This window comes from Lepeophtheirus salmonis, chromosome 4, assembly GCF_016086655.4.
Source record: "Lepeophtheirus salmonis chromosome 4, UVic_Lsal_1.4, whole genome shotgun sequence".
Lineage (NCBI taxonomy): Eukaryota > Metazoa > Arthropoda > Copepoda > Siphonostomatoida > Caligidae > Lepeophtheirus > Lepeophtheirus salmonis.
The window spans coordinates 17,079,629-17,151,717 of NC_052134.2; the positions used below are offsets into that span (position 1 = coordinate 17,079,629).

General features: G+C 29.0%; 1 protein-coding gene across 1 annotated transcript; it reads right to left on the reverse strand.

Annotated features, from left to right (window-relative positions):
- Positions 1–32,537: 32,537 nt before the first annotated feature.
- On the reverse strand, positions 32,538–35,342 carry LOC121116305 (uncharacterized). Its single transcript, XM_040710543.2, has 4 exons — positions 35,280–35,342; positions 35,059–35,215; positions 34,855–35,007; positions 32,538–33,433 (listed from the first exon to the last, which is right to left on the reverse strand). Exons 1-4 carry the CDS (start codon positions 35,307–35,309, stop codon positions 33,306–33,308), a joined length of 468 nt encoding a protein of 155 aa, XP_040566477.1. The 5' UTR covers positions 35,310–35,342; the 3' UTR covers positions 32,538–33,305.
- Positions 35,343–72,089: the final 36,747 nt, after the last annotated feature.

Sequence of the window (72,089 nt, forward strand, 5' to 3'; positions counted from 1 at the left end):
CTTATTTTATATCTAGAAATACTATTTAATTACATATTACATATATCGGCGATTCTGCAAAGTAATTAAAAATGTAGATTTTTCAAAACGAAAAAAAAATCCGGTTTCAATTACTGGATTTGAACAAACTGCACTAATTTAACATCAGACAAGACATCAGATCTGAGTCATACGTTTAACTCTTTATCGTCATTATTTGTAAAATTATTAATGTTCAAGTAATTTTGAAAAATTGAACAATGCAAATGAAATGAGAAAAAATATGTAGGTATTTGTAAATTAGAAATTGAAAAAATAACTGATTTGCATAAATTGGCGTATATTGTAATACTCAGTAAACGGGGACGTTCCTCACTACTCCAATGCATGATAACGACCCACTGTATTTTCAAGATAACTTAAGAATCTCCCCTCCAGAATGACCCAGCTCGTACTTCTACAGCCTGATTGCCAATATCACAAAATTTGAAGTTATTATGGACCCTGTATATTTCAAACGAACGCACATACAGTTCCAAATATTTAAGAAATGTACACTAAGCTACTTTGCTCTTCATTTAACAGAACTATGATTAAGAATTATTCAGACCAATACCTAAAACTGTTAATATCACATGAGGGTGGAGGTTATTTTTAAAAATTTAGAAATATTAAGGTTTTAGAGTCTCAAAATATTTTTCTTATTCTAAAGCTATAAATAACATACTTTTAAATTCGACTTAAAGTTTTGAAATTTTACACTAATTTAATCAATGTTTTATGTTAATAGTCAAGTTGATATATATTTATTAAAAAATAAAAAAATTTAAGGCGATTGTAAATTAAATGTCCTGATATGCTCAGTATTACAATCTGCAAAACTTTAAATCGACAAATATATGTGATAAAAAGTTGAAAATGCTGAAATTGTTTTGGAGCATCTGGCGAGGAAAATACATTTAAAATTGTTAATATTTTTTGAATTTGGGTACTAAAAATCCCAGAAAAGCATTCATTGTAGTAGTTGATGGGAAATGAACACACTGATAAAATATAATTTTACAACTTGTAAAAATAATTACATAACTTTACTTTATTTGTCGTATTACGAAAAATTTATATATAAAAACCTTATCAGTTGTTTGTACATACTTATATACGTAATGAATTGAGATCAAATTCAATTCATGACTTGACTGTAGTCGATATGACTAATTCAACAATGTATAATTTTTGTGAGGGCTTTCAATACATACTTACATATCATCATTATTATTGAACATTAAATGAAATAATAATATTCATTCAATTTACCTGTCTATGTACGTACATTAACTTCTATGTCAATAAGGTCACATATGTGAGACTGTTAATATCACATTAGGGTGGAGGTTATTTTTGAAAATTAGAAATATTTAACTTTTAGACTCTCAAAATATTTCTCTTATTCTTAAGCTATAATTTTTTTGAAATCGTTTTGAAAAACATTTTAAGGACTCTACGACCTTAAAGTTTTGAAATTTTACACTAATTTAACCCTTGTGTTATGCTAATGGTCATGTTGACGCGTTTCAGATTTGCATTGATTTACATACTGCTCATCTCCTTTTTTATTTTTGATGAAATTTCTGAAAAAACACATTGAAAGGGCATAGAATGGTTTTGCTGTACATTGAGGATTGAGTGCCAAATTTTTGTAACTCAAAAATTACAAAAAAGAGCGATATTGCCTATATGTAATCCTAAAGGTCTAAAATTTTATTTTCATCTTTAAAAAAATAGAAATCAGACTGTGAAAATGAATTTCCCAAATTCATTTTATTGTAAAAACTGGAAAAATCAATTAATCATAAAGAAAAAAGGAAATTTGTAAGCTTAATTCTGAAAAGTAACTATTTGAGTCACAATCCTTTGTTGCTCATCCCACAATAAGTATTTAAAGACATTGTTACAGTTCATTTTGATGAAAATACTTCATATTGGGTTTCGATCCCGAATAAGCTTGTTTCTTTGATGTTTATTATTTCTCTGCTAAGTATTTGTTTTATTATTTTAATGTCAATCAAGCCTAAGGATTAAACTCTGTATGATAATGAAGAGCTTGTATTCACTTATATTTGTCAATGCTCATTTTATATCTTTGGTATACAACAAAAATTAGCTCTAAAAGATACATGTTTGGAAAATCAATAATAATACAGAAGAAAAAATCAAAAAGATAGAAGATCTCTACATATAAGAGGTTGATGACAATTTTAATAATGACTTTCAGTTTTTTTATATATGGTTGGATTATTTTTTTTGAGTAGGTCTATAAAGTACGTGTCTAAAAGGCCCAAAACATAATCTATTTAATTTTTTAAAACATAATATAATACTTTACCTATTTTAAGTAGTTCAGTAATATTTAATAAATAAACGTAGGTATATAATTGGTTTCCCTCCTTTCCCCCAATAGAGAACGGTCAACCAGGCAACAAACGCGTTTGGGAGCCCTCTGTACTTGCCTTTTTTTGGTTTTTAATTCTTATGTACCACCCAACCTCTGTTATCAGCTACCTCTTCCGTTCTCTACGCCATATAGAGAAGTCGCATAAAAATAAAAACAACGCTCCACATCTTTTTTCAAAATTATTCTTCTTATATCATCGATATAAAACATGGATCTGGATAGTTCTTTGGAGAAAATCTCCACTAGAATAAAAAATAAATCAACCCAAGAATCATTGTCTCCAAAAAATATCGCTGGAGACCAATGAGGCAAACATCACGAGTGTCGACCCAAAACAATCAACAATGGGGACATTGGCAAAAGCTCAGTCAATTGGGGGAAAAGGGGAAATACAATTGTGTACAAAAGTTTAAAAGATATATTGTGTTTCTGTTTGAATATAGTTTTTTGATTAAATAAATCTTTTCGTATACAAACAACTATTTTATTTAAAGTTCTAAAATGGTTTGAATTAATATGTTTTTAGCAAAAATAAATAAATTACTTTAGCTTACATTAGTAAAATAAATTAATTATCTAAACTAGATTAAATATATATAACATATGTTTCAAATGTAATGTTAGTGTTATTAGGAAGTTGTATTTATTTTTTAAGTTCCTTTGACCAAAAAAGATTAATGCAATGTTATAAAACCATAAATATAGCTTCCTATCCATTCAAGGGTTCGTGCCTCTAATATTGGTAGTAGATTGGCTGTTTTTAACTTATTATTTACATTTTTAAATAATTTTACTTATATGTATACAAAATAAATGTTATTCACTACGATCCAGTATTATCCCAGAAAGAAAAAAAAATTCAATTATCAAATATCGATACCCTTAGAATACGGGGTCTAATTGAACAAATAAGAAAAAACAGACTTTGAACAGCAAGTTCCAAATGTTGGAGTGAAATTGAGTTAAATAACGTTACTATCAATAATATTTTCTACTACTAAAACAATTATATTTATATCATTTTTTTAAATATTAAAAACCAAATTTTTTGAAATTTTTTAGAATAAGATCCACCCTAATAACACATATTGAAGGATGAACAAAAATTGAGTCATGGCTGTTCCATTTTTCGTAATTTATGTAGGCTTATAATTAGAAAATAAACATTATAATACCTTTTATTTATAGAAAATAATTAAGTAATATTACAAAAAAGTATATATTTTGTAATGTAGACATTTTATATAAATTAATAAAAACCAACGATTTTTTTGTAACAAACTAACGAAAATAAGAAATAATTATAATTGTTTTTTGTTGAATCATTCAATTTTTTTACCTCACACAACTACATATAATAGTTTTAAAAATTTGTCATTTTATGATGTTTGCTGCTGGGTAAATCAATTATTTTTACTAAGGTTTTTTTAAAAAATTAATATAATTCCCTTTTATTTATATACAATGAAATGCTATATCGAGAGATGCAACTTTTGTAGATAATACACCATTTCAGGATTAAAAAACCAGTTTGTAATTTAATTCATTTTTTAAATAATGCTCATTTTATTTTAAATCGTTGTAGTGAGACTATCTCCCTCAAAGAGAAGAGTTAAAGAACTTTAGCCTTTTTTTTATTATAATTTTTTATTTTAAATTCATAGTAAAACTGGAATGTGCACTCGGTAATTTTGTTTTACTAAATTATAGTCTATTATGCGTTTATAACGTTTTTTGTGACCTTGGCCTCTCATAATATAATTTGCGTTATGGATCTAAATTTGTTCAAATGTTATAGTTGTTTTTGTATATTTAACGTTTTCTAGTACCTTAAACTTTCAAACACAATGGTTCCTTATTTTCAAAATTTAGTATCCTACCAAAATTGGCAGTGAATATGTCCGTAATCCTGCTTACAAAAAAAAAAAAAAAAAAGAATATGGTACTTTGTTTACTTCGAAGCTACTTAGCTTTATATAATTAGAATATTATTTATATATGAATATAATTATAACATTCTTGCACAATTAATACAATTACAAATATTGAAAATTTTACTCGATAAAACAGTATACAGTATTATCCTTCCTCATAACATAACAGACAGTTGAACTAAAGAGAATGTTTTCAAATCAATAATTCCCTATGTTTCACTAACCTTTTACCAAAGTAGTATCCCTAACTATATCTTAGTGCTAATAAATTTATTATCAACAAAACCATTCTTTAATTTAAAACCTAATATTGAAGTTATTTGTTTACATAATTTCTTAAAAACGCCACAAACAGTTGTAAGGAATATTCAACCTAATATCTTATTGACTTATCCTTATATGTAAATCTTCAGCTTAATCCTTGAAAAGACATAAAAACAAATAAATTTCAAGTAGTAAACTTATCATTTTCCTATTATAGAGTTAGTGAGACAGAAAACAGTTACAGCGTAAATTATTTTGGATGAAATAATTAAAGTTGATTTGACTTCGACACGGCAAAATTTAACACTATATCACATATTTATTTTTCGTTTAGATATTTTTCGAAAAGAAGTTTCTCCACAAATTGCTTCTATATACGAAATGTCAAATTTTGAAACTGTCCTACTAGAGAACAACGCATGTGTCATCCAAACATTTCAAAAACTCGGGTATGATTTGGATCAAGAAAATTTGATTATGAATTACTGTAAATTTTGTAGCTAAAGCGTAGTTGATGTTCGAAAAAAAATAAAGAAGTTACAACCATTCTTTATTGCTTATATTTTATTTTTATCATGTCTAGATTATAGGACTACAAAGACACATTCATAATCTATATACATGATCTGAACGAATAATGTGTTTATATATTATCTACATTAGAAAAGATTAAACCATAGATAACTGTTATTAAAATGTGACTCTCCAGTGTTATATGTTTTAGAGAATATATTAGTAGGTTTAAAACAAATTAATTATGAAACGTCTCAAATAGAAAGAAACTACAATTTTTTTAAATTCAATAATACCAAAATGTGGTCTTTTCATGCACACAGTTGCTGTTTTTATTAATTGTGCGGAATAGGTACAACATCAACGCTCTCCATCATTTTTTTTTTTTTTGAAGTTCTCAATATGTTTGACTAAACGAGTAAATTATATTTTTTATTACATTTAAAATAAAAAAAGTGTTTCGACTAACGAAAGTCATTTTTTAAAATATTTATTTTAACAAATTTCGAAAAAAAAAAGAAAAAAGTTCATCAAATGGTTGAATTACAAAAAAATACTTAACATCTCTATGAAACACTGCTTGATAAAAAAAAAAATAATAATGGTACCAAATAAATAGGGTATGAAAATCCTTTAAAACGTCAAGATGTTTACTATTAATTTTGTTTTTGAGCGATTAGGGACCAGAAAATTAGGCTAATTGAAGATATGATATCTGATCCTTGGAATTATAACAGATTATTAATTGTCTACATTACGCAAATATGAATATTTGAAGATCTAATAACATATATTTATAAGTATTCCACTTAATTAATACATTATGAAACTGAAAGTTAAAGATACATATTTTAACCAAGCAGTAAATGATTTTTTGTACTTTCATTTCTTAGTTTCATTTGACATAAAAAACTGCCGTAATTCCCCATATTATTTAATTTTAATAAAAAAATGTTTAAATAAATTACAAACTTGGTTGTTCAGACCACCAATGAAACCAACATCAACAATATTGACATCACGTGAAAGTTGTATATACATATATATATATATATAGGGAGCGGAGATCAAATTGTTGCCAAAATACTTTTCTACAAAAAAACAACACAAAATATACATTTTTTAACATTTTTATTGAAAATCAAAACTATGACGAGCATACAGGGTATAGAGTAGCCATTCATTCGATATAATAACCATTGGCATCAATAAAAGCCTAAATACGGCCTCTGAACCTGCCGCAGGCTCTTCTGACCATCTCATTGTCCATGTTGCCGAATACCTCCTTGATGGAGTCCATCAGGCTGGCCTTGGTGCTATGGGGATGTCTGTTGGTATGTCTCTCGACATAGCCCCAGACAAAATAGTCCAAAGGATTAAGGTCAAGAGAGTTACAAATCCTTGGTACGACGTCATAACAGTTCTCGGTTAACCACCACTGAGTCCTGTTGCCACACCCAGGACCTGTCTCCGGCCTTCATGGACCTGGTAGGGTCATCCTCAACCATCTTCTTCACCTTGTCGACAAAGTTGGTGTCCCTGACCTTCCTGTCGGTGCCCTCCTCCTTGGGTGCCCTCTTTATGGTGGCATCAACATCCCAGGTGTCCTCTAGCTTCTTACAGATACGCTAAACAGTCCGTAAATTCACTCCTAAGGTTGAAGCAATCGTTGACTTGGAGATTTCACCTTCATTATTAACCAATGCCATGACTACGACGGACCTCGAAAGCTCCTCGTTCCACTTAAAGCTCTTTATCTCCTCATATGATGACGGCATGATGCTAACTGAACTACGTATCGTCAGCTGACGAGAATAGCTTTCCTATTTGGTAACCAGTTTTTTATTTGATAATGTTTTCTTCAAGTTATCAAGGGTTAAAGTAGGCGACAATTTGTATATATATATGGCCCGGACAGAAGTGAATACATTTGACATTTGCTACTATAGGTAACAAATAAAACAGAGTATATATTTTCATAAATTTAATAAAAAGTGTTATGAATATGTTTATAAACTTATAAATATTGTTAAAAAAAAGTACTTTTGTTTGTTCAGTCAACATCTGTTTTGGATTCTTTGTTGTCCATTAAGTGTGGCCCAGATATGTTCATAAAATACAAATAAAAGATTTACATATATATATTTGCTTGAGGGTATCTTTAAAGTATTATTATTATGTTGAATATTATTTTATTGGCCATATCTCATCATAGTGAAAAAACAAAATTACCTATATATTTGTACATTAGGCTGTCCCGTTTTGGGGGTAATATTTTTATTGTCTTGCACAAAGATTTTTTTGGTGGGGACAATTATAAACTGTTTTTAGCAGAGTTTGAAACATCTTTAGTCATTTTAATTTGAAAAGAGGGATTATTGCGTGAAAATAGATCATTTCTAGGTTTTTTGCCGTATCAAATGTAAGTGAGTCCCACAAGTTCTCAATGATTTGCAGTTCCCTTGATTCATCAAGATAATTTTGCCTTTTTTGTTCAACATCTATCATTTTAACTAGAGTAAAATCTGGCTATAAAGTAATACATATGAGTGCTCCAACCAACAAGTTTGTGAAATACACGCTAGACTTTGAGCAAACATACGTATGAATATACGATTTTATTAATATTCGAGCTGCTCGAGACTTCAACTTATTATTTATTTTTAGTTATTTCTTGATAATAAATTTTTTTATCGATGAGCTTCGGGGATGAACGAATTAGATCTCGTATGTCATGTAATGACTCTATTTTTTCTTTGTATCTTTGATGAAAAACAAGGAAAATTTAAATCCTTGGACCATCTAAGATTCCTTCAATAATTATTGAAAACAAGGTGCAAAATAGTTGTGTCTAATAAACCAAAGATTTTTGAAAAGATAAAATTTACAATTTTTGAATCATATTCGGAATAGTACAAGAAGATTAAAAATGACCATTTCGATTATTAAAAAAAACCTATAAGAAGTTAAAATGTCTTATTCCCTCCTAAAAAGATCTTTAGGGTCTCAAAATTTACGTAAAGGAGAAAAATATATTAACTCAAAAAAGGGACAGCCTAATGTACATAGTGTTTAGTCCCAACCATTTTTAATAGTATCAATATACAAGAAAAAAGAACTTGTTTTTCGATATTTTGTTTAACAATATTTTCATGTATGTATGTATGTAAATTTTAATATGTTCATATATACGTATAACAAATATGTTTGTAGATACATAACATATTAAAAAAAGGTCTTAGGTTTCGTGTATGGACGGAATGACCATTGCTTATATTATTCAAGTTATTCAATTTTTTATAAGCATGCTAGCCTAGACAGAAAACACCTGGAACAAGAATGCCTGCATTTATTGCCTATCATTATCTTAAGGAAAATGAACCCTTAAATGCCTTTTTTTATTTATTTTTGGCTATAAAATTTTAGGCATTATGTACAAAACATTCATTTGTATAGTTGTGTACAATATGACATTAAAGCGTACAAGAAAAGAAAAAAGTTGCCAAACTTAAGAGTGCGTTTTTATTTCCAAAACTGTTATCCTTATTTTTTATTCTTCAAGAGAGAACATATAAATATAATGTAATCAATAGTTTGTGTGTGTGTTTATTTCTTTTGTTTTTTTTGTGAGTGTGTGTTTTTTTTTTTTTTTTTTTTTTGTGTCCTATCTTTGTTTCAAATATTAATACAAGGGTAATATATATATATTTTTTTTAAATACATGAACATATTAACGTAGTATGTAAAAGAAAGGAAACAAACTATATCTCACAAAGTCAATATTAATTATAAAAAATTAAAATTAAAATCACCAACGGAAGCGACGGTGCATCATCAGTGATAATCATTGAATTAATTGGTTTTATACGAGTGTGTTTGTTGTTGCAAGATGTAATATTGATGGGACGATTTCAAAAAAATTACAAATTAGAATTATTTAATATTTAGATAATAGTTAAAAAATACCAATTTTCTATCATGGGCGTTCAAAAAATTAAATTTTAAGAAGGGGGTTGGTTTTTGGAATTATTTTGAAAAAAACTCCAAAATTAAAATTTTATGGAAACAATTTGAAAAAATAAATATTTTGGAAAAACAATTCGATTATTAAATTTCCAATATTAATTTCTTGAAAAAAATATCACTTGCATAATTTGATATTTTAAATTATTTAAAAATCCACAACTATTCAAAAAAATTTCAAAAATCAACTGCTTCAAAAAAATCAAAAATTCACTGCTATTTTCAATAAATTTAATTTTTTTGAAAAAAATTTCAAAATACGTAAATTGTACAGTAATTTTCCGATCCCAATTTAAAAAATAATAATAATAATTCTTCGATTACCGATTCTGATTGATCGTCCCAATACTAATTTATAGAGGGTGTAATAAATAAACGATGTAAAATTACATAAAAATGCTCCAGAATTAAGCATTATTTAGTCAATTATTTGACTAGGTTATGCTTATTATTATATTATAAATTATTGTTAAGAAATTAATTCTAACAATAATCTGTTATGGGAATGATTAGTAGGCGTGAATTTGTTCAAAATTACAAGACTTGCTAAGATTTTCAAACATTACATCTCTATAAACAAATAAATCTGAAACTTTACTTATGAATCCTTTTCCTCATGAATTAAAAATTGGAAAAATATAAAAATTTTAGTACTTATTTGCAATGTTTTTTAGTATAAGAAATATATTCCAAGAAAAAAATTAAAAAATGTTAAAAATTGACAAAATATTAGATTGTATGTAAAACACATTTGATATATAACTTTAAATTCGAAATTTATTTATTACTAATTAAGAATGATACAATGAATTTCATTTAAAAAATTACAACTTTTATCATTATTGTAGTAATAAATAATTTATTTATAATTTTTACAATTTATTTACAAAAATAATTCATCGAGGATTTTTTTGCCTTCTGTAACTCTATCTTTATTGAAAAGTTAATGGGGTACATGGTTTTGTCTGTTAGACACCTTGATTTATTCGTTTTCTCTCTATTTCTATTAACTACAAATATTCAAAGTACATTCCTTTTTGAAGAATTAACTCGGTCAGATTAACTGTAAATTAAAAAGTATAACATGCATTCTAAAACTACATACTTTCTCCATTATCAAATGCCATGTTGTTCATTGAAATGCGAAGAGACATTACGTAAATAGTTAAATATATTCGGAAATGTTGTTTATAATTCTGACAAGTAACAAACATTCTAACTTAACTTGTAATTCTGTTGTTATTTGTCTATTTTTAATTAACTCAAGAGCAATGAAAAAAGGAGTTGGCAATCCAAAACGCATAGTATCTCTGTGCTTGAGGACAAGTAAAGTAGTCCCCTTGTGGGTTAGAAAGGCCAACTCCTCGTTTATTCCAAAACCTGAGTTATCCAGCGGTAGTAATATTGGGGAGTGAATAGTTCTCATTCCTTGTATCCAATCTTCGGTTGTAGTTCAATGGTTCTTCATGGCCTTGGATCTTACAAACTTGTAAAAAGATTTCTGACCACCCTTGAAACATACTTTTCCTGTACTAGATAAGCTTATTTCTCACATGGAAAAGGTCTAAGGGCCATTAAATATGTTTTCCTTGAAAGTGCTTCCTCTGATTTCTTTGTACTTTATTTTAATTAATATCATCCAAAAATCTCCAATTGTACGGATTCTTTTGAGCCAGCTAAAATTCAAGGTTCTCAAAAAAAAAAAAAAAAAAAAAAAAACCCACAGAGGTTGAAAAGACTTAAACCCCACTTTGAGGTTGAATCAATTAATCTCGATTCGGATACACTTCCTTCATCCTTCCCATAGGAGCTGCTCTCTCTTTGCCGTCAATATATTGCAAATGATTTCTGTGAAAGTGGAATATCGCAAATATGAATAATTTTGGTCATGATATTTGTTTCAATATATATATATATTGTCAAGTTTGTTTATACTAAACGAGACTAACACCTCGACCGTTTTCTAAATTATGCATAACATTTTCTTCCCGTTTTCTTGTATTGCTTCTTCTTCGTTATGTAAGGAGATTTCAATACACAACAGTATAACATAAATTCCACTTGGAACTAGGAAGGACATAGATAAGAACTACTTCTATTCAGAAAATTAAATCTACACTGAGTCCAACTAGGTCTTAAACTTATAATTAAGGATGTGGATATTGGCTAAATTGAGGTCATTGTAAAAATCACACTTGGGAGAATGTCATAGCAAAATGGTAATTTTGGAGGGCCACATATCGGCTGATAAATATCACTATAAACTATAGTTCTCCTTGCTGGCTGATACGTTATAACTTTCAAAATGAAGAGGAATAATTTATATTTCACTCTGATCACTAACTACTTTTAAAAAACATAAGAAATTTAATCAATATTCACATCTCATTTTATACTGACAAACAAATCCTCATAATTACTGTCAGTCTTTCATAGTATATACACCTATTGATAACTTTTATATATATATATATATACATGTTCTCCGTTCAAGAATGTTATATTAATAATAACAGCTTTGGAAAATAAAAATACACTTCAGATTGCCAACAAAAAATTATTAATCACTTCTTTTGGACATATTTTCTATAACTATACCTTTACTTTTTGTTGTTTTTAGAATATATTGATATGTTATACCTTCAGTAGTTTCGAACAAATTACATTCGAATGTGACTCTTCAAATGTTGCAATTATAACAGTTAAATAATCGGGTTTGAGTTATAAATTTAGAAAATTTAGACAAAATAATATTTTTGCAAGAATAAATCACTTGATCAAATTGTTGAATTATTAATTTCACATTATAGCAGACTATAATTAAATTTATAATATAGATCACTAATTAGCATAACATATACGAAAAATTTACCCTCACAACCCTCTTCAAGGCCCTGCTCTAGGTAATAAACATGTTTACTATGACGTGGAAGTATATAAAATAATACGGAGTAGGATGAACATTCCATCACTTGTTGCAACAGGTCCCTCTATACTGACCATTATAGTTTCTCAATTTTCTACTCAATGGGTGAGTTTCAATATAATGAATTATTCAAATGATATTAGTTACAGCGAAAAAAATCAAAATAGGACTGCATTATTATTATCGAAAGTTACTTTTACGGCTCAAATAAGTTTTTATCCAATAAGAAAGTTTGACAAATTTTATTAATTTTTGGATGCAATATTTTGCATTTTATATACATTTGGAATATAAATTTTGTGACTGTGGTTGTGTGAGAAAAAAAAGAGTCTTTTTGCAACTATTCTATAGTATCATCTATATATAACCTTTTGTAAAGAAGATTCAATGTTTTTTCTCATTACAACTTATATACTGTGTGGTGCATTATTATCTGTACAAATAAATGATTATCAACTTAACTTTTATCTTCACTCGTGCAAAAAAAAAGACTTAATATTAGCATACAGTAGGATTCATCTCAAAATAAAATGACGACTGGCTATGATAATAGTAGAACATGCGCCATAAAACTATTATAATCATATATTTCAATGGTTCTAAAATGGGAAATGAAAGCTTTATTTTTTATTGATAAAAAACACATTTAAGATGAAGACAATCTTAATTTTTATATTATTTGAATATGCGTATTCATTATTAAATAACATTTTTCTCCTCATAATAAGAATCGAAACCCGTTCATGTCTATAAATGTAACCTTAATAAAGACATGAATGAGGAGGAGGGAAAGAAATCCAGTACCAGGGGAGCTCACATCATCATAAATGCAAGAAATGAACTCGACTGAAAGTAGTAAAAATTCAATTTTAATTCTACTTACATACATATATTACATATCTGAGAAGTTAACTTAACTATTCCACATGAACATGATAAATGGTGCTTTTTGATATTTTTCAGACTTGAAATTCCTTTACTTCTTCTAAATAGACTTGAATATTAGGAAAGAAAAAAAATATCCTTTTTTATTTTTCTAAAAATTTTTGTGAGCTGTTTCAATTTTGAAGGAGTATTATGAAACAGTACTCACGCTATACATAACCTAAATACTATATGCAATTATTATCTCACAGTCAATTGAATTTTTGTACTGGCTATAAAGTATCCTTTAGAACAGCAGTCCCCAACCTTGGGGTATTAACCCCAATGGGCGTATTGATTTACTTTTACAGTTGAAACAGGATTTGAAAAGCCAGAATGTGTCATTTGCAAAGAAACTATTGTTTGCAGATCATATATTGTTCTGTCAGTGATAGCATTGCACCTATTTTTCTTTTTTCAACACTAGGTATAACTTTGTGAAGCAAGCTTTTCAAGCTTATTGGTTATCAAATATAAATATACGAGGAGACTTGTTACTTATTAGATGATCTTCTTTGTGTTCTTACAAAAATTGCCCAGGGAATTTTAGATCTTGCGAGAAAAAAGTAAGCACAGCTTATCACTGAGGTTTTTTGCAATTTGAACCTTTTTCAAATTAAAACCTAACAAATTGTTGGGATGATAAAATTATTTTGATTCAATTATTGTAAATTTGTAGTTACAAACATAGTGCCTATAAATTTTCAGATATTCAGAAATCAAGTTAACATATAGCAGAGCACTAATTAGGTCCAGAAATGTAGTGAAGGATGATCAACTTAACTAATTTTATCCCTGGAGTCATCACAACTTGGCAAATGTTATCAAGGAGTCACGGTGCTGGAAAGGTTGGGAACACTGGTTTTGGGCATATTTTTGCTTCTGAGGACCCAAATTGTTCTCGAATGACCATATTCAGAAGCTTTAACTTTTATACAAAGAACCAAGGGCCGAATAGGAATTGAAGTATAAGGTATCTTTTCCCCACCTTCGAGTATTTCATTACTATGTTAACTTTTGACAAGTTATAAAATAAATATATAATAATCCTCCACTTTTACAACAAAACAGATTCATATCTTCATATATATATACAAAAATTTTGTTTATATATTTAAATCTTTATATAACATACAAAAAAATATATAACATAATGTATATCTGCATCCTCATTGATATACATACAAAGATGGCTTTCAGACATTTCATCATCTCTTTGTGTATATGTAGTTTAAGGAGGTGAAAACAAGTTCTGTATGATATATAAGTTTATAAAACATAAACAAAACTTTTGCTGTTCCTCATGCTTGTATGTATGTTGAGGAAGTCGATATCTGCTTGCTCATTTTGTAAATGTTTGTATGTAAATACATAAATCTAAACAATATTCTATAAAGCTTATCATAAAAAATGTGTATTTTAACAAACAATAAAAACAAAAAATTGTGAAGGAAACGCTTTAAGAAAGTTTATATTTGTATTTTACATGATTTTTTTTCCTAAGATGTTATATGTGTTTTTATATACTTTATTTCGAACGTTTGAGTGAGTATAGTATAGTACCATATAATTATATAACATAAATAATATAATATAATCAATCGAATGCATTAGTAATGTATAAAAGTAGGCATTTCTTAGAGCGTCAGGAGAAGACAAGGGCGATACCTATAGTACTACTGAAATAATATATTTTTTTATGATCAGCTGCCCTTTATATGATTTTGGATGGATAAAATATTTTACTACTGTTGAGATTAAAACTGAATGTTTTTTCTTTATTAATATAACAACTTTGCTTTTCTCTACTTTTAACGCATTCACATAGATACATCAAAAGCTCACATATCTAGTATTAAAAAAATAAAAAAAACTACCCATGCACATTGGTGGTCTTGCAAGGGGGGAGGGTAAATTGTCCCCTGAGACAATTATTTTTGTGAGGTAGCATTTTATAAGGAGTGCTCATAGAAAGATTGTGAAATATAAATAAATAGCAAGGCTATTATACTTAAGTGATTAAGAAAGACCAAAAATTAATAACTATAAAAAAACTTATTAAAAAAAAGGTTTTTATATAAAGTATTACCATAAAAAATGAATTTTAAGAATATTACCCATAAACCTTTTTGTAAAAGTTGGACCCAGCTACCAATGAGTTAAATATTAGGGTTTCTCATTTCTCAGAACATAAATTTTCAAATTACGGGATCCCGTTCATTCACGGGGAAATTAAATTATTTTGTTTTATATTTTAGCAAGAAAGAATACACTTTATTGTTAATTATTATTTCATAATATTGAATCATTTATTGACCATGGGAAAATTCTCAGAGGGTGTATATATTGTTTGAATACAAGATAGTTTATATTTACATTTCTCCCACTTGTAATTAAGACTACATATTTATGATCGTATGGAATTAGGTTTTATAATTTTCCAGATTATTGTTCTTTAGGTAGATTGTAATTTAAAAATATAATAAAGTTTAAGTTGTTTATCTAATATTTTAAGAATAAAAAAGATGAAAACTGAAAAATCCAAAATAAATCCACCTTATCTACATTTTAAGATAAAGTTATAATTACATTTGCATTTGTTAATTTGTTATAAGACTTTATTGTGTATCACTTTTTGTCAAAAAGCATTCTTTGGACAAAATCATAATTTGAATAAAACTTTATCTTATTCAAATTTTCAATATGTTTTCAACTTTTCATGGAATGAATTACATGAAGGAAGCTTATATTATGAAATCACTAAATGCAAGATTTTTTGCAATACTAGGGATGTCCTGATCCAATATTGATATTTGTCGAATAGAAAGTCGTCGTAAAACTAAATCTATTATCATTTTTCCAAAGTGACGGGAACAAAAAGTTATTTAAGGTACCATTTTCTTTAAATAACTTTTTGTTCCGTAACAAATAACATATTTTCTAACATAATGTTATTTTTGACAAACTTATTACAAATTTAACAACATTCAGTGTCGTTTATACAAAATATTAAAAACTCGCATTAAATTTTTGGACAAGGTAGTTGAACACGCTTCATCCATAATAACACACACACCTCCCATTAGTCATAGGCCTGGGTTTTGAGTGTTATCTATTATATTTATAACGGCTCTTTTAATTAGGTATATAGTGTGTGGATATAAATTTAGAGTTTAGACCTCAATATATGGGCAACCCTGAGATCCATGTTTATGAAAGTGTGCTTGTTAGATTCAACTAAAAAACTATATAATAAAAAATACAACCTCCTGCAAAAAAGACTCATCATCGTTCTGAGAGCAAAAAAACGGATTCCATATTTATTTAATGGCCTTTTCTCCTAGCTTGCCAGATCTGAACCCCTGTTACTAGTATTTGTGGAGTTTTTCTATCAAGGCTTGTGTCAAGTTCAAGGTCAGGCCGGAGTTCGTTGTTGAAGCTGAAGGTGGTAATTTGAGAGATTGACATTACTATACCCACCTACATGTAAGAGCAATGGATTTGTAAAGTACTAAATTAATTTTAGGAAATATATTGTGATTCCCACCCTGTATACTTCGCAATATTCCGATACTAAGTATTATTGACCTAAGAGCATTAAACTAATTGAGTATTTTTATTTAATTGGCCAACGTTGAGCTCTTTTTCAACTTTTAAGTGTGTTGTTTTTAACCTCAAGTAATTTTACATAATGAATGGTTAAAAGCCGTTTTTTTTTCTTGGATCTTTAAATGGATTTCCTTTAAAAGACAATTGATTACTATACGTACGTGCCTTCAAGTTATAATAATACTTCTGTACTTATAATGGTAGCAAGAGTGATTATAAGTCAAGTCTAAAAGTAATGATATAATATATACAAAGAGTGTCCATAATGGAGACTACAACGATTATAAAAATTCAACAATATTCTTGTATGTTCATAAGAAGAGTTCATTATTTTTTTTTATTCGAATGGCTAAAGTAAGGTTAGGGGAATTATCTAAAAATATTTCTTTTAGTTAAAAAATAAAGAACTATAAAGTGGGACCCATGTAGATGGATTTAAAGTTCAGGATAAAACTAAAAATCGACAAAATAGATGATCTATCACACTCAAGTTTATACTGGTCAATGTTTATAAATATTATACAGCCATTGATGTTTCAAAATTTCTAAAAAATAATTGCAGTTTTACCTGAAAATATTCAACTCAAGTCAAAATAGAACACTTTTTAAAGTATTTTTAGAACTTACTTATATAAAAGGTTGGGCAGCAAAACGTGGACTCGATAGATAAATATAGAAATACATCAATGACTTTATATTGTCAATAATAGGCAAGAAAAAAAATGTTAATAAAACATGTAGACGCAAAAGTTTTTTCAATCAATATTGCCACCTTCATTATCAATCACAGCCTTACACATCACCTGAAGGCCATACAGAAATTGATGACTGACCCTTCTGACTCTTCATTTGCCTTGATCCATGTGAGAATTTTCTTGCACCTCTCGAACCTCCTATCTTTCATTCCCAATTTGTGCTTTACAGCCCTCCTGATGCCCTTAAGATCCACAAAGAAGTTGTTGGTGAGGCAATTCATTGACTTATAAGATCCTCCTTTATATGCTTCTTTAAACTTAACAAGAACTTCGTATTCCTCTTTAAATTATGCTTTCACTTCCTGACATCCTGGAGAGGTCTGGTCCATTTTTGTATCTTGAACAAATTAAATACCAGGGTTTTAGAACACATAACAATTTCCGTAATCTTCATCACATCAACTTTAGCATATAGGAGATCTGAGATACGCTGCCTTTTTGCCTGGTGCTCACTCAAAATGATGAAATGACTAAATGATTGGTATAGTCAGTTTATGTAAAAAGGACAGTGGAAACATAATATCAAAAAATAATAACTAAACCTTTTCATAGTAATAAGAAAATGTTAACCGTCCACTTTTTGCCGCCCTACCCTGAATAAAATACAAAGAAAATACTCTAAATGAATTACACTTATATATTACTCCTCACTTTTTTAATAATCCTTTTCGGAAAAGACAATGTAAAAAATATTTTTTGATAAATAACTCTATTTAGAGTTTTATTGAGTACTTTTAGGGAAATACTATTTTTTTCTAAAAAAATGTAATATTTTGAAGTATCAAAGACTGTACCTAAATTCTTAACCTGCAGAAATATGATTAAATAGTTATATTTCTTCATATTTTTCCTGTGGAATTTTTTTAGCCTATGTTCCACAACATTTTGAAATAACTCTTTAAATATATCATATTTGTAAAAATTAAAACACTCATGACAATTAAATACTTTGTTACTAGATTAATCCTTACCCCTAATTTAACTTGATTATTATTTCTAAATAAAAGGTAAGATTAATATTAACATATAAAAAAATTATGAATCGATAAATCATTTTTTTGCAAAAGTATAATTATATGTGGGAAAATTGGGCAATGGGATAGTTATTAAAAGAACCGAATAATTTATATTATTATAGTTTTATTTTTATTCTTTAACTTATATTTTAATAAACTTTGTCTTATAGATATATATTAATATTAACCTACAGAATGTTTTGAATTTGAAAGTTTTATCCAATATGTACATATTTCATGTAGATGTTCGTATAGGTACAACAAACATTTTTCTGTAGGCCTAAAAAACAATGAATCGAAGAAGCAAATGTCAATAATATGGACAGTTATTGGGAATATCGGAAAACAATTTTATATAAATCTTTATTACATACAACCAAAATATACCTACATACATACATAAATACATCGTTATGTATACATAAATATTGAAACTTCATCCTTTTACCATATTTCTTTTAGGTGGAAATAAAACAGATAAATCGATGGTTCAAATCATTATTTTCCTTTTATTGAAAATTAAAAAAGTTTACCTTTGTTTTATAAATAATATTATTTTGAAAATAACCCCAAATCTAAATAATTTATACACAGTGTTTCCCTCCGAATCGTGAACGAATTTTCCAAAGCTCAGCTTTATGAAGATTCTCAAAAAGTACAAATAGTTTGACAATGAAGCTAAATATTTACCGTATATTTACTTTATTTATCTTAACAATTAAATCTCAAGTGACCACTCTTGGCCTCCACTATGGCTTCGATCCTAGACTTGAACGCATTGCATGTCTTCTTCACGTATTCAGTGGTCAGGGAAGCGGGGTAAATTAGCCAAAATGGGGTTATTTTGGGAGTAATTGGAGTACTAGTTCTTATTGTTAAATGAAAAAAAAAGAAATTTAGAACAATCCAGTAATTTAAGATTTTGTGAATATTTGTGGATTTTTGATATTTTTTTCAAAAAACTTAATATTTGAAACTTTTCTAGGATTTTTTTTCAAAAAAATACCAAAAAAGAAGCCTCTTCCCATAAAAAAATGTAAATACAACTAGTTTTGAAAACTAATTTTAATACTTGTTCTTTTGGGGTAATGCTAAAAAAAGTTACCCGATCTCTGCTCTAGCATATCAGCCCACTCCTTCTCCACATTAGTCTTTAGGGCATCCATATTCACATGGGAGGTGCCACAAGCCTGACTCTTGATCACCCCCGATCTCATTGTCAAAAGGGTTGTAGTTTTGGTGAGTACGGAAGTCACCTTGACCAAAGCCCGAAATTCACCATGTTGTATTTACACCACTTGTTTGACCTTGTGGTATCAAGGCCATCTCTCAAGGCCTTTGTCGTTCTTTAGCTAGGTTATGAAACTCTTGGAGTAGGTTACAATTCAAAAGATGTGGGCATGACTCATTTCTAAATTGTGAGGGTTTAAAGCCTATATTTAAAAACGTGAAATTATTAGAATAATTTAGAACGTAATTAGAGGTCTGGAAAAAGAAAACAATTTAACGGATCTTGCAGATGTACCAAAGGAGACTGCGAAGGAAACAGAAGGAGTACAGGACTTCATCTATCGTGCTTGAGATCCTATTCTTACACCAAAACAGATGTACTTGAAAAATCGTATATCGTCTGTGTTCTTTTTAACAGAAGAGCTTTTGAAGAACGATCCGGAAATCTTCAAGGAATGTAATGAAAAAAAAATAACAATATCGAATAATTTCAGGGACTACAGCTCCCTGAAGTATATAATAAAATATATTAGCCAAGGAGTCAAAATTCCAAGAAGACATCGAACCACGATCTCTTGTATGGTTTTGGTAGTGCTAGTGATCTTGAGCAAATGGCCTCGAAGGTTGCTATTAAAGTGCAGTGTTTACTATCCGTAGCAGATCATTATAATGTATATGCCACGAGGAGTTCTGCTTTGGCTACTCTTAACGAGTTTATTTCGACAACATTGGCCGAGAGGAGAGAAGAAGATAGAGAGAGAGGAATAGATAGAAACTATGTTTACCGGTGTGAAGCCTAGGCTTTTAAGATTTATTTACTAAGCGTCCGATTAAAAAACTGGATCATTTCATCTCACTTTCTTCGTTGTCTTCTCTTATGAGAACGAAGTTATTGAGAAAAAATGTTGTATCAAAATTAGGTTTTATTTTTTAAATAGTTTATGTTATCGATGGTTTATTTCAATTGACTGTGACTGCGAATTGTTTTTTGTTTTACATATTAAGATAGTAAATGTATGTATATATTGCCAAATTTTGATGGCGATGTAATGAATAAAAAAAAATTTAAAAAAATGGAACGTAAGGATGTATGGTCAATTTTATAAAAATAAACTTATAAATTTCCATGATATACATTTAATTAATATGTATTTTATCAGTATAAAGAACAATAAATAATAATATGTGTTTTCGTCAAATTTTATGTTACTCAAATTAGATTAAATTTATTTGGGTAAATTAAATTTGAGATCCTCGGGCTAATAAAATACACATCTTTCAAAATCAAAACGTATTTTGTTGTGAAAGATTGATTTTTTTTACTTAGTTTCCCTTTACCATTGCTCTGATCTTTGATTGGTAAAACTTAAGTTAGCTCTTCTTAAGCTGTGAACAACTGCCAGCAATTAGTGGATGATAATTACATTGGTGGGAAATAATGGCTATCACAAACACATTTTGGGCATTTGTTCTGTTTCTTTCTATAAGAAAGGTTGCAAGATGCATTGTAGGTAAGAAAAGGATCTAGGTATAAGATTTTGGTTAATGAAAATGTCAAGATAAAATAGTTAAATATTCCCTTTCAAGACCTTATCACGTTTTAATCACGTTTTCTCTTCCACTATTTACTCTTTTTATCAATTGCATAATCGTACAGTTTCTTGCCGTTACCCCTACAATAGATTCTATTAATCCTTTTTCATAATGTATAACGACGAGCGAGGCTCTTGGTACATACCACCGTAATTTTGGGAAAGTCAATCTATTTATTATTATATCTCTGCTATAGGTTTTCTTGTACACCCAATGAAGTTATATATTAATGGCATTTGCACAAATATCTAATAAATGGAAGACAATATTATATTTAGAATACAATTCTTCAATGTACGTATACTCCATACCTTTAGTCTATCTCGTAACTCCGTAGCAGTAGGTAGTCCTGAAAATGTCGTTGCTTGATAAGCTTTGGGAGTTATTCTTATTTCATTTATTACAAAGCTGTTTGTAACTAATATAGTAAAACTTTATGACAACTAACATGCTCTTCTTTTCATATTGTTAGGGTTAGAACATTAATTTTCGATTTGTATTTTAAAAATACACTTAATATAAATCTATTATAATTTCTTCCCATGTACTCGTTAACTAATAATAATTATATTATTTTGTCTGGTTAGATACGGAATATGATTTCTGTATATTTCCTTTCACTCATAGCTGCTATTAGATAATCTAGTAAAAATCTAAGCTGCCCTCCTGCTAAATATTCTTCAAAAGGTCAGGCTTACCAATGCATTTTTCGAATTGTTTGCTTTTAACATACGGGCAGTTCATATGACTACAACTTTAGGTTTAATTCAAGCAAAGAAATATATGGATATTTACTTATTTTGGTACGGGAAATGGATCCCAAGTTCAAAAATGGGTATCTAAATATCCAATCTCAGGTAGGTATATACCTATTCATTATACCTGCATAACTACAATACATAAAAATATTTCAGCTAATTCAAAGCAAATATTTACCTAATGTTATTATACATATATAGCTATATTATGTATGTAGAGGAGAGTCTCATAAAAATCCTGTGCATTTACAAGATAACTATAAATTAGAATACAACAAATATAATACATAATTTTATTTTACCTCTTCCTGCCTCACGAAATACCCAATATTTTTGCACAAATAATGGATTGTAAACAATCAATAAGTTTTTGAGATATTCGAATTTGGAAAGAAAGAAGGAGAAAGAATGATTGTAATGGATATTATTATGTATATTGTACATGAAATAGTTGTTTTCTTCTCACGATACCCGTCAACACCTTAATCATCTTTGTACATTAGGCTGAAGCTTATTTTTAAATCATCTTAGGGTTCGAAAAAATTTCTATTGTTTTAAAATTATCATATACAAATTTGGGACCGTATTAAAAAAATATTTAGTGGTGGTTCAGTGCCCTCTAGTTTTGAAATTTGAAGGTGTCATAAATACAGTATGCGGCACTATAGCTTCCTTTTTTATAATGCATGACAATCTTACTGTAGAAATTGTATTGGTGTGGTCGTAGTTTCATCTTAGAGACAAGATTCTTAAGTTTACATCGAAGTACAGTCAGTCGGTATCATGCTTTGGAATAATGAGGAACATGCAAAAAATGGCAATTTTTTTATAGAATTGAACTAGTTTAATTTATGATTTTTTATTGATACAGTTTATGAAAATCAGTTAACTACTTCAGTTTTTAATATGTAAAAACTTTTTCTATGATAAATTTTCTTCATTTAAAATGTGCATAATTCTTTAAACGCAAATAACTCAAAAAATACAAATGCTAAAAAACTAAAATGAATACTATCAGATTTGATAACATATAAGAATTCTAAATTAATTCAGTGCGTTTAAATCTAGTAATTGAAACCGGATATATTCCGAAAAAACCAACATTTTTAAGACCTTTTACAGAATTTCCAATTAATAATTATGCTACCAACTAATTTCTTCTAACTAATAGTAAGATATGTTAAAAAATTAGCTTTTGCATCTTTTGATAAAAAAAATTATACCTTTAAATACTTTATTGAACAGTTTTTTAAAGATAAACAAAAAAAATGAAAAAATCACTGGGAATTAAAATCAGTTTATTCAGTGTATGGACAATCTGATATGATTTTCAAAATTATGTATAACAAAACTTTTAATCTTTTCAATCATTATAAAAAAATATATATAACTTGTTTGATAGTCTTGTGAAAAAAGGAAATAAGGAAAGTTGTACCCTTATTTTAAAGTCGAAAATTTTTTCACCCGTCTTGCCTTTTTTTTTCCAAAAGCAAAGAAAACACCAATAAATCCGATGTGCAATACCAACTTTTTTTTCAAAAAAATATTTAAAAAAATAATTTTTTTATAGAGTATTGTTACATACTATAAGAATTTCAAATATATTAAAACATTCAAATGTCCATTAAGGAATATATACCCCCTCCAGCATGAAACATCTCAGGTTTTGACAACATTGTAGACTTATTCCTTTTTCCGGACGTCATACATGTAAAACTATTTTTTATTTTAAAAATGTCCTATTGTTTTAATACCAATCATTTATATAATGCACATTCCAGTTTTTTTATTGAAAAAGAACAATAATTGTAACTAAATAACTTCTAGGTTTATTATTCTTTTTTCTTCCTTAGTGTATCGAGGTCAAATGATTACATGTATGTATGATTTGTTTTAAACAAAACCAAAAAGTCTTAATTTTCAGGGCCTTGACTTTGACCACCTTCTTTCTGTCTCTCATTTCAAGGAAATATACTTACGTATATTTTCAAATTGTATACGCCGACAATTATTTTTTTAAGTAAAAAGAAAACTTTTTTATAAGTGAAGTAATTTTTTTCTTAAAATTAAAATACGAGTATATATTAATTAAATTACTATTACAACATGTCAAAAAAACTATAATGGGTAGTATATAGATGATATGAAAACAAAAATAATATTTGATCTATAAAGGTAAAAATGGCAAAAATTAAGACCGTTGAGTTACTTATAAAAATATTTTTCAAAACGGTTCAATTTGAGAGTCAATGACTTCAGAATTTAAAAAATTTAAAAATGAACTCCTTCTCTAATGTTCATGATCATATCGTTGTATTATCAAGATATCTATGTATTTATAACCATAGATAAATGTTCCGATTTATGTGTTCGATTTCTATGTTTAATTAAATAATCCATCCCTATTATTTTTTTTTAATATAATTAAGTATTGGTAGTTGTTTATAATTTTATTATTTTTGATATCTAAATGATACAAACAAATAAAAGGACTTACACCTCTATTGTGTATAAAAAATCTACATATCTGACGTCGTTATACTCATAAATCAGACTCTAATATAGTATGTGTTCAACACATTGCATTATTTCCAATGCGAAGACCAGTGATTCTCAACCTTTTTTCCGTGATGAACCACTTAGAATATATTTTTCACACAAATACTTTCTATCTATTGGAAATTAACTTTAGTTGAAAATAATGTGTAAAGTACAGTGTCCAAACTGTCTGTTTTATTCAACTTTACTCACTCTTCTTCTATTGCTTATCTTTCTTTTTCTCCAAATGATGGCGGGAGAGTTATATTCTAGAGTTGTGGGCAGACGACTTTTGAATTAATAAAATTTCAAAAATCTCAAGTACTCCTGGAGTGGCTCCGAAGGGTTACGTGTACCCCACATCGAAACCATTGGTGTAGACGATAATTAAATTTTTTTTTAAATGTTATAAGTCAAGTGACTTTTTTATACTTGAATTGAGTTGGTTGGATATAAAATGAAAAATAATTATGTAAAGATAAGATATTTTCCCTCAATTATCTTACTTTTAGCATCACTAATCGTTCTGAGACAAAGTTAATAGTAACAATTTAGCCATTTTAATGGAATTTTTCGCTACCTATTTATTGGATTATATTAAAAAAAAACAATGTGTATCATGGAATACATTTAATGCAGGTGTTATTTATTTCTTTTTCATTTGATGAAATTTCTTAAGGACTTGGGACTTTCTCCATTTTATTTAGTAAGTATATCAACTTTAGGCTCCCAAAATATTATTCTATATATATGATCAGTATAGTCCTAAAAAAATCAATATCAACTTTTATAACTTTGTACTTAACACTTGGCAAAAAGTATCTAGAAAATTTTAAACTGAAATAATAATACCTATGTAACCAGGAAACATCTAAATTATTCATATTCTAACTTTTTCCTTTTTTAAATAAGGATTTATTCGTTAATGATCGCTCACGAGCACTTCTCCCACATGGATTATTTGGATTGTAATCCAAGGGTTTACTGTACAGTATGGTACACTCATACATATAATATATTTTCCAAGTTACATAAATTAAATAAATCTTAGGATTATCAGTCTTTAGACTCACACACAGAGAAGAGACATGATGAACTTTTTGAATGAAGATAAAATAATAATGTAACTTTCTACTACTGCCTTTTTTACTAATAATAACAAAAAGAAGAAGAAGAAATGGTGCTTAGATGTGTTCAAGAAAAAAGAGATGTGTAGATATATTTATGACCTTCTCTTGTCACAAGGAGAAAATGAGAGAGAATTATCCCCAGTCAATTCTGTTTTCCTTATACATTTCTCTGTGTTTAAATTCTTTTTTTTTTGTAGTAATAAAATTCCGTACATTGTTTTCAATCTCATTAATTACTCAGAGTTCTGGGAGGATGGGAGTTTTGGTGACTTTTTTAAAGAAAATCAGGCTAGAAAAGCCATACAAATGCAAGAGAAAAACGAAAAAAAAAAGATTTCTTCGTACATTTTTATTCATCAAAAAAATGTAATAAGCTTTATATCTTATAATATAAACAGAATTGTACGTTCTAAGAATTTTTTAGTGTGTGTTTTATTGCTGTTGGCAACTGGAACATTGTTGTTAATTTATTTTCTAAAGCTAATATCATTATTTTTTTATTCTTGAGGAGATAAAATCTAAGTATTAAGTTTAGCAACAAGATTGTGTGTCCATAAAGGATAGAGACTAACGATGAGGGGCTATTTTTGATACATAAAATGTCTTAAACAAGAAAAATAATTCACCTGATATTGTATCAAGGATTCATATTTCTAAGGAAATTGATTATGTTTTCCTCCCAGAACGATGTCGTTACATGCAAACACTTCATAATCTTATGGAATAAATTAATGTGTATACGAATAAGAATACGTACTCGGTAAAAGCACTCGTTAACCTCCGCATAAAATAATTTGACACACATTAGAGTTATATATGAATTTGTTCAAATGTGATTGTCGGTCTTGCATTTTAACATTTCCTGTGACTACACAAAATTGTATGCCCTCTTACTGCTAACATATTCTTGTATAACTTTCTTACAAGGTTTCAAAAACCGATTTGTAACTTTATCCGTAATCTTGATTATAAGCAAACTGAGAAAAAAGATCAGCTTTGTTGGTGGAAGTAACTACAGGGAGTGGGGATAAAATTGTCCCCAAAATATTTTTCTACAAAAAACAACACAAAATATACATTTTTTAACTTTTTTATTGAAAATCAAAACTATGATGAGCATATAGGTATAGAGTAGCCATTCATTCGATATAATCACCGTTGGCATCAATAAAAGCCTAAATACGGCCTCTGAACCGGCCGCAGGCTCTTCTGAACATCTCATTGTCCATGTTGCCGAATACCTCCTTGATGGACTCTATCAGGCGGGCCTTGGTGCTATGGGGATGTCTGTTGGTATGTCTCTCGACATAGCCCCAGACAAAATAGTCCAATGGATTAAGGTCGGGAGAGCTAGGAGGCCACAAATCCTTGGTTACGACGTCATAACAGTTCTCGATTAACCAGTGCATGGAGATTTTGGACACATGCAGGGTGCTGAGTCCTGTTGCCAAATCCAGGGCCTGTCTCCGGCCACCCCTTGGATCCAGGGCAGAACCACCTTCTCCATAACATCCAGGTAGACCTCTGTATTGACCTTTAGACCCTTTTCAAACATATAAGGAGGCATAACATGACCTTCACAATTTTGTTGACTTCATCGCCCTGTTGTCTTTTGCCTTCTGGGTCAAGATCTGGCCCACCTGCATCTTGTAGCTCCTGCAACTTAAATCCTCAGATACACAGTACCTTATTGTTTTCTCATGGCAGCCCAGATCCCTCGCCATGGCCTTCATGGACCTGGTAGGGGCATTCTCAACCATCTTCTTCACCTTGTCGACAAAGTCGGTGTCCCTGACCTTCCTGTCGGCGCCCTCCTCCTTGGGTGCCCTCTTTATGATGCCATCAACATTCCAGGTGTCCTCTAGCTTCTTACGGATACGCTGAACTGTCCATAAATTCACTCCTAAGGTTGAAGCAATCGTTGAATTGGAGATTTCACCTCCATTATTAACCAATGCCATGACTACGGCGGACCTCGAAAGCTCCTCGTTCCACTTATAGCTCTTTATCTCCTCATATGATGACGGCAGGATGCTAACTGAACTACGTATCGTCAGCTGACAAGAATAGCTTTCCTATTTGGTAACCGGATTTTTTTTTGATTATGTCGTCTTCAAGTTATCAAGGTTTAAAGTAGGCAACAATTTGATCCCCGCTCCCTGGATAGTTATTCATATTTTCAAATATATCAGAAGTGTTTATTTGTAACATGAGTAACTGTTTTATCGTCGAACAACCATGTCCCCCTTGTTTTTAAATATGATTAAATATATTAAAATTTGAAAATTTGATTAAACTGCTAGAGTCTGTTTAAAAATCACATAACATGATTATTATAAATAAATAGCATTTTACAACAGAAAAGTTTTGTAAATGATACTAACATTGAATATGATGATGATTAATCTTTTTATAAAACATAAATCCATTGATATCTTTTATCTTTATCAATTGATAAAATTTTGATAATTTTTTTTGAATAAAAAGTTCCCTTTTTAAAAGGATTTGAAAATACTTCACCTATTTGATATACACGAAAATTCGTTTCTGAATTTAATGTTCTTCAAGATATAACATACTCGTAATTAAAGCAAATTAATAGCATGTTAAGAAAGAAGAAAACTTTGATAGTTAGGGATTTATTTTTAGTTTATATATTTTTTATTCTACTAATTAAAGCTTGTAAGCACAGACATATAAATTATTTTTACTTTCCTCCCCCCTCTACCTTTTTGTTGCTTATACTAGTATTTTTTATATAAAAAAGCCCTGTTTCTTCAAAGCTAATTCAAACACGGCAATATTTTGTAAGCCCTCACGCAAGGACATAAAAAAAATCTTAACGCAAAAAAAACAATAAAAAACAACACGTGTTTGATCACGTGTCAAAAGAAAGGTTTACATAAAAAAATATATTTTACTAGTTTGTAGTCTTATTGGTATTTTCATTCCGCCATGAGACACGTAAAACTTTTTGGAACTTAGCCCCAAATTGTTATGGTGTAATTTTGAAGCTAATTCATATTCTTAATTACTTAAATCATTTCAATATTGAGAAATTGTAAAAATTTACCACTTACTTACCTGAAGAAAGGATGGAAGGTTCAAAGAATTGGGAAACTAAAACAATTTATTTTATTTTCAAGAAGTAATGATCAGAAGTGGATCTTTCTGAATTCATAAAAGAAAGACCTTGGGTCCATAGATCTTTTTTAATCCGGTGAAATTAGATTTTAGGGTGTACCAATGTCCAGGTTTAAAAAGATTCCTACTTAGTGCAGATACTGCTTGGAGATATCTGATCTACACTAATAGTTTATTTGTAGTGGTTAGATTTTTGTACAGAAAAATACAATTGAGATATTAAAGTCCGGGTACTATTTTTTTTTTGTGTGTTTTTCATAGATCGTGGTGATCGTTCTGAAAGAAGAATTCCCACTTACCTTCAATGTATTTAAAATGCATTATAAAATAATAATGTCAATTTATTTGTATAAAGTTGATCTCGTCTTTCAGTAGTTTATTTTCTCCTTCCAAAATCCTATAATTATCAACTGATGTTAACAAGGGGTTTAATTCAGTAATATCATGAGTCATGCTACAGCCATCTTCTCACACTCTGTAAAAATCCCATCTCTGCTTAATTGATTGACCCCCTTAATGGAATCTACAAGTCAATGATCGTTTCAATGTTTACTTCTGTTTGCAGCAGACGTAATATCTTTCTTTAAATGAAACATTAAGGCATATAAATCACTGATAATTTTAGCAAGCTCCGACCAGGATTCGAATTATCTGAAGAAAAAAAAAAAAAAAAAAAAAAAAAAAGGTTGAAGGGAAAATAGTTAGTTCTCCATTTGTCAATGTGACAAATAATATTAGGCTCGGGCTACGAAGGGAGTTCATAAACTTCAGGAACTTTTTGATCGATTTGAATAATTGATTATGATTACTTCGGCGGGGATGAACGAAACGGACTCATAGATATTTTTTAAATGTAGCTTTCTCAGAGGATCGATCCATTCACTAAATCAGGGGTTTTCGAATTTGTAATGATTCTTTTCTCGTAGCAAATTGATCACCAGCTATGACTCCTCCTCCTCTCAACAAAAATTCAAATATGTTTTACAAAAAAATATACTTTATTTTTTAGAACTTGTTTCCCTAATGCAATTAACATGGGCATTAAAAATAGATCCATCCGTTAAGGGTTTAAGAATGAACAAAGATAAGACTCAGTCAATGCTAAAAAGATTTAAAATATATTCTTATACACAATTCACAGCGTCATGGTTCTTTTGATAATGCTACGTTGAGATTCCTCTATGTAGCTATTATTATTATTTTTCTATTTGATATTCCACAGGAATTTTGATTGACTCTCTCAACCTTTCTTTGAAATATAAATAGAAATAAGACTCAAAATTATTATAATGTTTTTTGTCAATTACGTCATCTTCCACAACTGATGGACTATTTTTAATTTAATGATAAAGATACATCGCAAATTTCTTAGGAAGTTATAGAACTATTCATTCCATTTATGTGATCTTTATTGTATGTGTCAACCATTTTCTAAAGACAGAAAACAAAATAGAATGGTTGTTGGCCAGTTTTTTCCAACTGTTAAACTTTTTTTTCTTAATTCTTGGAAAAAATTATACGGCGTAACAACTTTTCATTCAGATTTAACCAATCCATATTTTAAGAGCTAGTATGGGAGATGAATAGTAGAAAAATTTACAGCTGACAAAAAAAATACAGTACACACTTTTATGTTAGTGGAATAATGAAAAGATCGCCAATGTGGTAAGTCATACAAAAAAAATTGACAACAGTGATAGAATACATACTTAATCAAAAATAAATGGAAAATAAAATACTAAATAATGTAGACAGTATGGTATATATTTATAAATGTGTTGACTATATGCAACATAGTTATCTAATGTATATTGTCAAATTGCAACATAATTCCTATTCAGGAACAATGGGGGTACAATGAAGGAAGAAGCTAAACATGCTCATTCTGCCAATATAGTAAAGAAAATAGTACTGTCACTGCTTTGTTGTCCCGATGTAACTCAGTAGTACAATTTTGCACTTTAAAAGTAGAGAAAAGCCAGAAAGTCAGGACAACAAAACTGACTGGGTCTTTAAAACCAGTCCCAATTCTTCAAATGCTTTCAACGTAGAAGTTATTCTAAGTAAAACTAAAAAAATATTATAATCTACAAGATACTATCAGGTTCCAATTCCAATACATATAGAAAAAGTTGTAAAAAGGAGAGGTCTATATTTTGGGAAAACGGACAACGTTTACTTATTATATGAGATTTTCAACACTAAGAAATGTAATGTTGAATTCCAAAGTTTTAATAACGAATATAATATTATAATTTGTAAATTAACAACCAAACCATTACCATCAATCTCCATGTCTGGATATCAATGATTATATTTATAATAGTTTCATATTCCAATTTGTGGTATGATGTTAATAATGCTAAGATATTTGATAATTTGTTTCCTATACCTTGATATTTGTTTATTTATTTACTTGAAAGACATATTTTTTGTTAAAAATAAACATCTATGTATATGTATAGTATCAACCATGATATGTTCTAAGTAGAATATGTAATCTTTAACTCCTTTGCAATCTTATATTGATCCTTTGAAGCGATAAATAATAATATTGTAGGTATAGGAAATATACTTTGGAATAATTAATTTTAGTATTTGTTAATAACTAAGTTACTAATGAATGATGAAATACAGTATGTAGATTATAAATTAAGAGTCTACATAGAAGGTAAAGCAAAAATATAATACATCCAAGATATTACAGGGTATTTTAGTCTCCTAGGAGAATAACCAAACATCTCAACGATGTAACTGAGAGGTTTTTTTTGTTTTGTTTTTTCAATTCACCGTCAAATTAATTATTCTATTAATATTGTAATCTATCTATGAAACAGTTTTTATAATGGAACTATTGGTCTTTCGTCAATGTAACATTTAGAAATCAATGAAGTACAATTAAGTATGAACATACTTAAGGCGGTGTGGCAGTTTGTTGGTTCAATTAGTTTTTTCTAACGGGTGCAGCAAAAAAATCTTTACATTTCGATTTTGCTACATAAATCAAGATTTTTTTGAATATGGAAAACTGTTTCAGTCAAATACTAAAAATAAACTAGAAAAACTAGATCTTGCAAAGTGTCTTAGAAGCTGAGAAAATGCCATCCGAACGTGACAAAACAATTTATCTCCACACACTTTTGGATGCTGTCAAGAAACTAACGAAGATTGAAAAGCAGTTGAGGATCTTCAGGCAAACTGTCAACATATACGTGGTGTTACAGCAGGATGGTGCTCCAGCACATACGTCCAAAAAGGCCAAGAAAGGTTGGGAGGACACCTTGCCTTTCTAGCCAAAGTAAATGTTGCCCAATACTACCCAGATACCAAACCAATGGACTTCACTTATTGGTTGAATGTCCTTCACCCAAATACAACCTTAAAGACATTGCCAACCAGCACTGGCATATCATCTCTGAGGACTACATCCACAATGGGTATAAAGCCTTCCGTGGCCGCCGGGAAGCTGTTATGGCTGCCAAGGGGGCCTACATCGATAATTATGCGAATAAAATACTTAATTTTACATTTAATAGTATTATCATTTAGGGAGCGGTATTATTTTGCTGCAAGGCAGTGCCATTATTTGTTTTGTTTTTTAAACTAATATCCCTTACAAACGCTCATGCCGCATTAAACGAATATCATTCTTATATAAAGACATAAAAATTGAAGCCTTATTATAAAAAAGGTATTTTATTTTGTCAAATAAGAAAAAAGGTGAAAAATAAATAATTTTTTAGTGAATATTTTAAATTTATAGAGTTATATTGCAAACATACACAGATACATTATATATAATATATTTTTGAAAATATGCAAAACAGATAAATATATTTATGCAAATTTCATTTATAATATGAAAACTTATTTATCTACAAACATAAGAAAAAAAAGTTGTGCAATAAGAAATATTTACATACGCATAAACATAGAGAGTTTTCAAGTGACGTCAGGAATATTGATGTCGGCCATATTGAGAGTCTGAATAACCATGTTTTATTATAATATATACACTCTTTTTTCGTAGGGATCTATTGCTAAAATGGGATTAACAAATAATATAGTATTAAACGGTTCCTTTAGTATCTACTTTTATTATATATCAAACACTAATATGTATCAAAATCATGTTATTACATCGTTATGCAAACTCAATTCCATATTGTAGACAATAAATTAACTACTAGATTGGAAAGAATAAGATATTTTTCTCTGATTATCTTAATTTCCTCGTCCCTAAACGATCAAAAAATATATATAACTTGTACAAATCAAACAATTTGATGGAGGTTTTCAATACATATTATTTTGATTTTATTAAAATATTAATGTTTAAGATTGTCATCGAGTAGTATTTATATCAGATATTAAGTCTAATTTTATTCTTAAAGTTTCATCTTGATGTATTAAAATTTTCTCCATTTTACGTGGTATAAATATCCACTATGATACCCCAGTATGGCATCGCCTTCTATTATGACGTCAATGAAAAAACTCTAATGAATTAGAAAAATCTAAACACTTGACTCCACAACACCTTCTCTTTGAATTTGTGTGTCGTCACATAAGCTCATAATCGATGCCTCGGATGGACTTAAGCTTGCCGTGTCAGCCTCTAACTCTTGTTTGAGTCTCTCCACCGCTAATCATTAAGTAAAAAATTATTATTATTATAAGTATTTATGTACTTGAGGGTGCCAATTATTACATATGCGTCCCGATAACACAAACGCAAGCTGGAACGACTTTTCTCAAAATCAAGCCTGGATGATATATTTTGTTTTCTTCAACGAATAACACTATGCAACAAAATGAAGGTCTTGGAACGACTGTAGACTGAAACACACATTTTTTAATGTTTTGTAAGCCGTAGAACACGAATATGAACATTAAAACTTTCAATCCATGAAGGTTTGCCCTTTGAAGCCTTTTTTTGAAATCAAGTTTTTAGGGAATAACTAAGATTCAGTGCCATATTTCGACATAAAAAAAACGATAAATTAAGCATTTTTTAACTTGTTTTAATCCCCTTACATATAAATTATGCAACTATATAGATTCTTATGACATGCATTTTTTCGTTGGAATATTATTGTAATCTATATTCACGCAACTTAACCAGCCTATTATTTTTACATTTTTAAATAAGTATTATAAACTTAATTGACCATAAATAAATCAAAATTAACCTTTTTTATAGGCAATTTTTTTAAAATTGAAAAATAAGGTCTCTTTTATAAGTTTAGCTATGATATAAAACATTTGAAGAAAAAATAAAAAATATATTAGTATCTATGTAATGGCCTTCATTTTACTCGATTTTTTGGGTGTTCTATAAATATTTACTATATATAATCAAGATAACGTAATTAATAATTCATTTTTTAAATGCCGAAATGATTTTATCAATTTATTATTTACGTTGATTTTCATATATATCGTTTTTTCATGTCGAAATATGGTACTGAATCTTAGTTATACCCTGAAAAGTTGATTTTTAAATAAAGACTTTAAAGGCCAAACCTTCATGGATTGAAATTTTTTATGTTCATATTCGTCTTCTACGGCTTAATAAAAATAATAAATGTGAGTTTTAGCCTACGGCAAAAATGCTGTTGCAGTGTGTAATTGATGTCAATTTCTATAAGAAAATTATTATAATTCATCATTTGGATGCACTGCAAGTTGCACTCAATGCAACAAAAATTCATCGTTACAATAAAATAATTATAAGTTTATATAATAAATTTGAGGGGTCATAATGGGACGTAATTAAGTCTCATTACTAAAGTCTAGATTCTCAATTATATGTTTAATGTTTAGATATCTCAACTTATCCCAGAAATGGAAATACTGAGGCTATAATTGACGAAAATATGCCAATGAAATATTAAGCTGGCTGTATCTTTGTTGTACAAAATTAATTAGACATTTCTCCTTTTTTTTATTGTTATTGAAGATTGTGTTTGTGTAAAATCATCAGTCATCACATATGTGGTTACATAAAACATCACATATTTAGTATTGAGTAGTAACAGACTGTGTAAATATTTAAATATGTACCTCTACGATAGTCCATCGTGTCCAACTCCGCATTTTTTAGCTCCACCAACTTTTGTTGAAACTTTTTGAGTAATTCACGTCTTTTTGAGTCGGCAACAATCTCTGCCTTCGTTCGTGGCAGGCGAATCTTTACCAAACTACAAATTAAAAACACTTGCAACAGAAATTAGTAAACTTTGAGGCATGGTTCGTGGGCAAACTCACTTATTGAGAAGACAACTATGAAGACACTTATTATGATATGCCATTTGCGGAAGGGTCCCGTTACTTTTTCTTCGAGGAAAATGTCGGTTTTTGTAAGGATTTGCTCATTAACAAAGATTTCATTGAGTGTGTCTTCACTGAAATATTTAACTAAATCCTTTAAAAAGGGGATGAAAAAAAGAAAAGAAATATTAATAAAATAAAATTCATTTTTCACCCACAGATTTTGCGTCGCTTTCACATTCAACCATTCTTACTCAGTGCCTCAAATTGAACTAAGCCTTTCCAAGGGAAATACACATATAATTAAAACGGCAATAATAGTAAAACATGCTTATATTGGGGTACCTTTGTTGATTGTAGAAGCCTTTACTCCTCCCAAAAAAAAGGCCATTAGTCTTATTAATTAGTGATGGTTTTAAAAAGATATAAGAACGTAACCCTTTTTTTTAAATATTAATCTATTTTACTTTCTACATATAATTTATTCACCATTGAAAGTAAATATATCAAAAAATGAAGGGGCTCGAACTTTTGCTGAAACACATCATATCACTAACTTTTTTTTTCTACATGTGTCTTATCAAACTAACGATACTCCAATATACTATGCAAGTAAATATTTTGTTTGCATGTTGCTAATTCCGATATTAAATTATTATCAGCTACATACCTATCTTAACAAGGGATACATTAGGAACAGTTGTAAAATTTTTGTTTCCTTCTCAATCACCAAAAACTGGTTCGATTTGGACAATGCTTCAGATAAAAATTATCTCCCATAAAAAATTACCAATAATTAAACTATGTATGTGTTGAATAATATACTTTAGATGTATTCATGTAGATTAACATATTATAATATATATCACTCATCAATTAGAGAGAATAGGATAAACACTTGCAACACTTATACTTTTGGTACAATTATCCGTAGCTGGTTTGAGTAAGACACGCCAAAATTTAATAAAAAATAAACACATATGTGTGATATTGTTTCAATTTATTTAAAGGTTATATTAGTCTATAGTTTTCACAAAAACAGTATTTGAATATGATCCGTCAAATAGTATCACTTTTCCCAATGCCATCGACAGTTGCAAGAGTAATTATACTTAATTGAGTTAGAAAGTAAGAAAATAAAGATATAATGAGATCTATATTATACATCCCAGATTAGTATTTCAATTAAGGGAACTTATTCACATGTACCTGTTTAGGGCACTTCCCTAGCTAAGAAAAATGTTTGCTGTGAACTGTAAATATATGGTTAAAACTAGAATGTGCACTTAGTAGTGCCAAAACCACAGCCTAAAATTGTTTACCTAAAAATTGTTATTCATTTTTGTTGTATCTTATTAGTCATAAATAAGCAATGTTGAATATTTTTTAGAGCTTTTGTGTGACCTTGACCTTCGACCTTGTTTTAATTAAAAGAGATATCAAGCGCCTATATTATATCTAGAAAATGACACTAGCTTGATTTATTTACTTAAATTTGTTTCTAAGTTATAATCGATTATTCATTTTAATATTCACCTGGACTTTTGACCTTGACGATAGCAAACCTTTGTAAAATTTAATTAGTGGATGTAATAATAAAGTAGAGTTATCAATACAAGGAAAATTGCAATACTGGTTGTTAATGATCGCATTGTTCTGAGTGTTGAAATATTTTAAATTTCATATAAATGTGTGAGTTTTAAATTTTAAATAAACTATATCAACTGATAGTGAAATATTCATTGGTTTTAATAATATATAATTTACAGCAAAACCAGTAAAAACTGCCTGCATAAATACAAAATGGCAATACAAGTCAATTGGCAAAGGCAACCCCTAGTTACTGCCAACCTCGTCCTATAATTTACAGTTTCCCTCCTTGGACCCATGGTTTGGGACTGTTAATAGCTTAAAGTAGTAAAAAGCAACAACTAACAACATTAATGAATATAAATTACAACTGTTAAAGAGATACCATTTTGAAAAATCTATATGGAATTCAATTTAAGGGAATCAGTCAATTTTGTTCATGATATAAAAAGTTTTAAAAAAAACGGAAAAAACTTTTGCATTTATTTCTTTTTTAGTCGTTTCAATAAATTTAATTGGAAATATTTTAGAACAAAATTAAAAGAAAAAATATGCAATTGTATTATGAGGTTAAGATTGAGAAGAGAATTAAAGCTATCATTAGGAATGTAAATCATATGTACTTTTTTTAAAGAAAAGAAAGAAACCAAAAATGTACTTGGTATCCCTGATAATTTGAATAATGTTAGGCAGGAAAGGAGCTTATCTTTTATTGGATTATAAAGTAGAATAGCTACAAGCTGCTATAAACAAAAGGAGGGAAAATCAATTATCACTCCGTATCAAGAATACATATCTAGTACATAGGCAGAATTATATCGTCAATTATTTAAAGGTAAGTCAGCTTTTACTAGCCTCTTACAAATTTATAGGTTGATTAATATACTAATCAAAATTTTCAACAAATGTTTACGTCCAATAAAACAGTGTTTCCTTGCACGTGGTTAGCTTGGCTTTTGCAAAAATACATTTATGTATCTACATACAACAGTATGGATATTATTACTGAGAATTAAATGCATATAGAGTCTCCCCTGGTATTTTGTTGCATATATACATGATTTAATTTTTTACTTCTTTTTTTACCGATTCCAATTCAAGGTGCACTTGTAAAACCACTTATTTAGTATTCCAAGACAGATAAATTATCATTTTGTATATACACAGATTAGTGTTGGTTTTTGGTTTGAAAATTCTAGACTGGTTATAGTTTTTTGGTAGACAAAATAAATTCAGTTTATTAAAAACTTCCTTCGGGACAGGTCTCGTGGAAAAATTGGCTCTAAATGAATCTAGCCCGATATGGTTTCTTTTTATTTTAATAAACTAATTAGAGTTTGTAGCCCATTTTGATGATATGAAAAACCCAAATCAAATATTGAATGACACAAAAGTTGCTTGAAATCTTCATAGCTTTATTACTTTTGCCAACAAAGTTGATGAAAAGTTTTGTTTTTGCCCCAAATTTTTGTTTGCATGAAAACAGAAAAGGTTATTGGCCAATTTTTTAAATACATTGTAGAAAGATTATATATGTTAACAATTAAAGATTATTAAATATTTAGAGATCAAGGTCAAACAAAAAGTTGAAATCGCAAAATGAACAATAACTTTTGAAAAAAATTGAGATTTATACTTCAAAATACATTTTTATTGAGAACTTTTTGAATAGAAGATTGACTTCGAAAGGATTATTTGGATACTCAAAGGAGGGTCTATTATATTTATAATAATCAATTCTTTAATTCTTAATAAATTAAAAAATTTGATTAAATTGTAAAAAAAAAATAATAAAGCTAAAAAATAAAATATATACTGTTATTTTAAAAATTCATTGAGAAAAATAAGCAGATTTTGATTGACCATATTAAAAAGGAAGAAGCTACCTATTAATTTGATAAATTTCAGGGTGATCAGGTAACCTGTTTGCTAGTTTACTCCAAAGAACAAAACTGCAATATTTACATTCACAGTTTTTTTAATTAGTTGATGAAGTCATACTATGTATAGTTTAAAATGTTTCAAATATTGTACCAGGTAACTGGTATTATTTTCTAATCTCTATTATACAAATTATGAGGGGTTAAGAGTAATTTTTTTACAGTTTTTCTATAAGCAATATACATAATAAGCTGAAGATTGCTAAGAAAAACCTTGTCCTAGTCGCCGCCATCAGCACAAAGTAAGAGAAGAGGATTGGGATAGCAGCACTTTGCCATACCGAATTGTCCCAGAAAGTCATTGAGGAGCAGACTGAGGCTTCTAGGAAAACGATTTACCATATCTTTATACATGGAAAATATTGCACACCGTCTTTCTCGTCCATCCTCTTCTCATGCTGGCGACTATTACAATTTTGTTCTCAGCAATCGACAGCTCATTATGTGTTCTACAATATACAATATTTACGTAGCAAAATTCTAAAAATATGTCTTTTAACCCTTCAAAATTAGAAAAGTAAAAAAAACTAGTAAATAATAACCGTTAGTGTAGTATGTGTAAAGCTTGTATAACTGAGTCAGAAAAAAAGTTGATCCATAGATTGAGACCAAAACATCATTCCATACGTGACATTCACTTCAGACCAAACCGAAAAATAAAAATCAGGGCGATGCTCAACAGTGACATACATACATCACGACGTTGCCTATTATTTTGTTGTCAGCTGTCTATTTTTATTTTTTATTTTGCATATTTTCTTCTGATCAGTGTTCTGAGCGTTGATTTCATGACTTAAAGTAAACATTTAATAAGTTATAACTATTCCTAGTAATTATAGAATAATAATTTTATTGTTAAGAATAATTGGCTAAGTACGAACTGATTTTGGGCCCTTTTAAGTTTTTTTTTCCTAGGAACGATTGTATTGTACTTTGAAGGTAACGACATGACACATATACATTGTATGTATGAAGTTCCATATCTTGTTGATAAGAGAGTGGAATATGTGTTAATGAAGAAAAAATGCAACAATGTTAGAAATATACTTTGAATAACCATAAATTAAATGAATTCATTCCTAGTAATGTTCGGTTCGAACTAATTATAGTTATTCATTATATGTAAATAATGTGAACACCAATTATAAAAATATAATATATAATATTATGAAAAAAAATAGGAATGTAGTGGCACTAAAATTTTAATGTCTCATCCAGCTCTTGGGGGGGGAGGGGTAGGAAAGCCAGCAAATATTTTCACATTGAAAGGAAAAACTTGGTCTTCATCGGGAGACTAAAACTTTAAAAAGAAAAAACAAAGATATTTTACAATTGTAATTGTATCGAGAAGCAAGGTCTGAGTCAATTTTGGTATACGAGAACTTCATTCCATCACGCAGTTTTTTTTCGTAATACAATGTATGGTTGTTTATAACTTCTGTCTACATATGTAGACCGTCAACACTAAAGCAAGCTAGAATGATTTTTTTTAAATTCAGTATGGATTCCATTTGTATTCTTTGACAAATTTTTGTCAATTTCTATGGAAGCACTTTAAATTGCACCTAAAGTGAGCTAAAATGGATCCTTACAATTAAAGAATGAAAAATTGATTAATTTTGATATGAAGGGTCGTATTTAGAAGCTAATACTTTCTTCATATATTTTTCAATTGTATTCTATTATAGCTAAAACTATGGAATAAACCTTATATTACAACTTAAAGAGATTTGCCGTATAAAATTTTGTTTTTCATTGATTGGTTCTGTTTAACTTTTTAATTTTTCTATACAATATCTTATAAACGTTTTGGATTTTAGCAGCGGGCGAAAAGGTTGTTCCATAGTGAATCGATAAGGTTCACTATTATCTTGCAGGTTACCATTTTTTTTTAAATGCTTTAAAAGGAATAAGAAGATTTCGACAAATTTCATATTTTTACTCATGGTGAAAATTATATTTGTCATATTTATGCGGGTTGATTGAGCTTCTATTAATTAAATATATACTTTTCCAGTATCTCAAGAATGATACAATAAGCACAATGAAGACACATAGATATATATTTAATCAATTCCTTATATTTTTTGCAACTTTTTTTTCCACCATTGTTGTAGCTCCTTTTCAATCCTATTATGTATTCCTATGTATGTATTATAATATTTTCCCTTATCCTTTTGATTGAGTTACTCATGCTGCCACCACTCCTCTTTACAATATGAATAAGTATACACATTAAAACGTATATACATAAGCTAGGGTGAGGCTAGTACCAAACAAATTATTAAATTTTGACAGAGTAAGCTTAACCTTCTCTTGGTACGAGCTATATACATTCTTTCCTTCAAAATTCATCCCTGAACATTTTATTTATATTTTGAAGAGGGATATTTCGTGAAGTTATTCAGTTTATGTCTCTAAAACTACTTACTGCTAGTTCAGAATCATACATCGTATGACGTCTCTTTCAAAGGGGAATGAAATATTCGGGGATGAATTTTGTAGGAAATACATTTACTCGAACGGAAATTACAAGGAATGAATTTAATTACTGGTCACATTAATAGACATAAAGTGTAGGAAATAAGTATTTCCTCTCTTTCTAATTTTATGAGTTTAGCTACGATTAAAATTTCATGTTAAATTGAGCTGCTGGAGACTTGGTAGGCCACTCCATGCCCTGAATGTGCTTCTTATTGAGCTACATTTTCGTTGATATAGTTGTTAGCTATGATTTTGAATCTATTACACAGCCTATTTTTAGTGCCCTACTCTGGGGGGAAGGAGATTATTGCCCATTATTTCCCAAATGATCCTCCCTTCAATAAATTGAGTTCGTTCTTTCACCTTAGCAAAGAATACCGCTTATGCATTATGATGCCGTCTTCATACTTGATATTCATTCTTGGAAGACTTTATTTGTTGTACATAATTTATACATCATAATAAGTGTTTTTTTACTTGATATATATCTAAGCACTATTATAGGATCAAATTTTAGATTTATTATTAAATAGTTATTCAGTAAAAAAATACATATACACTAGGTATTTTTTTTATAGTTTTATAGGACTTTTTCCAGAATTTCATCGTAAATTTTAATATATTTCATTACAATAATACAGATGTGGCCCGTCAACGCAAAAGCAAGGCCAGAATTATTTTTCTCAAAAATGGAGTTTCAATTATATATTTGAGATTCTTCAACGAATAACTATTATCTATTTCTAGGAGCCAATTATTTTTATTATTACATTCTTAAAAGTACTGTAAATTGCAATTCCTATAGACAAAATTGATTGGCACAAAAAACTAAATTCTTGAATAACTAAATTCATAGCACAAATTGAAATACAAAGCCTATAACTGACTCAAAGAAGTGTATGAAATATTGGCCCGTGTAAAGTAAAAAATATAAATTGATATTTTCTCTTTTTCTTGATTTTTATTCAAGATTATTTTTATGTTGACATACCACAGATATGTTCATTAGGTCAACTAAGAGTACCAAAATTTTTTAGGGTTTTTGAACAAAGTTGGTGTATTACTTTCACCCTAATATAAACATCATATCGGAACATTTAAAACAGCTTCACATAGGGGGAAAAAAGAGAGGGGGAAAGAGGTCCTTTGATCATTGAGGCGCAAAGCTTTTGTTGTTATTATAGCTGCTGTTCTTCAATTACCCCTTTATTTACTATGCATTACGTACATATTTTGTATTGTATTTCCTTTTTGCCAATTTTCTATTAGTATTACTTGTATTCGTTTATATTTTTTGAAAATGAAAGAATTCAATACTAATATCATATTTTTGTCATTTTACAACGTACTTTTTATATACAGATCAGAAATGAGTCTGAACTTTTATGCTTTTGTTTTCCCTATGAATCGGGAATAAAAATAGGGATTTTCAGTTTCTTAATTTGACGTCTCGTTCACCTCTATACTAAATTTTAAGGACACGTCCAAATTGGGTGCAAAAGCCGTACCATACGGTATTTATAAAATGACGTTTTTTTTGTAGGTATTTACAAGTGACGTTATCATGAATCAATATTTCATAATTTTAATCGAGTTAACTTAAACTTGAGTAATGTTTCAATTTAGAATAAAAACAAAATGTTACCTTTTTTTTTTAAAGATACTTAAAAACGTAACTTTAATCATTCAAATGATAAACTGGTATAACTTACTTTAATATTAGTTAAAAATATTGCTTTCTTGAGGACACTTAAAATTTGACACTTTTTTAACGACTGATAATAGGGACGAGACAGGGCTGGACGTGATGTGGGACGGGACTGATTTTAAATCCCACATTATGGACTAATACAATCATTAGTATTTTGCCAAAATTGTGGGTTCTCCTTAATACAGTACTTTTATTTTTTACAAATAGGATAGCCTGAGAATCGTTTTGTCACAATACCAATATTTTTATATTGGTCTAAGAAAAAAAAATTGTTTTGGTACTTTTTTAAAATAATAATACAAAATAAAAATGTGAATATAGACAATTGAAAGGCCTTTACAATGTTCTACACATAATTTCAGTTAAGAGTGGAGTCTACCTCATAAATTTTATATATTTTTTCAAAATAAATTTCTTATTCTTGCTATATTATGGATGACAATTTTGTTTGGGGTGAGTGTTTCTGAAATTAGAGTTGTTTCATTATTGGTGGTCTAATTTTTATGATAGCGTAGTGGAGTCGCAAGTTGAGGTATTTAGTATGATACCGCCATTATCAGACATCTTCAAGTACCACTGTCATTACCAAACTGTATAGACAGTAGGAGGAATAAGACCTATTTGTGACGACTGTGTTTGTTATTTTTTATAAGGTGTACATTTACACAAACCTTTAAAATTAGGAATTTTTGACAGAATGCTATGAAAAAAAAACTGGATGAATGATCTATTAGGTTAAGAAACATATTTTTGGAAGTCTTTTTTCTTTTTCATAAAAGACTTATTTTTTGATAACTTTTTTCATGAACTTCTATACACAAGGAATAATCACAGCGTGTTTTCATTTTTTTCCTCTTGAAGGAATGAAGTGAAAAATTAGTATGACCTGTTCCCTCTATTTTTTTGACCAATACTACTTTTATATCCCCCTCATGTGGGAATAAAAAGTGAGCGTGGTTATTACAGGTCTCTAGAAATTCCAGGTCTACTTCTATAAGAACATTTGAAAAGTATAATCTTTTTTTAATAATAAACAGATTTCATTTTTTGTAATAACATTAATTTAATTGGTAATTACAATTCAAACAATGTATTTTATAACTTTGAATAACTTTTATTTCTATTCAATAGCAAATACTTTGACATTTTTTTTTTACTTTTTTTTACATGAAATATTGAAAATTTGACAACAAAGTCTCCATAGTGACGGGCATACTTACAAATGCTCCTAAAAGATGCACCATTTCACCAGTTTGAAAAAAAACTTATCTTTCATTGGTGAACAGAATAATAAAAACTAATACGATTTTTCTCAAAAATCAGTCTTAATAAGGTACGTTTTTTTTTTTTTTTAAATAATTGTTGGTAAACTGATATTTTTTTTACCCCAAATATTATGAAAATAATTTTGATTCCGTTTAAACTTTTTTTTTTTACTTTAAATTTTTAATATACTCCTCAAACGTCAATTAATGTCTGTTTCTATTTATTATTTATATATTTTCCAATATGTATTGAAATTTTGGTGAATTTAAGGCATGTGTTCATTAATAAGAAGCTCGTCTTCTTCTTTCTTTCCACTTGCTACGTCAATTCTTTACTACTTGTCTCTAAAGTATGAAAGATGAAATCGTATACTTAAATTTAAATCAATTTGGATTACTTTAGTGTGAATATTTTAAAATACGAGGCTGTGTTATTAAAAGTAGGGGCTATTACAGTTAATAAACAATCAAAAAACTTTCAAAGATTGACAATTGTCAGTATTTTGAGGCAAAGTGTGTCTGATTTTCTCCACACCCAAGTGAGTATTGAGCAAATTATAACGATCATAGGGTGCTCCTGGAGTCTTGTTTAGAAGATTAAAAGGATCGTGGCCTCAAGTCAGAGACTTGAGAAGTCCTTTGGCAGCGGTAGACGTCAGAAAATCGGGATTATAGAGGGCGTGAACGCCATGATCACTAACTCCATGAGGCAGCATATCAAGGCTATCAATGCCAGTAGTTGGACAGTGAGGAGGAATGTGAAGGATTTGTGGAGGGCATCTGATGGACAATGACATTAGTAACGCTTTCAACAGCGATCAAAACCAACCGGATCAAAAGATGCCGTATATTGTAGACTTGGTTAAATGGGTAACAATGCTACCTTCTTCCCCAGAGTTCCACTTTTGAGTATGCAATTTGGAGTGTAGTTGAGAAGAGAAACTGTGCTATCCACTACGAACGTTTTCTTTAACATTATTGTGCTGGGCCAGTTCTGTCGTTAATTATCTTGCGTGGAGTATGAAGGTCTCAAAGTAAGAAAATCCCCATATATTAATATTTTTACTACCTGATTGGGAAAAACGCGTCGAAAGTGACCAAGGAAATTATTAATGTACATTGGGTCAATATTTTTTCAGTTTGTCTTGAGTTGAGTACACTAGTGAAAAGCTATTTTTTTATCTTTTTTTCGAGATATTATTCACTTCTGGAAAAAGATGGAAACAAAAAGTCTGGAGATTCAAACTTTGATCCGGCCATCGTCTAAGAGCTTGGTCTCAAGGCTGCTGGGTGGAAGAGGTTTGAGGACAGGGCATTCTAGAGTCAAATGCATCAACAATTTCTCATGGTGAGTTGCAGGAGTTTTCTTAATGACTTTTTGTTTAAATTCTGGTCACTCCTAATCACGTACCTCAATCTGCTGGACAACAACATCTCGTGCAGCCAATGACTATCGTGTTCGCTACAGCGTTATTGTCGACCTCAAGTCCTCAGCAAGGGGAAAAAAATGATCTGCAGGGACATCTCACATGCACGTGCGGCCTTCCAAACCCCTCATGGTGACATTTCAATGGGGGCCAAGTTCGCTAATAATGTCCCTATTTATATATTGAATAAATATATCTTTGATATCTAAAATTTCTAAGTTAATTTGATTTCCTCCAGATTAAAATGAAATACAGAATGCAAGGTGGTGCAAGACTTTTTCACGAATCTGTATATGATAATTATAAATTATGTTAAAGTGGGTGACCATGGTCCCCCCTGTTGCACTGAAGTAAGATGCAACACCTTTTATATCTCAATAGCCAAATGAAGATTCTAAAGTACGATATACCAACGAACATTTCTATGTACTTCAACCCATCTATAAGATTAAAAAAAAGGCGATTGTCCAAAAATGTTTGGAGTGTTTGTACATATTTAGGAAGTAAAAAATTAATTATTAATTTGTCATTTTCTTGAAATTAATTCAAAATTATTTTATGTTAACGCAATGTATATGACATAGTGTCACCGGGTAATGATGCGTTACACAAATGACCACTAAATTCTATAGATGGAAATATATTATATGTATATGCGTATAGAAATGGACATTTCAAACATAATTATAGGCAATTTATTTTAATGTACCATTCAAGGATAATGATAGGTTATTGGAAGAACAAAAAATAAAAAGTAGAGAAGACGTAGAAGTGAGACCCTCAAATTTAGACTTTTATTAGTTTTGTCAATGAGACGGAGAGAAACGACCCAAAAAAAACTTTTATGTATTCCTAATTATACTCAATATGTGAGTAGTGAATATCATTGAGTTTTCCTTTTTTGTGACTTTTAATAGGGGTTGGAAGAAGTATAAGAATTAAAAAAAAAGAGAAAATAAGAAGGGCTCTAAAAAACTTTTTATGAGAATCGGAAACGATATTTCAATAAATGTGGATAGATAGACATTCTTTTTTTTTTTATAGTTTCGACAGTATTACTATTACATTTGCAAGGATCCAATATTTTTCTCCAATTATTCAATTTTTCTCCTCTCCAATTGATCAAAAAAGTCCAATTATTACAATCTGTGTACATATAGTTCATATCTTCTATTACCTAGATCAGTAATTCCAAGCCAGGTATCTGCAGTGCATTGTCTAGTGTTCCATGAGGATATAAAGGTCATAAAGAAATATGTATTTTCTGAAAGTCATCAAAAATTCCGAAAAAATTATCTTTTCTAAAAATAAAGGTCTTAAAAAAATTTGAAAAATAACCTACACCCAAAATATTCGTCCAAAATTAGATGCTGTCTACAAAAATACGCTTTGGGACTTTGAAATGATAAAAAGGTTGGGAATCATTTGATTAAATTTACCTAAATGTCAATTCTTTTCTTTGGCACCATGTAGTATTCAATTTTGCTTTGAAGTTTTTATTATTTTTTTGAAAGCCATTTGATGAAGTTTCTTCAGAATATATGTTTTCAAAATTTGTCAATTTTATCTAAAAACTGCTTAGATTTTAGTCCTCAAGATGGTGTTGCGTTTAATTTTGATGTAATATGTCAATGAACACCTTCTAACTGTGTTTTTACATTATTTTACTTGCCATTGATTAATCCCTGGAAAATAATAGTACTCCTTGACCATTTCATACTTAATTTTCAGATATACATACCCGGGAGATTTTAAAAAACTTGATTCAATAGATAAGACCAATTTTGAGTTTCATAATAATGATCGATACAACTTTGTAAGTTTCATTTTATAAAATCTAACTAACACAGGTTTTTTCCTGCATCAGGTGTTCAGTATTTTTACTTATAGTTGAAATCATTTGATAAAGTGTAATCATGATATTTTGCAAATTGTACTTATTTTAGTTGATAAATATATGAATTCTAAGTCCCCAGCATGATGTTGCTTCGGTTTATGATGCAATCTCTAACATAAGTGAAAAAATCATATTAAAAAGAATATTCACATTTTGATTTATTATGGGGGAGAAGGATATGATCTCTCAAAAAAAGGTCACACCATACTTTAATCAAATATAAAATAATTCAGAAAATACATCACTAATCACTGTGGTATGAGGGAAATGGGGGGGTAACAGTGGAATTCATTCTACTGTCAAAACCTTATGTCGTATTCTGATGTTAACTCATATCCATAATAGATTTTTGAGGTGTTTTTTGGAATGGGTTGAAACGAGTTTTATAACTTCAGACTAGTTTATTAATTTAGTTTTATTAACACACGATTTTTTTAGCTACAAATCCCCTTATTTTCAAAGAACCTTTTAGAAGTAAAAAAAACAACTTAATCAATTTAAATGATGTAATCCCAGAACAGGGGGTCAATTGCCATTTTCCGATCTACATTGAAAAGACTATACCAATGATAGTTTTATAGTATTATCAAAATATGACGTATTTTTCATAAAACTGCTTTGGGCCTGGTGATAATTGAAATAAAAGGAGTCGAAAGATTTTACGATATTTGTACGATTTCAGTAGATAACCAATCACATATGTACATAAATACTCAAAACAAAAGGGAAAGACTCAAAATTTTCCGTCAATAAGAATATATTTATGACAAATACCCGGTTAAAAATCTTTTTTTTTTAATTTTACAAGCTGGTGGGTAATTACTTATCGGATACGGTTGGTATGGAGATATTTTTTACATTAATGTTCCGGATACGAGCTCACAGGTACAGGTATTATCCGTATCTAAAAATATATAGCAAGAATAGGCAATTCAAAAGTATTTATAGGAGGATTTTTGAGGGTAGTAGGAGGTAGCTCAGAAATTTGATAATTTATTTTATTAAATAAATTTTGTTTAACGGTTTGTTGTTATTGTATGTTTTTTTTTAAGGGGAGAGAAAGGCTGTCTAGCTTAGAAAATTGTTTGTTATATCATTTTTGTCATATAGTTTTACATTTCAGTGATGTTGTTTTGTATATTATGAGTAACCCGGTACCATTGTAGTTAAAGTTGTATAAAATATCACCGGCTGATGTGCAAAAATAAATAAGAAAGAATATTTTAGTCCCGACAATTTGAAGAATATTTTGGACACAAGGAGCTTAGCTGGTATAACGTTTTATTAAATTAACTACAAGCAACAGGTAGAGGAAGTAATTAACTACAAATCGAACTTCTTATAAATGGCAAGGGCATATATTTATGCAATGACGACTCAAATTATTTCAGTTTTAAAATCAATATAAAGATGGTTTTATTATTGGCAAACATTAGTGGTTCAAAAATATTTATATAATGTATACTTCAAAAAGCTTAAAAAAGCTTTGTAACCAAAAACTTTAAAGTCTTTGCAAATGTAACTCAAATAAAGAAATGGAAGGTCATATCTGGAATTTGAAACTCTACTCAGTGCATCTTATTTATATTTCAGGACAAAAAAATGTATAACTTCGTTAAGTTGATAATCTGCGGATACTATGATTATATTGTGTTTTAGTATAGGATTTAAAATCGGGCCCGTCCCAGATACTTGTCCTTGAGCACCCTCTAAGAGGTATAATTTTTGTTAGTATTGTAGTAAAGTTATTATAATAAAATGAATATAAATATTTATTACAAAAATTGATGAATATTGATCAATGATGACGTCACTTCCTAGTATATTTTGTGTTTACGTCATTTAGCAAACATTGTTTTAAAGAATGGCTTTTGCGTCTGATTTAGATGTGTTCTTAAGATTAAGAAAGAGACTGGACGTAACGTCAAAATTCTGGGGCTGCTCCATCCTTAGTGGAGACTCACAATCGATACATCACTAATATAAGTACATAATATGAGATTTCACTGTTGTACCATATTGTACATACATATTTAAATGAAATATGGATAATTCCTGGCTTAATCTACATATACCTACATATTTATATGTACTTATATATTTGTTGCGAGTAACCTGATATTTATTGTATATGGCTCAAATAATACATAATAAATCATATCTTGACACTTTTATTCTGTGCATCATGACTTACTAAGGGTCGTTTTTGTTTCTTATTAAAACAATATTTAATTAGATATATGTATATTTGTAATAGCTCATATTATAGAAGTATTTGTCCCTTATGATGTTATTTGAAAGTTAAAAATTAGAACAATTGATTAGAAACTAGTTTAAAATAAGTTGCAAAAAGTAGTGTTATAATACCAACATTTTTATATCAGGTCCAGTATCAAAATTAATATGAATATTTTGATATTTATTCAACTGAAAATTATAACGAAAATGTCGTTAAGGAAATTCACATTCACTTCCAGGGCTGTCCTCCGGATTTTTCTTTGGGGTATGACACTAGTTCAGAAAATAAATTTTTATTCTATATTTTTTTTTGCTTTTTTTATTAGGGATTACGTCATTGGCAGATTCATAACTTTATGACGTAATGGTGATACAAGAATCGATTTCAATATTAATATAGTATTGAACCGTTTTAAATGTGTCAGAACTCCATTACTACTATATAGTTTCGTTCAGGCAAATCTGGACAATCCTGAACAATGAAAAAAGCATTTAATTCGGTTATTTCAATTTTAAAGTATGAGGTTGAACCTTTGCGCAACTTTTAATTCAAAACAAGTATTTATGATATACAATATAGGATACTCGGAGGACCACCATCATAGAATTTGCTTTCGCAGGACACAATACAGCTTACATCAAGAAGATGCTCAGATATCCAATGAGCACTGGAAGGAAGAGATGGCATCTAAGAGAAAACCCCACAAGTCCTGAAGTGATAAAAAATGTATGCCCATACTCTTTGTCGGGCAGAAGCGTTCCTTGGAGTCTCTTGGGACTCCGATTAACGCTCTAGCCAGCATAATGATCCTTGGGTCATTAGGAGCAACGCCAGTGTCATGCCCACAATCTACTTTGAGCCAAAGGAGAGAAGAGGGGGACAACGACATGCACTGTAAACTCCTTTCTGACCAAGTAAAAGCTGAAGCCAATGGTGTTGAGTTCCTCTTTCAAAAAGACTATAATCTCTCTCATAAGGCCAGCAAGACCCAAAACTTGTGAAAGAAGAGAATATGTCATTTTTGGACCCCCAGACCTTGCCCTATAACTCCCTGCATATGAACCGTATGGATTACATATCAGATGACATGGTCGACTCATTGAAGGCTTACATCATAAAGTACTCGGGCAAAGTCTTTCCACTAACATGGTGAAGGCCTGCAAATCCTTTAGGCCTCGTATCGATCGAACGATTGGCGAAGATGGCGGACACATTGAATGATATATTTTTTGGTTTGTATTACTAGAACTTACAAATAAAATTTCATACCACTATTTGCTTCTTTTATTGATCAGGATGCAGTAAAATGTGGTCTGTACATGAAGTACTTATATATAAAAAAGGCATTCATACATAGTTTATATCAGTTATATCCAATAGCTTTACTTGTCATATGTTTCATGGATATTTAATAATTTTAAATAATGTACTGAACATAGAGCGTCTGTAGGCTATCAGTAAATTAAGTTATTATACACCTTATAGTCAATGGCTTCCAAGAGTATAGACTGAAAAATTTGTAATTCTTTTATGATGAAACCCTCCATTCTAAGTTTTGAAAAAATACTTTGATCTATATAATTTAAGCATTTATAATCACAAACTTGCCCCTCATTGTTACAGTGTTTCTCAGGTCCAAAGAGTTAACTCTTAAACCAAATTTTCACATCTCAAGTTCTGCACTTTGTCTTTGGTACTCGTTGTCAACATTGAAGGACTCCTATTGGAGGGAGCTATAAAAGTATATTAGTTATTAATTTTGTCAAAACTGGAAAATTTCAAAAATTTGGATTCATCACTTGGCCCGAATCTTTTAGATAAAATTAAGGCCTGGAACTGCATAATGCTCCTAAAAATTATTAATCTTATATGGTACACTCCATTCAGAAATGAACAGGATTCAAGAGGACTTCTTAAGAAATAAAAAGAGACCGTATAAATATTAAAACCAGTTGGAGGCTCCCTTAACAGACTGGGCACTAGGTTGCCTTAATCCTGAATTAAGCTTTTATATTTTTGAAGCTATTTTTTTTAAATTTTAGCACTCTTTTTTTCTCATTTTGTCCAAAAATCGCTCAAAAATTCTAAGTCTACTGATCAGAGATCCATATTAAATATAAAAATTATATTAATCATAAATTATTATCATACATTAAAAGGTGATTGGTCAACGCATTAATATATGTAGTTATTTATTCCTCAAAAAAATATTGTTTAATCTAATTTATCTTAATTTTAAACTCAAACTATGTTATTGTAACGGTTGTAACTGTCACGGATTACAAGGACTGCTGTAACATTTGGTGGTGGTATTCGAATAAAAAAAATTACAAGTTCAAAATATAGTGGAAATATGTTGATATGTTCTTTAAACCAGCTCTGTATAACTGAAAACTAAAAAGTGTTGTATGTGTGCTCCCCTTACTCCCCTACTTACAAACTTTGATTCATTTTTGTAAGAGAGAAACTGCTTTCAACACTTAGATCTTTATCAGAAAAGCATTGTCTCTCTAACTTCATTCATTCATGAAAATGATTTCTAATTCAACTTTCTTCTTTTAGAAATATGTTAGAAGAAAGAAAGAACAGTAAAAAAAAACACACACATATTTCAATCGTTTATCTGATTTAAGTGTAGTGATTTTTCCCCGTAAAAGTAAAAAAAATAAGAAACATTGAAAGTAGGTTAGTCATAGAGTACAATAAAGACCCTTCTGTACTCTAGGTAAAAAAATGAATATATCAAGGTACATAGACACTATTTGTAAGTAATTATTATAAATAGAATTTAAATCCTCCATATAATAGTTTTTAAAAAACCAATAAATCGATACAAAAATATCACTTTCATACATACCTGTACATTGATTAGCTTTTAATAAGAGAGTAAAAAATTCAATATGTGTGTGATTCTATAATTTATTTATAAATATGGGTCCCTTCTACACAGCAATTTTTTTAAAGGATGATGCTGTATTTATTTTCTTCGTAATATCTAAGTTTTGTGACCACAAAAGAAAGAAAACCACCGAATCAAATCTGCATAAGAAGTTTGATGTATCTAACGGAAATCTTTTTATTAGAGAAGGGAAATGAGCACATTGGGCGAGTAAAAATAGACTGATCTTCCTAATTTTTAAAGTATTTTCTTGTACAAGTTACAATTTCACAAAAGTTATTTTACACGTAAACGTTGTTGTCAGATTATATCACTGAAAACGGCGTTTTCAAAAAATATAATTTTATGTGGGCCAAAATGCTGGCCCTGTGTGGATGCAAAACGGACAAAAGCGTTTTCCTAAATAAAATATTTCCGTGTAAAAAGGGCCTTAGATACAAGCATAAAATCTAAATATTATTTTTCAATACAATTCTAACTTTTTCAAGAACTTTGTCTTCCAATTTTATTAGAGGATTCCTCTCTTATATCAGTCCAGTCATTTCCTTTCTGAACCTTCGACAATATTATCTTGGTTTCACATATGAATGAGTTTTGATCTTCATATGACTTACTCATGATGTTATTGATCTCAGAAGATATCCTTGGTCCCAGAGGAACATCAGCAAAATAAAATGTTATTACAAAATACGAAGAAGGGTATCTGCTGGTAATAACTTTTGATACTCTATAATTAAGTTGAATTTCGGAACTTCGTCATCGTAAACTGCAACAGAGTTCGAAAAAATTACGAAAATTTCATTAATCAGTCCTTGGTCGCTCCGGACAAGAAGGAAGAAATATCACATAATGCATGTTTAATTATGTTCTTTGAATGGTTAAGTTGGACCTTGAATATAATACAGTTTGACTTGGTGTTATGGACAACTGTGTTAAGAGTTTCACTGCACAAAGCGGCCACTTCCAATTTTCAAATTTAGAATGGTTAAATAATAGGACACATGGTTTAAGAAGTCACCTACACTAAACAGTTGCTCATTCAGTTTCACTTGCCTGACTGCTTAACACAATTTTGGCTATTTGTATGTGAAAAATACTGAAATTCATGCGAGTATAATTTTCTGAGAAACTATTAGTGTTAAATTGATTCAAAGGGCAAATTATTGCAGTTCTATTTTTAAATGGGTTTGAGTCGCATTCAAGTCATAGTTTTATCCTCGTCCCAAGTCTGTGCCATGAAAATAATTACTGAACTACTACAGCTCCACACAATGAAGAAGTCCGCTTATTAAAGCTGGATAAGAATATTAATGAATCTAATGGGAATTTTATTATAGAGGAAGGGAAAATAAGAGCATTTGGCGTGTAAAAATTAAATAATGCACTTAATTTGTAGAACTTGCTAGTACAAGTTACAGCTTGTACACTATACACGTAAACTGCGTTGTCAGATTCTTTCACTCTAAAAGTCATTTTTAGGTGGATCAAAACACCGGTTTCATGTGAGTGCAAGCCCAATTCAAATAAATATTTCCGTATATGCTGATAAAAGACGGAGATTAACATTTATGATTTGTCGAGAAGTTATAAATATAAGTATTTGTTGGACTCAAAATATAATAGAAGATCGATATCGAAACAATTTCTGTTAATTTTCTTGAGGACATAAGGAGTAGAATTTGTGTTTTTTCCTTGCTTATAAGCTGTTTGTAACTCTATATATTAAAATTCTTTAAAGACAAGCTTTTCTTCCCGTAAACATTATTCGAACTGTTAGGGTTACCATTTCAATATTTTACATACTAAAAATGCTTCTAATATAAAATTAAAATCATGGGTATGTTTCTAGGTACTGTACCTATTTATACACAAGAAACGTCTGAATCATCCACATATTTCTCTACGTAAAGACATAATTTATAGTCGGTTTTTTTTGTGTTATTTTATCTAAGGTTTTTTCCCTATGTATTTATAAAATATACATACAAAAATATCTATGTATTTTTAAGCCTGGTAAAGCAATATCAAAGATGCTATTTCTTGATAAGCTCATCTTTTGGACGAACAACATACTTAGCTAGACAAAGAATTTGTTTTTGTACACAAAATTTACATTTATTTTAAAAATAAAATAATATTAAAAGGAAGTATTTTTATTGCAGTTGTATGACTGAGTTTACCACATTTGACTGAGCTGCGGAAATTAGTTATCTGTTCTTATATTTAATTTAGTAATAATTTTGCTCTTGCCTATTAATTTTTCTATAAAATTCAGCAAAAATTGTTCTTTTGGAATCTATTAGTTTATTCATTTAAATAATCAAAATTTATTTGATATAAGAATAATATGTTGTATTTTTTAGCATTGTCAACTATTCTGTTCATTATTTTTTTTAACTTTGAACTACATTTAACAATAATGTTTAATAAATAAATACAATAAACGTTGATTAATTTTTGATAAGAACATATATTATTTAAGACAATATTAGTTGAATAAAAACCACAAAAAAATAATTTTTTCCGCCATTTTATGTGGCGGATGAAAGGCTAATTCTTAAATTCGGTTCGCTCAAATTATAAGTTTTTCGTATTATTTTTCCAAATGCCTTTGGCAAGATATTACAGTCAAGTTCTTTAATTTAGCAATTGAATTCGTTCATTTAAGTGAGTCCATTCTATAGAACACAAAAAATAACGCAAGAATAAACAGTTAATAAGGAATTCATTTAAGTATTTTCATAATCAAACATTAGAAATTTATAAGTACAGGGTTACTATGTCAAGACTTAATATGGATATTAATTAACTTTTTTTAATTTCTACATGAATAATAACGGATTATAATTGATGAATTTAAACTTCACTAATTATATTTAATGTATTATTTTGGTAAATCAACATATTTTTTAGTGGAGATATTACCTTGGTCCCTTAATATATTAACGATAGCCAACATAATTTGAAGATGAAATAATATCCATCCAAAGTTTGATCCATGTAAAAATTTTTGCGTCCAATTAGGATGTCAAAATTGTGGAGTCAAAAAATTTGTATGTAAAAATATAGTTTCTACAAAATATAGTAATTTTAGAGAATTTCTGCACCATTCAATGGGATATAATTATTGCATCTCTCAACATTTCTCTAAAGCAAGAAGGAAAAAAGGATTGAAAATAGTTAGTAATTTAAACCACTATCTTCATTTATTAAGACATTATTATTATTACTATTTTTTTTTTTTTTGATAAATTAGGGGATTCAAGGCTTAGCATGATATGATTTGAATTCAGCGAAATAGATTAATGTAAGTCAAGGGTAGGAATCTCAAAAGCTAAATAAAAATATTAAGTAAATTTTCTTAATTAACCTGAAAATGTAAAAAAATATTTTGCTGTGGACTGTCAACTTTTCTGTGTATTGTCTCCGTATCATTGTACTGAACGTTGATTGGTTGAATTTGTTAAGCTATGAACAATTTCTAACAGTTATTGAACTTGAATCCCACAGTTAGAAATAATTGGCTAGCTGACAACTTATTTCTTGTCTTTTTCGTTTTCTTTTTTGATGAAATGTTGCGAAATAAAATAAAAGTGTAATATCGCTGTACATAGAACGTTTTTACGTGACGTAATTAATCTGAAAGTAAAGCATCTTGACAAGACAAAACATCTTAATTTAAAGTAAAAATACATTTTTTCCCCTATACATCAATAGTTACAATTTTTAAAGCTTTAAACAGAAAAAAAAACTATACCTTCAACATGGCGAAACTTTCTGTTTGTTACACAATCTGCAGAATCTATAAAAATACGTGACTGTAAATGATTTTCGTATTGAAGGAGGTGTTCTAAAAAGCAAAAGACATCATGTAGAGACTAATTAAAATGAAGTCACCCTTTTCCTTCATTAATGGCTCTTGGTTTTATGAGCCATACTTCCTTTTCTTAGGAACATTAAGGATCTTCAAAGCTTCATGGATCATAAAAAACATGCAAATCTCTCTTTAAATAATTATAATATCTTCATTGCAAAAAAAAAAAAAAAAAACACGGCTTTTTTTTAGGCCTTTTAATATTTGTAATATACATAAATATATTTATTAGTTTTTATAGTGGTAAAATAGGAACCATATATGGCCAGGTCACGTTAACAAAAGAATATATAACAATTTTAATGAAAGTAAATAAAAGCTACCTATGCATTTAGGCCCCCAATATTTAGTTTTTGAATAAGAAAATTGTTTTGTATTCAAACCTGTCCAGTTTACTACTGTTTCCATTCTTATACTAGAAAACGTATTATTTATTTATTTTTTATGAAAAATAACGGTATTATTATATATTTTTCAAAACAGAAAATCCCTTAAAAGGATAAAGAAATATAGATCAAGGTACTTTTGTGATTACTATTATTAGTGCCTTTAGAGAACGGTTATATGTATATTTTGAAGAGAAAAATAGGAAGATTTTATTATCTAAGTCTTCATATATACTTGTCATACTTACAGTAGGAGATAGTAAGTACCAGTAGCTTAGCAGATTTTGTTAGCCTTCATATGTGTACCAATTGCCAATAGTCTATAATCTTGAAGTTAAATAAGTATATTAGACAATTCCGTTTTCGATTAATATTTTTCTCCTCCCTTAATACAACTTTTTCTGCTGGGAACAATCAATAAATTGACTGGACTAAAATTATAGACCATTTTAATGTAGCTCTAAGATGTGCTAATTGATTTACAGTTTTCCGGTTTTATCAATCATTACATAACAAAATTTAACCTTAGTTGAAGTGATAGATGTGGAAGACAAATAATCTAATTGATAAAAAACAGACACTGCAAATCATTGAGCCAATTTTAGACCCCTAAATGATTGAAAACGAGGTGAATAATATTTTAAAGAAATAAACCAACTACTAAAAATTATAAAAAGTACAGTTTTTTACTCATAACATAATATTTGGGATAGTATAAGACGCCTAAAAACGGCCAATTTTGACACAATAATACTAATACTATTTTTTCCGAACTAATATGGTTTGTATTTTGCCAAAAATTCCCTAAGAGGACTCAAACTTACCCAAAATTAGTTTTAGTTCATTTATTGTGCCCAACTGATAAGGATTTTATATTTAACCAAAAAAGGAGTAGCCTAATATAAACATATCTGAACAATAGAAGTAATAGAACAACAGCATCCATTTCTGTAAGAGTTTGGTTAGTCTTAGTTTTTCCATGGTTCCGTTTTTCATTTCAATATTATATCAGTAATAAAATCAACCATATAGATAAATAACAAAATGCTTGTTGGTAGCATCGATAGTATCCGAATTCAAATTGCCAGGCAACTCGTCATAATAATGATATAAAAAATTAAAACTTTCACTCTAACAAAATTCTTTTAAGGCCTGCCCTGGCTAACAAACATTCTTAGAATTGAGCTTAAACCTATAAAATAATTTATGAAATTTTAATTTACGGAGACAATTACAAAACTTGTTGGAACTATTTCCTTTGTACAATGTTTCAAGTTTATCCTCACTGAGGGAGTTTTGAATTTAATTAAATTATATTGACTGATAATAAAAGAGTCAATACTTCAAATGACACAAGTTACATCAAAAATAGTGCAAATTAAGAAAAACAAAGGTTCTCAAAATAAGAATTACTTTTCATCCTCAAAATCAGTTTTTATCCAAGATTTTGAAGAAGATTGATATAAAACTATTGCTTTTTATAATAATCTACATCACTTTATCAATTCAATTTTGTGGCTACAGATTATTTGAAGTCCAAGAAAAGAGTATGTTACAGCCGTTCTGTATAGCAACTGTCTTCAATCTACCCGATATAATTTTTGTTCTTTCGAATATTCCATAACATTACATATAACGATAAAATGCAAAATAAAATATTTCTCACTTTTTCCCTTTACAATCCCTGAATCATGTCTCAATAACTTTTTTTATGACCACATCGATTCCATTTTAAAGGTTATAACCAACCTTCCATAATTTGTTATCTACGTAAATATATACGTTTAAAGTCATAAAATAATTTCCCCAGTCTATAAATAATATATGTATGTACCTATTCAAATCTTCAGATTTATTTACATTAATGTATGTATACTGGTATTTGGCAATTACCTTGAACTCTAAAAATGCATGACTGAGCATTCAATGTTAGTTTATTTATATATATGTATATTATACATATTTAGTTATTTATATAGCTATACTTATACAAATAATTGAGTTGAAATATGAGTAATCAGTGAACCTGCCGGATCAAATCTATTGAAGGAAATGATGAGTTGTAAAAAAAATACAAAAATTGTCAGAGGAAAATTTATTTTTATATACATACATATATCCATGTAACCAGAATTGTAAGCAATAAAGCAGAGAACGTTATAACTAGAGTTGTATAAAAAATGAACAGTGTGTGTGCAATATTTATTTCCAGTTAACATTGGAAGAGTGTTTTTTATTTTCCAAAGCTGTTATCAATATTCATGGAGATTTAAAAAGTATGACCTGTCGGTAAGTTGAATAGAAAGAAATCTCAAATGAAAATTTGAAGAATGTTAGAGAGGAGAGCAGCTTAGCTGTCATGTCCTTTTATAAAATTAGCCGTAAGTGACAATAACAGATGTGATGAAAGAAATATACACAAACCCACTCACACATAAACAAGATTTTTTCAGATGTCGATCCTTAATCCTTTTCCAAGTCTATGAATGACTTAAACTTATATCTCCGAAATCATCAGTGTTTATTTTAATCATTCTTGTTCACACGCAGTTTGTACAAAAATATTCCCTCCTCCATAATGAAATTTTAATAAAATAGCTTTGTAAAATATAAAATACTGTTCTATAAAAAAATATTACGTTCGTTTATCACTTTCAGTTTTGATGAACACGCTCACTTGTGATTGCTAAATATTTATGTTCTATTTTCAAGAATTCAATAATAATTAATCAGAGTCTTGCGTTCGTCTAAGGTAATTTTTTTTTTACGACTCTAACTATTCTTTAATTTTTTACAAGAGAGCATCTAAATATTTAGCAATCACTAGTGAGTGTGTTCATGAAAGCTGAGAGTAACATTCAATATTTGCTGGATTTTTATTGGTGTAAGTCCTTGTTGGTCTTAGAGTAGAATTGAGGATTGAAAATAGATTACTTACTGCCTATGATCTTGTAAAATATAGGATAGGATGCGTGCTTAATTTCTTCTTCTCATGGTTTTTTGCAGCTTATCTATTGAAACGTCTTAACAACTAAGCTGCTCTTCTTCACAAACATTTTTTAAATCGTCAGATTTACCATGTCAATTTTCAATTTCTTTAACTTTTATAAACCAACTGGTCATATTTTATTCAACTCTAGTTATAACTAAAGTAACCCTAAGGATAGAGGCGATAAACACATCAATTTAGAAAAATTAACACTTTCAATTATAATATGTTTAAAAAAATTTACTATATTAAATTCATCTTTTGTTATGCGACATTGCTAGAGCGGGATTTTTGTTGAGAAACACATTAGTTTCATTCATTAAACTTTTTCTTTGATCGAAGGTGTATGAATCAGTGAACATAATTCAATTTTTTTTTTTTGTTAAATTATTATTTCAACTGTCTTCCTTCCTTTTTCTATGAGTATTTTTAGTTTCAATTAGTGTTGAATTTTCGTTGATTTATATCAGTCTTTTATATGATATTATAATCGGTTATTGAGAACGCCCCAAATTTTAATGGGTTCTCTATACAACATCGTTTTTACTAATATTATAGTTTAGTATTGTATGTCCAGTGTATTTTTAGCCTATATATTTTATTTTGTTTGTGAAACACAACAAGCTCTTACAATTTTCCTATGCAGCTATCATTTTTTTAATTTTTGAAAAGATAACACCCAAGAATATGGGATTTGATGGGGAGTAATAAGGGGAACTCCTTATTGGACTCAGAGTATAATTGTGCATCGACATTGGAGTAATTGTTGCCTTTATATTTGTTTATTTTGTAACCCCTCCCCTCTTGTGATAGTTACTTGTATTTGATCTAATAAAACGTCAAGCAAGTTAAACTTATCTCCTCCCGAAAATTATAACCATGTTGATTTTCAATTTCTTGTTTGTTTTGCTTACAAAAAATGTTCAGAATTTACAACTCATTTAAGAGTATCTGTAGGTTCTTATTTAAAACACATTCAACTCTTTGTAACTGGGGCTCGGTCGATTTAGATTTTTTTGGGATCGGTGCAGATTTTTAACGATTTATTACCAAATACTGATTCATTCCCAAATTTTTCCTTTATAAAATCCTTATAAATTATCAAATTGACATTAATATAGCCGTTTAGATAACTGTAGGATTTTCCTTGTCACTGAAGCATACACTATAACAAATTACATTCTAGAAGTTTTTTGAGTTACTTTTGGTGCTTATTTAGGGCTGAAGACTGTATTTCCTTCTAGATCAGTGTCCTTCCGATCCAGTTGATTCCTAAAAAATAATAAAGCTCGGTCATTGATGACTTCACTCAACCATATTTTTTATTTTTCTAATAAGTTCTAGTATTGATAATCCTAGGAACAGACAGGACTGATTCTAAGACTGGACCAGACCAAATATATAAGGACCAAATCTTCACTAATTCTAATACAATCCATAATCTGCGAGTAATTTATTTATTTTTTCTCTAATTATGAACCACTCTATACATATTTTATCGAAACTTAAAAATTCCAACCGATTAAATATCAACCCTATCCCATTTCATATCGTATATACCTAAGTATACATCAACATACACAAGTTTTTATAAAATCAAGTATACAAGATATAGTTAGGTACTTATGATCACACACATATGTGTATACCCAAGTCGTAATTCAATCAGCCAAAATATTATTTACAAAACAAACTTATTTTGCAATCAATTCTACCTTTCTAGTAACTATATAATATTGAGTTCCGCATGCGTGATAAGCAATAGGAAGTTTTATAATTAGGTACCTATATATATTTTTACATTTAAAAATATATATTGAACAATAACAAATATAGGAATATTTGTCTTATATGGTTTTTACAGCCATGAACAAATATTATTATTATTATTTAAAAAAAAAAAAGAATTTTATACAAATTTAATGAAATAATATTTATTGTTATTTAAGAAGAGAGTTTTTTTTTTTTTTTTTTGCATTTATACCTAATATGCCTAGAGAGAAGAAGAAAAGTGAAAATAGGTAACCCAAAAACATAACATACCTATATTCGTAGTAGGTAATTAACTTATAGCTTCTTCTGCTTTAATAGACTCTGCTGGAATACTAATTACATATGTGTAATGCAAGTATGTACCTCTATACATATATAAATACTCCATTGAACAAAAGAAATAGCTACTAAAAAAAATATTTGAACCCTCTTCCAACTCTTGTTCGACTAACTGAAAAAAATATTGATTTCTTCAATAATTAAGAACAAACCTTGAGCAAAACAATTCATACCCTTGATGAAAATATGGGTAAGATTAAACTATATCAAATTGGTATAATTCTTTTTATAAACCCAAAAGTAGAGCTGTATCGGTCCTTAATATCCGACTTAAATTTGATCCATTCCCATCTCGTTCCTGTTATTTTTTCTTAAATTGCATAAAAAAGACGTCTTTTACAGGGCATCATTTGTACTAAAATTAGGATTGAACTTAAAAAGTTTTATGACGGAACTTGGGGGACTGAGGCTGAAATGGACGTGACTACATTCATCATTTTTAAATAAGGACCAACACAACACTAATTGTACCTCGAATACAGTAGTTACTATTTAGAAAGCTCTTTCTCCGGTCCGTTGCTCTCCTTATCAAATGATTTTCAAGAAGAATCAGACTCTTGTTATCAAACAACTTTTTTTGAATGTCCCTAATTCAAAACAACTCACGCTATTTATTTACTAGCTTTTTCTACATAAAATGGATTTTGATGCATGTTTGAGATATAAATATCATATTTTAAATAATTTTAAGGAACATAATATTCAAAATAACACTTGGACAGATATTTTATATACTACCATATAATTTTCACCGAGCACCAATGTTATCTTTTGACTATTCCAACTCTATTATTGTCAACGAGCATCTGCCTTACTAGCTGTCGACCTTATTTATAAATAAAACCCTTGCTGCCAAAAATACTACAGTTTAGTTTTTTCAATTTTGAAGTCATTATGTACTAAAGTTTCATTGAGATATTTTCACATTGAGTCGTTTAAGTTTAATCACTATGTATGCCAAAAACCGTGTCTTCAACAATGTATTCCTCTTGTAATTTTATTATGCAATACGTTACATATGTGAAAACGCTTTTTATATTTATAATATAATTTTAAACAAATCAAAAATTTCAGGGTATGTAACAGGTTATCTCATTTCAAATTAGGCTTTCGTATGGGGTGAAGTATATGATAATTTCTGGCTCAACGTAAATACAGCATCAGTCTTAGAACAAAAATGTAGATAAGGGTTTGGGCCCGCATTTACATGTAGAATTAATGGCTCCACTACCTAGATGCTTGTTAAGATTCAAAATTATAAATCGTGCAAATAAAATGGTATTACTAATCTTTTTTTTAGCGGATACTGAAATCGACACTGCGTTCTCATAAAGTTATTTTGATGAAATTGTCTCAAATAAAGAGGCAATTTATGTTATAATACTTTATAATTTATCAAGATTAATAGAAACATATTTTAGTTGATTATATTTAGATACTAAGTAAACGTTTTTCATTTATTTGATACTTTTATCTCTTTTGACAATTTTTATTTTCATTTTAGATAAAATCAATGTTAAATTTGCAACAAAGCAGGGGTCAAATCACCTCTCACCTTTACTTTAAAAATTCTTGCCAAACCATTTGTACATAGATAGTATATAAGATAAATGTGTATGTAGAATCTGATGTTCATCTATACATATCACTCCATGAAGTCTGGAGTAAAATTTATCCATAAAACATCGCATTCCACAACTTTGCAAATGTTTTATTTTTTATGACAATTGATTTTTTTAAATGTATGTATTAAAAATCATCAAACTTTCTTTATTTTTGATACCCTTCAAGTATATAAAACTACTTTTAGTTTTATATGTAGTATCATAGGCTCATGTTCGTAATTTAAAAAATAAAAGTATATTAACAGTAATGCAGAGTAGGCCGGTTTGTTTTTCAACTTTTTTCGAGTTTTGATTACGGCTAGTCTTTAAAAGCTGTAATATGGTATGAAAAATAAATATAGAAAATTGAATTGTCCTTTGAGATCATCTTTAGGGCGCACATCTAAAATCAAATTATGAAAAAAGACAAAAACTCCTTAGTAAATATAGATACTAAAAAGACGTTTTTAGTTATTTTGACATATATTTATTTAATCTATCAACTGTATTTAACAAATTTGTTTTAATGAAATTTTCCTATGGAACAAAATAGGATAAAAAAGTTAGGACAATTTAATAATCTGCGTATAGTGCGCAACATTTTTTTTTACATCTTGAGGGAGGAAACTTTATTCTTTCTTTTTGCTCCGTATGCTAGTCTTAGAAAATCATTTTTTTCAAATATTTTTTATAGGTAAGTTTAATGTCTATCATAATTCATAATAATAATTCTTCCTCACTAACCGTATGTGAAATTCGAAAAAAGTTGAAAACCAACCTCCCTAATGCATCGGCTTTGGTTCTTTGGCATAATCAATGTATGTAAACAGATTAGTTAATTGTCTAACCATAAATTTAGTATAATATGAAATATGAGATAGACTTTTGGGTATCTAAACAGGTTATAAAGTGTACATATTATGTATATTTGACTAGAAAAACATATTTTGCGAGGTATATGTTGCAAAAAATAATCTCTTTGAGTGTAAACAAAATATAATATTGTACGTTTTAGATGTGTAATTACTCTAGAAATAACGCTTATCACATCCTTATCTAAGTTGTATCTCTCAACCTTTCCTCTTAAAAAAAAATAAAGAGCCCAAAATTTGTCAACAGCAATTACCTAATTATTCCAATTTAAACAATCAACGCTCAGAATACTTATTAGCAGAGTTGAGGACTTGGATTCGAGACTTGTGACTCAATTTAGAATTGTTACTCGATTTATACTTGAATTAGACTTGCAACTTGACTTGTTCACACAATTAAAGATTGACTTTGAATCAAAAGGTATATATACTGGATATAATATAGGTAAATTAGTCAAAATTGTGTTGCTTTTTTTTTTTTTTTTTTGTATTTTCTTAAATATTTGAATTTGGACTTCATGAAAATATTCAAGGAATTATACATGTGGGCAAAGACTTGCAACACAGCTTGGACTTGCCATATCAGGGGCGTCTGCAGAATTATATATAGATTTTTTTTTTTTTTGGGGGGCTTGGTTTTTAGATTTTATTTATTGAAATTTTTTTTTTTAAATCACATCTATTCACAAAAATTAATTTTTTTTTGGAAACAAATTTCCTAAATCAATATTTTTTAAAAAAATATTTTTAAATCCTTAAATATTCACAAAATATTAAATTTTTCAGAAAAAATTTCAAAAATCCATAGTTCAGAAAAAATTAAATTTTTTTGAAAAAAATAAAATCAAATATTAAGTTTTTGGGGAAAGATTTTTTAAATCTATAGCTAAGATAATATATATATATTTTTTTGAAAATAATTTGAAACATAAAATTATATTTTAAACATTCAATATCAAATATTAAATTTTATGAAAAAAAAAACGAATATGAAATTTTTCTAGTTATAAGCGAAAATTTGTTAATTCGAAATTCGTTATACGCCCCTGTGTATGTGAACTTTTTCGCACCTCTGCTAATAAACTGCATGTAGAGTAGAAAAATCGATACCTGATAACTAAATGCATAATATATTTTTGAACCAGTGGGAATATCAAAACGCTTTAGTACACTTTATTTATGTGAAAATGTCTATTATTTTAAGACGTAATCGTATAATCTAGTACCTTCTATAATGTCTAATGTTCCTTTTAAAAAAACAGGCTCTTTTACGTCTTACTAACAAACCCATTTTCATTCATGGTATATCCTTTCAAAACTCTTAATTTTTTTCCTTCTTGGCTCCTAAAAGAACAGTTAATTTCAATAAAAAAAAAACTATGATATATCAGTTGATAAATGACAAAAAAATTCCTTTGCACTCTAAGGGATACCAATGTCTCAGAAACTTCAAAAATGAACAACTTCTGGTATTTTATTTTGCACTAATATTATATAATATAATATTATATTATATATATTTTAAACTTAGATGTTTTAATGTACATAAAAATTGAATATTGTATATAAACAACATAAATTATCAATTTTGAAGTATTGGGCTTTGATCAAGGGTGTTTATTTTGAAAATATAACGTTTATTTTTGATTAATTTTTATCAAAAATCCTTTTGATGTATTTTATTATTATTTTAATCTTGATTTTGTTTTATCAATTATATTGATAATTTTAATAAAATCCTAATAAAAAAACAACATTTATTAGATTAACAAATCATTTCCTTCAAAAATAAAGAAAGTTAAAGATTTTTTTTTACAGATTGAGAATTGATATATTTACAATAAAACATTTTTAAGGTATACACATTTTATGTTATAGTTGATGTAAATTCAATAGTCATAGCCACAAATTTGATGGAAATTCCGATATTATTACAAAGTGTATTACAGATAAAAGAAGAAACATAGTATTTCATAATTCTTGAAGAAAGGATAGTACTGAATTAGATTTTACATTCGCTACTTGGAGTACCAAATATTACTTTAAGATGATCCAGGAGAGAGCCCGTTGCACATCCATTAACCAATGATGTGAACGGGAGAGTAGGAACAGCAGAGAACCAAAATTGCGTAGGACTAAATCCACTTTTAATTATGTGGTCCCTGACCCGGACACACACTTCACTTCTTGAAAGTGACCAAGGTTCTCTTCCTTCCTCCACGAGGCCCAAACTGAGGCACAGTCCATATTGCTTCTACAGACGAACGAGCGTTATCCCTATCGACGAAAAAGGGCTACCCAACTCCAACAGGGCTAGCTTCGCCGACGATCCCACAGCAGGGAGGTCATGTGATCCTGATCCCATCCTCGTCGCCAATGTTGCGTCTTGACGAACAAGAGAGTCAAACTTATTTATAAGGTGGAGAGATCCAGGATGACCGAGAGACATGACGAGAAGAAATCACGTGGAGGAATAATGTAACACTGTTTATAAGATCATATGTATTCTTTATAATACAAAACCATACTCTATTTTATATACACAATACGAGACTATTTATACTACGTAAAAAACAGTAGTTTAATACACTAAAGAATATACAAGAAAATAAGAACAAGAAAGGAAGTATACATAACATTACGAAGCTGAATGGTTTTAAATAGACGTGGAATAGAGTCCTTATGCAACAAGTTAATGTCTAGTTTTAAATTTTTGCTCACATGTCCTAGTCTTTGAAAGTTTATAGTCCACAATTTCAATACCGTTTCGGTAATATTAAGACTTTTTTTAATTCATTATATATTAGTTACCAAGTTTCAAGTATTGTTAAAGAGTTTAAGTCAAGTTGCAGGTCTTTGATTATTACATCAAGTCGAGTTGCAAGTCTTTAAATATGGACTGAAGTCCCACACAGTTCTGTCGTATTTATTATGTTTTAGTGTTTTGTTGCAATTTATTGCAATAGTTATCTTGACATGGTATATGTACAAGACACTGATTAAATTTGCATCCCATATTGATGAACAATCAAAGTTATTAAATTCCTCTTTCCCCCTTTGCTCTCCAGTCAAAAAACTTTGCACTGCAGTAATTCTATTTACTCTCTTTTTTTCTTTCCTTCAGTTTTCGCTTCTATCTTTTGACGTCCAAACGCGGGAATCTTGTTCACTTATTATGGTAATCAATAACAAAGGAACTAGCCATCCCGAGTATAAGAATTTAAAGTTTTAAAAAATATTAAAAATTCACATTTGATTAATTATTATAAACTATGGGGTATAGCTTGATTTCCTAGCTATCAAATAGAGAAGAAAACTCAGTTTAAATACAAACGCAGTGTTTAATATTGAATTTATGGGTCATTGGAGTATTGAGGTGCCAAAAGGATGATGACCAATTTCAATAACTGATAGATTTAAACAAAAGAGCCAAATAACATTTGAAGACGTGCTCAATCACTTTAAAAAAAATCCAATCTATTACAAATATATGCGTAAATTTTAAAGTTATAACTTAAACTTTTAACGTTTAAGAGACATGATTTTTTTATTTTGGATCTTGTACAACGGAAAGATTCAAACTTATCATTTCTTTTGAAAATACATATTAAATAAATTGTTTAAATTTCAAAGTATATTCTATCTACTATCTCATACCAGTCAAAATTAGCTTCCCAGGATTTTGCTGAATAACAATTTCCCAAGAAATGAGAAAACTTAATTATAAGTTTTTACAGAACCATTAAGCCAAGCATTCTTCCTTGATTTACGTAATTTCAAATTTTGTCTCTTTCCGATTGGACAGGCTAATAAATTTTGACGAGTGATTTTAATTTTTCATCAATTTCATGATTTATTTTGAAGTGAATAAATTTTTATTTTTATACATTTGTCAATATATATATAATTTGACGCTCCTCTCACTATTGGGGGCTCTTTTAAATATTAACCGCCGTGAGATCATGGACACTTTTAAGTCCTGCCCCTACAAACAAGCATTCTAACTATGTCTATGTGTACTAGTTTAGTTTATTCTTAAGCCTGTCTCGTTGATATTACACATTGATTGTATCATTTATAAGCATGGCTAATTATATATATTTACATATGCCATACCTTTGTTGGTTTTGGCACGAACAGTTGCGTTTTTTTTGTGTGTGTAACGAGGCACCCATTTTCTTTTTACCTTCATTTTAAGTTATACGTACATTATATTCACTATATGTATACATACATACATAGTACAGACTAATGAGAGGTAACAGCCATGTTTAAAATAACAAACATGCAATTTAAATATAACGTAACATCTGTGTCTAATTTGAAGTGTTTTTTTAAAGTCATACAAACCATAAACATTGTTGACACTATTAGTTATACTACGTGTTTTTTATTAAAACAAGGTGTAGCAAACCACTGAAATCATCCGTTTTGTATTATTAAGGCTAAGGAGACTATAAGACAAGAAAGGACCAACTTATCAATGGGGAAAAAATATCAACTTTCATTGCACCAGTCAACCTAATTTTAAATTGTTTTGCTCTTTGATTGAAATGGTGCCTAGTAGTTTTGCTTCAGGACATTTGAATTTAAGTCTTTTTCCACTAAAGCCATTTTTCCTCAAAGGATATTTCGCCTTAATATATAAATAAATGAATTTTATATGTTATTATTGTTCATTTTTGGTTGAAAGTAATGTTTCTTTTGAATTTTTATATACAAAATATGTTTTATGTATTACTATAAAATGCATCAAATATTTATTTTCTGTTGTAATAATAATGTAATTATGTTCTTGCCTCATATTGTGCTTGTTTGTCAATCAATGAGTCTTGTTAGTATGAAAAATCCATAATGTCTAATGATAATTACTAAAGGAGAAGGGATTAACAGTTCTTATATTCGTTTTTCTTATTATACTAATTCTATTACCGATTGTATTTTAAAAAATTTAAAGGGAACGTAATTTTTTATCCAGAGTAATATAACGACAAATAAATCAAATTCCTTTATAAATTAAGGATAAATATCCTAGAGGAAAAATGATTTTAATACAAAATGTCCTAAGTCAAAATGGTTTAAAGGAAAATGTCCCGATGAAAAATAGTTTAAATCCAAATTTCCTAGCGCTGAGATGGTGTGTTCCTAATTATGCACAGATACTTTGTCGAAAAACTTTATGCCAAAAGCTACTTGACCAAAGAGACACTTCGCTAAATGACCATTTAAGCAAAAAAACATATTAAAAAATGATCAATGAAGATTCCTCCTGCTGTACTATGTAATTATGATTCCCATTCATGTTCTTCCTATTAATAAAATTAAAGTGGTACATATTTTTGAACGATTTGTTATAAATTTGTCTTCACTTATTAATAATTTATTCATTTCAAAATCCGCCTCTTACTCAAATGGCTTTCTCTTTCTAATTTATTTATTGATGATTGGTTATCATAATTTTGTGAAAATCGAGTCTCATGAATGGGAATCATAATTACATTTTGTTACAAAAGACAAAGTTTGTCGACAAAAAGGAGATTATGTTGTCAAAGTTTTAATTATTTGTTTCCCACAAATGTTCTTTTATTCTTTATCTAATCGCCTTATTCAAGGAATTACACGTATTAACTATATTCCAAATTAAATACATATTTCACTAATTATCACATATAATGGTCCTTTTACACCTATAATTAAAATAAATAGATAGGTAATAGGTATTAGCAGGATTGTGAGCAATCAGGAAAAAAAATTGTGATCCGATCAAAAATTGCAATAAGAAATTCATTGCAATATGGCGATATAACAATCGGGCCATTTGCGATCAGCCCGATCAATTTAATTGTGATCAAATTCAAATATACAATTTCTTTTCACTGATAACTAAACCTATATATGTATTTTTATATATATACACCTTTTTAACTTGAATTATCGATTTATACACCTTTTCAAATATATTTATTAAAAAAAAATTATAATAATCATAAAATATACTATATTTTGAAAAAACTAAAATATAGTCTGCCAGCAAATAATAAAACATCAACGCAAATTATTTATCTTCTAGCTCTTTCTTTAACATTAACAGGAGCTACTTCTCAAATTTGCTGTCTCTCAGCCTCTGTCTAGTCCTCCTCAAGATCTTTTTGGGCTTGGAGAACAAACTCTTGCTGCTGATACTACTGGGAAACACGGCATTGTATCTTTGAAGTACCTTTTTGGTATCATTTCCAGGCCTTCAAAGTCATCAACTAGGTATCTTTCTGCGTATGCTTGACCGTATCCATCTTTTTGGGATGTTTGGTGAATAAATTACTCTTGAGTATTTGCAGGGCAAAAATTCTTATCTTTAAATTTTGGCCGAAAACAGTTCCCCCGAAATATATAAGGATCGAGACTAGGTCAAGCCCGAGGTTATAAAATTCAAATAAAAATCAAAACAGAGACCAAGATTTGGATGTGTCGAAACCGAGACGAGACCAAAACCATAAAAAACAGTCTCGAGAGCAGTGTCAAGACAAAGACCCGTCTCGAGAACCACACCATTATTACATGACATGTAATTTTATATAAATTCATCGGATCGCATTTTTTTTTGCTATTTCCTTTGCGATATAAAGATTAGAACCAATTGCCATACTGCGATCAGCGATATAATATCGCCATATCGCAATTGATCACCGATCAGAAAAAACTCACATCAAAATGCTTGGGAATTAGTATCATGATAAATATCACGACTGTAAATAATTTAAATGATTAATTATTGTCAATTTTTTATAATTTTCTTCTATATATATTGGTCACACAAAAAATGTGTATTTATATAAAAAAGTATTTTGCTTATTTATTTAATATACAATAAGAAAATTAAAATTCAAACTTTAAAAAATTAACCAAAACAGCTATGATCCTTCATTGTATTTTTGTATGATTAAACCCATTTTGTAAGAACTTCATTTGAGATAACCTAACAAATAGTGGATCTTTCGATCGCTGGAATAACTTTGAATCAATTGTGTCTACCTTTAATTTTTATATATATAGTAATTTCGCTACGGAAAAGAACTGTGATTTAAAAAGGGGCTTGAAAAACCAAAATTATGACGGTGAAAGTTTTGATGGTCAGTTTTGTGTTTGTATTAAATACAAATAATAAATGTACATTTTAGCCGGCGGGTGCTATTGCATAGTGTAATTTTTTATTAAATCAAAACTATGGCATTTATAATCATTCCTTAAATATTTTATGAGTTCGAATATTATAGACTATTTTAAAGATTAATTATAACTAAATGTTCATTAAAAATTATCATATAATATATGATTTTAATTTGGTTGGGTCCACGGTGCCTTATAATAGCCTTTTGTATTTCGATTTACGCACTAATAAGTACATTATTTGCTTCAGATGGAAGGAAATATCGAATGGTTAAGTAATGGGCATTCGACTTCGTGTAACACTTCATACCATTATTTTCACATTTGTTATAATTTGGAATATTCCCTATAAAGATACGTAATGTGAAATAAAATTATGTGTAACAAAAATTTCATGAATAAAAATGACATTATTACATAAACAAGAATAAGTTTTTATTTTTAAACTTATGATAATAGGATAGGGGTTTCTTATTTTGAATGTTAACTTTTAACACAAAATTTATGTAAAAGTTCATACATATATTTATATATGGGTTGGATTTGTGTCTCAAGGGGCTTTCCAAAGAAGTTTT

Coding starts and splice junctions, on each gene's coding strand:
- LOC121116305 (XM_040710543.2), bottom strand. CDS start 35,309: ATGGTTGAATGTGAAAGCGACGCAAAATCT. Junction 35,216..35,279: donor GTGAAAGCGACGCAAAATCT/GTGGGTGAAAAA, acceptor CCCTTTTTAAAG/GATTTAGTTAAATATTTCAG. Junction 35,008..35,058: donor CATAGTTGTCTTCTCAATAA/GTGAGTTTGCCC, acceptor TTCTGTTGCAAG/TGTTTTTAATTTGTAGTTTG.